At 44.2% G+C, this 72,089-nt stretch overlaps 1 pseudogene; it reads left to right on the top strand.

Annotated features, from left to right (window-relative positions):
• Positions 1–23,844: 23,844 nt before the first annotated feature.
• Positions 23,845–38,260, top strand: LOC102913249 (smad nuclear-interacting protein 1 pseudogene; annotated as a pseudogene).
• Positions 38,261–72,089: the final 33,829 nt, after the last annotated feature.

The raw sequence follows: 72,089 nt of genomic DNA, 5'->3' as shown, positions 1-72,089 counted from the left end.
CTGCTACCACCAGACCAAACTGGATCCAATCCAAGTAGGTCAGAGGGTGACAAGATACCCCCTTTCCTCATAAGCTTCCTGGAAAGGGGGGGGGCTACAAAAGTATGGGGTTTTTTTACTCCTTAATTGTATGCTGCAGAGCTCAGGGGTTAAGATGTTCTACCTCACATGCCTCCTAAATTTCTAGTTTACCTCTACCTTTGGTGTGTGGGGAAGGTAGATGCACACATTTGTGTGGGCCTGTGTATATGTGTGCCCATGAATGCCAGAGATCCACACCAGGTGTCTTCATCAATCTTTCTCCACCTTAGTTTTCAAGACAGGGTCTCTCATTGTACTGAAGCTCATCAATCTGGCTAAACTCGCTGGCCAGTGGTCCAGCTGTCTCTGCCTCCCCAGTGCTGGGATTATAGGCCTGAGCTATTGACTTTGGCTTTTGAGTGTCCTGGGGGTGTAGGCTAGGGTTCCCATGTCTGTGCTGCAGTCACTTTATCGCCTGAGATTTCTGTCAAGTCCAAGATCAAGGCACTGGCAGATTCAGCACCTGCTGTGGGTCTGCTTCCCAGGAAGGCTAGGAAGGGGATTGGCTGGGCCAGGAGATGAAGAAAAATAATGAATTTGGCCTCTTCTGCCTGGTGGTGTCTGTCATGATGCAGAAACCCTGGCAGAGGTGCAGTGTTCCTAGTTACTAAGGTTGCTGAGAGCCACGCTCCTCCTGGACAACCCTAGTGAAGGGATTGATGGTGGCTTAGACTAATCCCCCTGATGAGGAAGGAGGCTCTTCCAGAAGGACAGGGGTTCAGGGCACTGCTCTTCACCAACCCAGGAGAGCAGTTACCTGTGAGCTTTGGCAGCTGTGTGTGAACAGCACCCTTACACACCAATTTCCTTAATAGCAGGCTCTAATGGGGCTTTGCGCCTCGGTGTGAAATGGACATTTGTGGATGTTTCTTGCATCCCTCTAATGATAAATAACAAAAATACAGGTGTGACCCACTTTAAAAAATTCAACTGCACAACTCTTCCTAGTTACAAAACAGGTAAATTAGAGTGCTGCTACCCATGTAGTTTATTTACTTGCCTTCTGGAAAGGAGTCCTGAGAGTATGTGACTTATTTATATAACCATGCTCACAGAAATAATGTTTTTAGCAGATGACTTTTACTTTGTCCTTTTGTGGGGGGGGCATTCCAAATACCTGGGCTGGCCTTGAACTTGTTGTGTAGATGAACATGACTTTGAACTGCTAATCCTCTTGCCTCTATCCCCTAAGTATTGGTATTATAAAATGCCTAGTTCCATGCTTGGTTTATGTGCTACTGGAGTTTGAACCCAGGGCTTTATGTGTGGTAGGCAAATGAGCACTCTAAAATTGAACCACATTTTTAGCAACATTAATAGTAAACAAAATGATATCAACATGGATAAATAAAATATATGTACACACATGGAATATTATTCGGCCTTTAAAAGGAGGAATTTCTCACAAATGATACCATGTGGACGAATTCTGAAGGCATTATGTTAAATAATCACTCACAGAAGGACAGACACTGCCTGGTCTCACTTATACAAGAAACCTAAAGAAGCTAATTCATACAGATAGTGGACTGGGGATTGCAAGGACTGGGGGCAGACGTGAATGGGGAGCTATTTGAAAGGCTCAGGGTTCAGTTTTGGAAGTCAAAGTAGTTTGAGAGGTGGCTGGTGGTGATGGTTTCACAAGAGTATGTATGTACTTAATGTCACTGAACTAGACACTTACATAGTAATAATGTATTAGTAAATGGATAGTCATGTAACAGTGAATATGTGGGAAGTTATTTCTTATAATGTGGTACTTTGAATGAGAATGGCTCCCATAGGTGCATATGTTTTAATATTTGTTCCCCAGTTGGTGGAACTGTTTGGGGAGGACTAGAATGCATGGCCCTGTTGGAGGAGGTCTATCGCTGGGAGCTGGGGTGTTTTAAAAGGCCTATGTTCTCTCTGTGTCTCTCTGTCTTTGCCTATCTGCCCCCCCTCTCTCTCCCTCCCTGTCTCTCTGTCTCTGCCTCTCTGTCTGTCTTTCTCTGTGTCTCTGTCTCTGTCTCTGTCTCTGTCTGTCTGTCTCTCTCTCTCTGCCTCCAGCTTGAAGATCACAGTAAGCTCTCAGTTACTGCTCCAACACCATGCATGACCACCTGCTGCCATGCCACCTACCATGATGGTCATGGACTAAACCTCTGAAACATCAAGCCCCCATTAAACTCTTTTTTTCCATAAGTTGATTTGGTCATGGTATCTCCGCAGAGCAATAAAAAGGTAACAAAGACATGTCTCGCGCATGCGTGCATGTGTGTGTGTGTGTGTGTGTGTGTGTGTGTGTGTGTGTGTGTGTGTCTGTGTACATACACATGCATGTGTGTATATATATAAATGTGGAGGTCAGAGGACAACCTCTGGTATCATTCTCTGGAGCTTCTTACTTTTTAAAATTGATTGATTGATTGATTGATTGATTGAGATAGGGTCTCACAGTTTCACTGGAACTCACTGGTTTGTTAAGCCCAGCTGGTCAGCAAGTGGCAGGAATCTGCCTTGCTCTGCTCCTCATCTCTGGTATTCTAAGTACATGCCAATGCACCAGGCTTTTATGTGTGGGTTCTGGAAATATAACTCAGGTCCTAATGTTTACATAACAAACACTTTACTGACTAAGCCATATTGAAGGGGGTGGGGCCTCTGTGACTACCATGGTCTGCAGAGTAATAATCTGCAGGAAGCAAGAAGGTAGTTCAATTCAACATGACTCAGTAGCCAGTGTTGTAGCCAAACTTCAAGTATGACCCTGACTAGTTTATTTTAGACATATTTAAGCACGGCACAATTTGGTGAAAAGTTTCCTGGTGATGAAAAATTCAATCCTATGTACATAACAAAACTTAGTAAGACATGACTACATCAAAACTCTTTGTAAAGTACATAGGCCATCTTTCATAAAGATGGGTTCTGCAGACTGACTATAATAAACAAGTTCATGATAAAGATCTAGAGGAGGATCCAGAGTGGTGCCATACAGATAGCACAAGGCTCACCAGGCTATTAATCATGTCCGCTCCCAGCCTTCTGAGAGGAAAACAAGTTACACGTCTCTCCCTTTAAAGAGATGACCCTCTATGTTTAGCATTCCTGGTTCCCCTAGTGCTTATCTGGGAGTGCAAGAACCTCTGTGCCTCCCACATCTCCCCCATTTTTTTTTTGATAGAGAAAATTGTGTCTGTAATAAAGACCAAGGTTGAATGCATTGCCTGCATGGCTAGTCTAGCATGGGCAAGCATGAGAGAATGATAAGAATAGCTAGCAGAGGACCAAGGAAAGGGGAAAGCCATTTTAACCATGATGGCCATTCAAAGGTCACTTGAGAGATTTTGTTTATCTCTTTATACAGACCATTAATTTGACCATCCATAGTATGAGAAAAATCTGACACATTAGCAACATATACCAGTAAATTGTTGACAACCAAGATTATGCTTGAGCAACAAATAATCTATGGTTGTTCTATTTTGTAAAACTGTGGTTCTCAATTTGCCTATCTCTTGACTAATTTCTGCTAATTTTTTTGTTGTAATACTAGTTTTACTAAATATAAGGGCCATTTTTTGAAACCTCTTTTTATATTCCAGTAATCATTGCTGGGACTGGCTATTTAAAAAAAAAATGGTTGTGGCTGCAACCATTACATGATTCAATTGATCAAAGAATCAGAATAATATTCAGAAAAAGTTCTCTTAATTCTATAGATCGATTGCAAAGATTTACTGAACAAAATGGGTATGGTATGGCCTACCCCACATAAACCTTTATAGTCTGCAGGACGAGCAGCATACGTAGAATTTTTGGGGAAAAAATGGTCCAAAGAGACCTGTTTACCAAAGAGAAGGGTACGGTTAGTGGTGGAATTGCAAAAAAGAGGGCTATGCATACATTTAAAGCATAATGTGATTTTAAAAATAAACATACCACTGACAAGTGACACCCTATGAATACAGGTGTGTGTGACTCTATTTTGTCCCGTTACTTGCGCATAATGACTATTAGTAACTCCTATGTCATAAATTTCTCTTTAAGAGGCCAGGAATAGACAGGTCTCCTCTGATACAAAATGATTTTTCTTGTCAAGTGCCATGTGCCAAAAGAAGCCAGAAGTCATTTTCTAGACTACTGGCAACAGATACACTATTCTAGGTACAATAACATCAGCTTGAGTAAGCAATACATCAGATATTCCTTTTTTTGTCCTCATACAACTATAATTTTCACTCTCAGTGCTTTCTAAAGAATACTTAATTATTGTAAACTATTAAAATAAATAATATTCTATATTATTGCTTTTGGACTGATCATTTAGATTAGTACAACCATTCATGTGGCTACATATTGTATACCATCTTTTGTTCAGACAACTGGTCCAAAAGGATAAAAACAGTCCTTGGCATGGCAAAACAACATTGTACTGTCTCCTATCATATGCATGCCTTTTATCACCCCTGACAAAAGGCACTTGGATTGTGCATTGATAAGTTGAGTATTAACATGTAATAGTTAACATAGCAGCCTCACTGGGGGTCGGTAATGTTGTGTCCTTGTTGTCTTCCTGCGTCACTGGCTTATTCTTCCTCTTGAAATGTCTCTTCTTGATGGGTTGGCCGTCAATCTTCAGAAGCTTCATTTCTCTGTGGTGATCTCCTGGTCAGATGAGTCAGAGTGAGAGCCATCTGGGACTTGTTCATTTTCTGGAAATACGCAAGTGTAACCTTGCCCTGATGCTAGAAGAACAGCAGGCCCTTTCCGCTGATTGGTTTTTAGATCTTTTCATTTAATATATACTTTAGACTGTGTCATCTTTAGGGCAAAATGCTTTGGGGCAGCATAAGAAGCGTTATCTTTTAAAGTGAAAAAAAATTGAAGTCAGCATAGCTAAATGTAGCATAGTATGTAGGGACTCAGGCAGGTGTATACACCGCCTTTTTATTTTTAAAGTTGGCTATTTAAGTGTTTGATGATCTTGTTCCACAATAGCTTGACCCTGTGGATTGTAAGGGATTTCTGTAACGTGATTAATATTTCATAAATTGCAAAAGTCCCTAAAGCATTTGCTAGTATAAACAGGACTATTATTAGTTTTTAATTGTAATGGGAGTCCTAGAAAGAAAATGCAAAAAGAGCTATTTGACAAGTCAAGTTCGACATGTGACACAATGTTATTTTCCTGGAGCCCCCAGGGCCCATGCCATGCCTAGGGCCATGCTCTTCAGCTGACTAGTTAGGGAGAGACATTGTGCACTCCAGTAGTGTACTCTGAGCACAAGTTTCTACACACCTGACAGCAGAGAAGGCCTCAGACACAGACATCCCTAGTCCCAGATGTCAAGCTGATGTGAGAACCGTCCGTTACTAATTATACACTAGAAGCTTGGGATGCTGTGTAAAATGTGTCTTCAGTGAAGGATAGGCTCTTGTGTGCCTCCTCAAACTTGTCACCTTGCCAGAGTCTGATCATTTATGTCAGACCAACTACAAGAACGAAACTAAAACTCAAACAACACCCACTTAATTAACAATGGACATCCATTTCTAAAGATTTAAACCCAAGGCTAGTTATGTAAGATTTAGGAATCTTCAAAATTCAGGGCAATTTTAATTCTCAGCTCAGGAAGGCTCACCTACTGGGTAACAGGAGACTCTAAAGTACCTGAGGAATAATCACAGAAAATCCTGAAGGAGAAAACAATTGGGTTTTCCCATGCAAGCGTGAAAAGTACATACCCAGCTGATTCTGTAAATGAAACAGAAATGTGAGCAAGATCAAAGCAGAACAGGTCCATGGAAGAAGAACTCGCTGGAGGGCTCTGGTTCTTACTACGGTTCGCAGACAGTCTGACGTTACGGATTCTCAGGCTGTACCAAAAATAATTGTTGGTGCAAGCTTGAAAATAGTCTAATTCCTACTGACTGCACTTATGATTCCACCCCTTCTGGCTTCCAAGGGAACCTGAGGAACATGCAGTTGTTTGCATCCCTTGGCCACTGTGTTATCCAGAAAAAAATATTCTAGAAAAACTTTCTTGATTTCCATTTACCCCCATTTTCCTTTTAAAATCCATCCCAAGACAGCTTGAATTGTTATTTTTACTTTTTTTATGTTGTACAAAACACAAATTTTAAAAAATGAAGTTTTAGTAATCATAAATACAGAGGAATCTGGGTGGTGTTTGGACTCTCAGTGCACGAAAGGCCTGGACTGCGAAAGTCTCCACTTCTGATGGTAAAGGACAAGATAAGATTCCTTAGTTTGCTAATGCACTCGGGTAACACTGCAAGTGCACAGTTGGATAGATTGATAATTTGACCAAGCTTCAGCAGGGCAAGCATTGCCTCCAGTCTCCGTAACAGACAACTCCACCCCGACCCTCTGGAACAGCCTCCAACCAGCAGCAGCCATGGCTGTTCACGGTGTCCCTCCTAGGCAGGCTCTTTTTGCTTGTGTTGTCTAGAGACAGGTGCCAGCAGCTCAGTATTACTGTCATGTTTCAGTAGGGTTGAGTTTATTTTCCAACTCATTTTTTATCTTCCAGGCAAGGAAACTCAGCTGAAGGAGTCTACTAACCTTTTCTTATGTATCTTTCTCCATGTCCCATCTGTGTCAACCTTCCATTTACTAGACCCGCTCCTTGAGGAGCCCATCCCCAATGTCTCCACCCTTCCACTACATCCGCTCTACATTACAGCCCTTCTGTGACATTCCTTTTCTCTCAAGTTCAGCCAGTTCACATTCTCAGTGCATGTCTATCCCACGTTTACGGTGAGGTCAGCATGCTGAGCCCTAGTCTTCCTTCAGGATACCCACTTTGTGTGAAAATGTATAAGCTGGGCTCCAAAGCTACCTGCCATGACTGGAGGTCTGATTCCTACTCAGTCAACCCAATGAACTGCCGTCCAAATGTAAACGAACAGCAGGGGCTGGCTTTTCAAGACCCATTTCTGCCTCTGGGCCTTTTCTGTTCTCCTGAGAGTCAGGGATCTTGACCACTCTGGCTATTTCCAGTCTCCTCGGCCTGTCTACCAAGTCTACCACCAGGATGTAAAGGAATAGAGAGAAAAAAAAAGCAGTCTTCTAAGTCAAGTATAATAGTGCAATGACCTTAAGAAATCATGGAAGGAGCAGGGAGTCCTGGCTAGAAGGGCCCCATTGTTTTCAAAGTAGCATTTATGTCCCTGTGATCACCTAAGAGCCGAATTTTTTTTTTTTTGCCCTTTTATGAATCACAAAAATAAGGGAATTCCAAGGACCGACTGAAAACTCTACATGTCCTAGTTGCAGTTATTTCTGCACTAGAAGTTGGACGTATTCCAATTTTTCTCCATGAAGCATCCATTGATAAATCTGTATTAGGCCATTCCTGCTATGAGGGAAAACCAAGCTCTAGGTGCTGGGGCAGCCATGGCACTCATAACGGCAGTCGAGCCCCGCCCACCACCCCTTGGAACTCAAGTGTTGCTCATCAGATGCCGCTCAGGCCATGCTCCAGGCAGCTGAAAGGGCTGCAGGGCCGGAGGGCTCTAAATTCCGGTCAGGTCATGCTCCCAAGCTGTGCCTGGCTCAGTGACCACAGGTAAGCTGGAGTAACCTTGAAGTCCACTCAGTCTGCCCAAAGTTGTGCAGCTGAGAATTTTTTTTATGATCCTCCTGAGAAGGTCCAAGCAATACATTACTGTAGTCCAGCTTACAAAATAATTAACCGGAGTTTTATTTTTTTTCTCATGGGCGCTTTTTCCATTAGCTCCTATGTGCTCCCAACAATCAGCATCTATGATTCCTTGTTCAGGAAACCAATGTCAAACTTCACAGTCACTCGTATGAAGTTACAGAGCTGTTACTCTGAATGTTTTGCTCCTCTCTGTCTTTGCAAACATCTTAATAATTGTATAAGATGCTTTGCCTCGGAGGAATGAGGAGAGCCCACGAGATTTCACCCTCACTTACAGTCATGAGCCTTAACTAAAGAGGACTGGATTCCTACCCTCTGTTTCTATTTAAAGAAACATTTTCTTATCTTCTCTGAGGGCTGAGCCCCACAGGTTGGGAGCCAATTGTGGGGGTCTCTGTGACCACCATGGCCAGCAGAGCAACAATCCCTGTGAGGCAAGAAGGTAGTTCATGTCAACACAACTCAGTAGCTGGCGTTGGTTCAAACTTCAAGTCTGACCCAAAGTAGTTTATTTTAGATATATTTAAGCACATCACAATTTGGTGAAAAGTTTCTTGGTGATAAATAACTCAATCCTGTGGGTACAACAAAGCTTAAGACAAGACCACATTGAAACTTTTTGTAAAGTACATATGACATCTTTTACAAGATGGCTTCTCTAGATGAACTGAGAAAAACAAGCTCCTGATAGAGGTGTGGGAGAAGATCTGCTGTGGTTCCCCTAGGGCTTATCTGGGAACACAAGAACCTCTGTGCCACAACTATATTTTGGTATTAAAAAAAAAAAAAGACAAGGTCTCACTGTGTAGCTCTGGATAATTGGGTACTCACTATATAGACCAGGCTAGCCTCAAATTCAGAGATCCACCTGCTGCTGCCTCCCAAGTGCTGGGATTAAAAGCATGTGCCACCATATCTGACCTTTTTCTGTATTTTGCCACAATAAACAATACACAATTCAGCTGAGCGCTGGTGGCGCGCGCCTTTAATCCCAGTACTCCGGAGGCAGAGCCAGGCGAATCTCTGTGAGTTCAAGGCCAGCCTGGTCTATAGAGCAAGATCCAGGGCAGGCACCAAAATTACATAAAGAAACTCTGTCTGGAAAAAACAAACAAATAAAATACACAGTTCTCTTCCAGTGGTCACTACAGGTGATAATATAAAAAAAACAAAAACAAAAACAAAAAAACACCAAACACCTTGATAAGTAGATGCAATGAGGCTGTACTGTAGTGCAAAGCCCTGAAATTCTCCACCCCCCCCACCCCCAGAGCATGAGGCCCTTTTGCATCTGTGTTCTCATTACTTTCCAGTGGCCTCATGATGTCAACAATGGACTCAGGTGTGGTGGTATTCTAATTGTACTGAAATGTGATTTTGATTATATGTTAATAAATAAAGTTGCCCGGGGGTCAGAGCTATTAGAGCCATAGACAGAGTGTGGCGGTGGTGGCACACGCCTTTAATCCCATAGATCTCTGTGTGTTCAGGGATACAGCCAGCATTGGAGACATATGCCTTTAAGACCTGGAGGGCTGTACATACAGACAGTGATGAGGCAGTCATGTGTTTGGGTTTACAACCAATGAGAAGGCAGAACAACATCCTATAAAAAAAAAAAAAACAAAAACGAACAGACAGGAAGTAGCTCTCTTTCGGGAAGTTGGGACACCGCAGGTGGAAGAGTTAGATTTTAGCTCTGAGCTCTGACCTCTCGGCTTTCTCTTTTACATTGTTTCTGTGTTTCTTATTTAATAAGACGGTTGGTTATATCAACATCTGGCGCCCAACGTGACAAGAATCCAATAAAAACCGCTTGGCTTGGCGGCAGGTCCACTTTCCTGCAAGGGCGGCAGGCGGCCGGCAGCGGCAGGCGGCGGCAGGCGCCGGTCGACTTCTTAGTCCGAGCGGCGGCTTCTTAGCCTGGGTCTAGGTCTGCTTGACCTCAGGCTGGACTATCGGTGAGCTGCTTGCTTAAATCCTGCTTGCTTAAAGCCGGTGTTACAGGTGTTACAAACAACTCAGACCTGCCCTGCCGAACAGGGTCCTGCCTGTAAAGCCAACGCACGTGGTCGGAGCTTAAGGAAGCCAGACCAAGCCTTGACTAGGCACAAGAGGCAACACGTGGCTGGATTTAAGCTTTAGCTGGCTACGCTTTCTTGTGCTTTCTTTCTCTCTCTCTCTCTCTCTCTCTCTCTCTCTCTCTCTCTCTCTCTCTCTTTGGAGTTACACCTGGGACACTAGGTGGCTGTTTTGAAAACCCCCTCGGATTTCTACTGTTCTACGCAGATTTGGTAAGTCATAACATATCAGATATTTTAAAGGAAACTATCTAAAAGAGAATTTTTTTCCACATTAAAAAACAAATGGGTTTTATGTGTACATTGGAAGAAAATTGGTTTTTGTTCGAAATTTTAGGCAGTCTGACAATGGAACAACTATATAATATTAGTATTGGTGGAATTATGCAGCTTATCACTATACTAATCCACATTTTAATATTTAAAAAGATAGTCAATTTAAGTGCCAGGATAACAGCTTTAGAAGAACTTGTTAAACCTGTAAAAATTCAGACAGAAGAAATTAACAGTGAAGTTGTTTCAAGTCGGGATCATAAGGTTGCAGAAAGAAAGCCTGTTTCCACACAGTCACCCTTAATTTATCCTGTAACCGTACAGCAGATGCCTGATCAATTGGCTACACAAAATATTTGGGCTCCAATTGAAATGTTGGATTTAAAAAGGTTTAAGGAGGCAATAGTATCTTATGGCATGCATTCCCCATATGTAAAGCAAATGTTAAACACTTGGTCAACATATAATAGGATAGTACCACAGGACTGGCGGGATATAAAATAGAGCTACAAAAAATTAGACCCCAAAAGGTGCAAATTAGGAGAGATAGACTACAGACTCTTAATGACTTTCAAAGATTATTTGGAGATATTTCTCATCTACGAACTATTGTTGGGGTAAAAAATGATGAACTGACTAATTTGTTCAAAACCTTAGAAGGTGACAAGGACTTAAATAGTCCAAGAGAATTATCACCTGAAGCTGAGAAAGAACTGGCCTTGGTAGAAAAGAAAGTGCATGAAGGACATGTGGATCGTATTGATCCAAAGCTGGATTGCATTTTGGTTATTTTACCTTCTAGGCATTCTCCTACTGGAATATTAATGCAGAGGGAGGATATTATATTGGAATGGATATTTTTACCAAATAAACAAATAAAAAATTAAAAACTTATGTGGAAAAAAATCTCTGACTTGATTTGCAAAGGAAAATTGAGACTTCGTCAATTAGCAGGAATAGACCCAGCAGAAATTGTCGTACCATTAACTAAGCAGGACATTGAAAAATTATGGACAGAAAGTGAACCTTGGCAAAGAGCTTGAAGTAATTTTTTGGGAGAAATTAACAGCAAATATCCCAAAAGCCATAGAATTGATCTTATAAAGAGAGCTGATTGGATCTTGCCTCGAATTGTACGGCAAAAACCCATATCTGGAGTTCGTACATTTTATACAGATGCCAACAAACAAGGAAAGGCAGGTTACAACTCAGAAAATTTAAGTAAAGTGGTTCAAAGTCCGTATAATTCAGTTCAAAAATCAGAATTGTATGCTATTTTGTTGGTATTAATGGATTTTTCAGAACCTCTCAACATAGTAACTGACTCTCAGTATGCTGAAAGAGTGGTGTTACATATTGAGACTGCAGAATTTATCCCTGATGCTTCAGAATTAACTTCACTATTTATTCAATTACAAGATACAATCAGGAAAAGGAATCATCCTTTATATATAACTCACATTCGATCCCATACTGGTCTGCCAGGCCCTCTAGCACAAGGCAATGATGAGATTGATAAATTATTGATAGGAAATGTGCTGGAGGCCTCAGAATTTCATAAAAAACATCATGTCAATAGTAAAGGTTTAAAAAAGGATTTTTCCATAACCTGACAACAAGCCAAAGAAATAGTAAAGAAATGTCCTACTTGTTCCTTCTACAATCAAACGCCATTACCAGCAGGATGTAACCCAAAGGGTACTCAGAGAAATGAAATCTGGCAGATGGACATGTTTCACTTTGCAGAATTTGGAAAATTGAAATATGTACACCATACTATCGATACTTATTCAGGATTTCAATGGGTAACTGCTTTGAGTTCTGAAAAAGCTGATTCTGTAATCACTCATTTGCTAGAAGTTATGGCCATCATGGGTATACCTGCACAAATCAAAACTGACAATGCTCCATCATACATCTCTGTTAAAATGAAACAGTTTTTTGCTTATTACAATATAAAGCATATTACAGGCATACCACATAATCCTACAGGTCAAGCAGTTATAGAAAGATCAAACAGAACTCTAAAGGATATGCTAAATAAACAGAAATGGGTAACAAAAACTCCCAGAAATAGACTGCATAATGCTCTTCTAACTTTGAATTTTCTGAATGCCAACGAGAAAGGAACAACAGCTGCAGAGAGACATTGGATAATAGAAAAAACTACAGAATTAAATCAGCCCATATACTTTAAGGATGTGCTGACCTCAGAATGGAAACCAGGGTATGTATTACATTGGGGACGAGGTTTTGCTTTTGTTTCTACAGGAGAAGATAAGCTGTGGGTACCATCAAAATTGATAAAGGTTCGATTTGAACAAGAGAGACCTCTTAATTAGAGGAGGTGATAGTTCATCAACCAGCATGAACATCCAATTTAAACTAACTTGTATCAATAACACATGCCTTTTCATTTAATCAGATAATAACTTGTCAAAAGGAAACATCCCCAAAATTAGTCTTGGGGAAAGGTTTTTGTTTTTGTCTTTTAGGAGAATGAAGGTTAAGGAATTTGAAGAACACTGGACAAATGAGACAACTGAAGAAAAGGGACAAATCATCTATCCCAAGAAACAAAATGAAACGATGTATGGGTATATATTATCTAAAAAATTTTATGTCTTCCTAAATGTTTGTTTCTGCTTTTCTCTAAAGATTTAACACTATTGGTTTTCTAATAGTCCCAGTTCAATTAAAATTTAAAGCTGACTTTGGAGTTGGAGAATGGCTCTCTCCTTCTTTAAACTCAAGCATGTTGTTAAAAGGAAAATGCAAACTCCCTGTATCATGCCAGAATAAAAGAGCCATCTTCTGCTATGGTACAGGACAAAAGCAAAATTAATTAAGGGACCATTCTATTACTAATCTCAACTCTTGGATTCTATTCTGATTCTTTAAACTCTTCTTCAAGTATGAATTTTATATCAAAATTTACAAGATTAACATATATATATAGATATTTATACATTTTAAACTTTGTTAAGACATGAATGGTCACATAGAGTACTAACTAATTCTAGAAAAAAAGGCTAGCTGCATATATATGTTTTTGTGTTCGAGTCTCTTATCAGTTTTCTGCAGGAAATCACGGCCAGGCCTACATCAACTGAAGTCTCCAGAAAGAAGATGGGGCCCCATGACAACAACAATTCCACGTGGACAATAATAATATCATTAAGCTGACAAACATCATCCACAAACCAGCTTTGAACTACAAGGTGCTCAGAGCAATTTTGAGATGACTAGCTGAGATGATCCAGTCTCATAGACTACTTGAATAAGGACTTGAGATAAACCCTGAACTTTGGCATTATACACAGACTGGATAATGAAGGATATAGTTACCTTTCCTAGAATTTGACAATTAACCTAAAATTTTTCTTTCAGGATAAAGAAAACTTCGCCCATACCCAGCAGGAAGCAATTTTAAGAATACAACGCCCACATTCCCAAAGAGGTGGTGTGGGGCGGGTGGTTTTTTGGTCTTTTTAATGGGTTTTGGGTCTGGGATAATTTTCAGTATTTAGGGGGCTTGGTTACAAGTTATTGTCAAGGGTTAGGAAAAAGGCTAAGCAAAGGAGATTAGATTTAAGGTTCTTGTTTAAAAAAAAGAAAGAAAGAAAGAAAAGAAAAAGACAATTACTAATTTTAAATACTTTACATTGGATTGAATTGTTTTATATTGTATACAAATTTGAAACTGATATTGTTAGAAAATGCTATATGTATATTTCTAATTGTATTTATACCATTCATTTAACAATGTAATGCAAATTTCTGATCCTTAAATGTTATTATTATCAACTATTAGGATATAAAGAAATGAAAGTTAGTAGTTAGACATTACAATAGAACTTGTAGTCATATTAGATATGTTTTAAAAATTGAGCAGAGATGTTTTAGACAGGTCATCTTCAAACCCTTCAGAGATCTACAGAATATGGCATTTAAAATGTTTTAATAACTTAGAAAATTTGTCTTTTTTGAGACATGTCGGCTCCTGGCAGTACCAATCTACTTCAGAGAAATTATGGGCATTGAAGAAACTGCATATGGAGTCAACTTTCATTGTGGCAAAAGTTAGCCACTGGACAACAAAGTATCTTCGAATCAAGAGGACAAAATGGACAGACAGAACACGAAACAAGGGACTACTGATTCTTGCCAAAACAAGTGTGGTCATGGCTTTATCAAAAGGCATCTTCTGAGGCCAGGACAATATGGCCCCATCCCTGAAGTGGCCTTCGCATCTGGAAAAGGTACGGTGCCCTTTTCTTCGAAGGCAGCTTAACAGGCAGAGGGCCGATGGCTTCTATTGTACAATGGAACAGCAGCTGAAAGCTCATGCCTCTCGAAAGTAGACTGGCATTTAATAGAGGGATGTGGAGAAGAAGGGGATGCTGAGATAAAGCCATATATACACAGCCAAGAAGAATGGACAGCTGAATTAAAAAACTGTCAACAATTTCCAGAATTTACAATCCTGAATCATGACAGGACACTAGTGGAATTCAGGTGTTTCTGGTACATGGACTGCTCTCACCCAATGTGAGGTTGAACTGTTGACCTTGTGTACATCCTACATCACAAATGAGTCTGTCAGATACACTAAGCCTATAGGCTGAAGATGATGCCCCAACACTGCGGAGAAACCTCAGGTGACTGCCCAGGCAACTGGCTGTTTCTGTCAACTCACAAATTTTTTGGAAGTTGCTTGCATGCACTTCCTGTTTTTATTTTTGTTAGCTAATATTATTCCCTTCTTCGGTCTCTGAGGGAGTTGAAGATTAATTAGTTATGGTTGAAGATTAGTTAGTTATAGTTGAAAATTAATTAGGATAGAAAGTGCATTAGATACATCTTGGATTTACCAAAATAGGATAGATAATGGAATTATTTTCTCTGATTTGTCAAATACCTGTTTAGGTATTTATTATTTGTATATATTGTATATAGTTATTGTACTTTTGTATATAGTTTTTCTTTTGTTAGTTATAACCTTTTGCTTTCTTTTTCTTTTTATTAAAATAGAAAAGGGGAAATGTGGTGGTATTCTAATTGTACTGAAATGTGATTTTGATTGTATGTTAATAAATAAAGTTGCCCAGGGGTCAGAGCTATTAGAGCCATAGACAGAGTGTGGCGGTGGTGGCACACGCCTTTAATCCCATAGATCTCTGTGTGTTCAGGGATACAGCCAGCATTGGAGACATATGCCTTTAAGACCTAGGGGGCTGTACATTCAGACAGTGATGAGGCAGTCATGTGTTTGGGTTTACAACCAATGAGAAGGCAGAACAACATCCTATAAAAAAAAAAAAAACAAAAACGAACAGACAGGAAGTAGCTCTCTTTCGGGAAGTTGGGACACCGCAGGCGGAAGAGTTAGATTTTAGCTCTGAGCTCTGACCTCTCGGCTTTCTCTTTTACATTGTTTCTGTGTTTCTTATTTAATAAGACGGTTGGTTATATCAACACTCGGGAGGATGCCATGTAGGTTATAAAAGGTTTTCCCTTCCAGAAGGTAAGACTAGGCAAGAATAGGACAGTTTTCACAATGACCTGTGAATACAAGGCTCCAGTAACCATTCTGAATGGAGTTGTGCAGCTCAAAGATAACTCTTTGCTATGAAGAAAGCTCCACCCCAGCTAGATTTATCAAGGATGATCAGATAAGGAACAGGGGTGTTTTTAGTCGATAAACTAACCGGCAGCCAGGGGGGTTCTGCCCCTTTTCCCGGGTGTACATTGCCATTTCTGAGGACCGCAGCATCCAACTGCTCATGGCCCCCTGTTCTGCCAACACAGTTGGGATGGAATCAGGGACCACAGATGTGGGAAACAGTTCTGGTAATTTGAGCAGAAACAAATTTCACTGAAAATATCATAGTAGCTTGCCAAGTCACAGGGAAGATTAGAGAACCTGGTTTGTAAAAGCAGACAGTAACAAAATGCTTTGACTCTTCTATTTTCCAGCAAAAATCAAGTCTGCGCAATACTAGCAAGAAGGCAACTACTGTAGCTAAATGAAGGCACCAGATGGCAGGTCCACGGCTGCTGGCACCGGAGGCTGGCATCCTCCAGGCACTCTGTGATGCTAGTCTCCTTGTACACTAAAAATTGTCTCTGTTTGTGCTACCTCTGTAATTCATGCTCCCCTGTCTGCACTTGTTAGGTTTGTGAACTCCTCAGTGGCAGCGTAGAGTAGCTGCCTGTCATGGGCTGAGCTGGGTCATGAGCATCTTTCAGTGGGATAAGGGCTCTCTCTGCCTTCCACCAAGAGCCGTATGCCCCATATTCTCAACATAGAAATGGGTCAAAAGGTACCACAGAACCAAACACCACCACCACCCCTCAAAATCCAAAGTGTGGGATTCCAGAGTCCTGCCCATTCTACTTTACTAACAGAACACAAATCACCCAGTCTCCCACTCCTGCCCCAGCTCTCATCCAGTCCAACACACTCCTTTATTCAGATCATTACAACACTTTCCGACAACTTCAGCCTCGAGCCGTCTTCCTCACTGGATAAGAACGCCATTTCTAAAACATAAATGAACACCATTTCTAAAACATAAATCTGATTGAATCACCTACTTAAAACCCTTCAGAGTCATTCCTGTTGTCACTGAGATAAATTCTAATCTTACTAAAGTGAATTAAAAGTTCACCTCATCTCTCATTGCCTATCTCCAGCTACTCGCCCGTCATTTTCCTCTGAGGGAATGAATCCGTGAATGAGAGAATGAGGTTCAGAAAAGCAAGCTGAGAGGATCTATGCTAGAATTTCCCTCAGGTCAGTAATGGGGTTGAGGGCAAAGACAGAATCTGGAGAACTAAGAAAAATATACATAATTAGAATCCCAACTCCACATCTATTAGATCAGAATTTAGAATGCAGAAGCTAGGGTTCCCTGTTTCCACAAAGCCTTCCAGTGGTTCCAGGCTCCAGCTGGGGTTAGGGGAAGACACATTAATCTATTGCCCTTATTTTACACATATGGGAGCCAAAGGCCAAAGAGGTTAAATTCTCAAGGTACATGCACCTCATCCACTATTGTAATGAAGCAGAAATTTGAGCAAAGTTATTTTGACACGTTTAGTGCTATTCCTTATTGTGCCATATGAAATTAGGTATAAATGGTGGGTAAGCTAGTCAGAGGGAGGACTGTTGTTATACTTACAGAAATCAAACATTGGGGGAGGAGGGTCAGCCCAGGGGAAAGGGGTCCATGAGGAAAGATTACCTGTGACCCCAAGACTCCACAGAGGCACCCAAGTTGGCAACCTGTGTTCTCACAGATCCAAAGTCAAATGCCTCTGCAGTGGAGCTGACGGGTCCACAGTGGGAACTCTTGGCAGGAAGTGCTTCAAGGCAAGCCCTCAGACAAGAATGGAAGGAGGCCAACACCTTCCGTCCCCTTCCTTTAAAGAGTAGGCAGGAACTACGAGAAGAGAGAAGGTAATCACTGTGGGCATCAGGTTCTTACATGCAGAGAATAAACTGGCGGTGGGATTTACAGGAATCCCATCCTCTGCCTATGTTCAGCAGAAGCATCTCCTTAGTGGGATGGAAGAGACCACTGTTTTCTGGACAGTTTCCAGGTCCATCACTTCCATCACCTGAAGTGCAGGAACTAGAGAGTGAACTTATCTACTTCCATGAATATTGCATTCTTGTGGGGGACAGGTGAGGCTCCCTAACTATGGAGATAGCCATCCTTCCCCATCATCCACAGCTCCATGCAGAGTCCTACAAATCTTCACTAGAGAGCCTGGCCGTTCCACTAAGCTTCCTGCTTTCTTTTACCGCTTTAGACCGGAAGCCTAAGAACTCTCTGGATTTCCCGAGAACTTCGGAAATCCTTAATTACCTGGACGCAGAATTATCTGCTGAAATCTATGACCTTTAAGTAGTTTAGGACCAGTTGCTGCCCAGACAAATAGCAATGAAAAACAGCAGCCAGAGTGGATGGACCCTGCGGGGAGGGCTCTCAGTCTCATGTTAAGTGTGGTGAGAACGGCAGCCATGAATTCTGAGCATCTGCTCTGGTGGCGCTCTGTGGAGCTCTGTGGAGCTCTGTGGAGCTCTGTGGGGCTCTGATGGGTTCTGATGGGTTCTGATGGGCTCTGATGGGTTCTGTGGGGCTCTGTGGGGACTCTGATGGGTTCTGTGGGGCTCTGTGGAGCTCTGTGGGGCTCTGATGGGCTCTGGTTTGGCTCTTTAAGGCCAATTCTAGTAGACACTCTTGCCTAGCTCAGGCCCTCACTTTCACCAGTCTGCACTATTACAATAGTACCCTCCGTTGCCCCTTAGATCCAGTTTCCCCCATGCTCTAGAGGACCCTGAAAATGCACTAGACCTACCTGTTAGCCACACTGTGATGTGTGCTCCTGGGAGGTACCCAAGCTGCCAAAGAGTGCCTCTAACCCATCTTCAGCCACATCTTTCACCACTTTTTACCTCTCCTTTTCCTCCACAGCAATGCCTGACCATCCTGCAGCCCTTCCTTCACAGGCTTGCCTGTTCCTCCATCCTTGGCCTGACTCTCACCCTATGAAGGAGTTCTGGAATCTTTCTCTCTAGCAAGTCCCAGATCAGAATGGGGGGTATGTCCTAAAAACCCCTTGATACCTCTATGTAATCATACTTCACATTAGACTGAAATTATTTTAAAAGGTGTTTTTCTAATTAGAAAGGATGCCCCACTGTGTATTCCAGGCTGGCCTAGAACTCATAATCCCCCTGCCTCTGTCTCCTAAGTGTAAGCATTATAGGTGCGCACCTCCATATCTGGCTCTGGAAAAGATTTTCTTCTCCATCTTCAGTTTCTCAGTGCCTAGTATGGCACTCTGGAAGAAAATACTTAGGAACATTGAGATGAATTTATCTGCTGAAGTCTGTGAATCCTGTCCAAGAGTCCACATGGCTGTGCCTAACCCACTGGATAGACCATCTGTGTCCCTCCAAGCTGGACCTCCCTGTGCCTGTGATCGCACCCATCCTGGTGCCTTTTGCTCAGTTCTCATCTACTTGTCAGACTAGCCAGCTATCCATACCTCACAACCTTTACCCTACGCTCTGCTTGCTTGACACCAGGTGACCTATAATACCATATAAACTTCTTTTTCCTCTTCCCAGATCTCTACCAGCCATGGCACAGATCAGTAAAATCAAACCAGGAAATGCAGGTACCATATGAAGTGTCCTCTAGTTCTGGATTGGAAGTGGCTCTCCAGGGAGAAAATCCTGTAAGCTGGAGATCTCTTATCTGCCCTTCCAGGCCTCCTCTCTTTTCTTCACCTCGTGCCCCAGCATGGATTGCATCAAGGATGCTGCTGTCTGCCTTCCAGGACTCTGACTGGGATACTGGAAAGGAATCAAGAAAAGGGAGGCCATTACTCCTGGGAGCTAGCTAGGCTTCCTCCTCCATTGCAGGTTCATAGCTCAGGCCTCTCATGCTCTTGTCACTCTTCCCTCCCTCCCTGTCTTCCTGCCTGACAGTAACTGCTTCCTGTCAACCACTTTGGCCCCTTCCAATAGCAATGAAGTCCCACTGTCACTAGCCTCAGAAAGCTACATTATTCCTTCTGACTCTTCTACATGCTGTCTACACATGTGTAGTAACCTTTCTTACTAAATTCCTTTCAAATGACCCCATTTGAGTTTACTATCTGTTGCCTGCTGGGGGTCTGAAAGGTAGAACAGAAAGCTCAAAGTGAAAATCAAGGTACACAGACAGGGGCTTAAATCAAGGAAAAGTCAGTGATCCTAGTCACAAGTATGAGTGAGAACCAAGATCAAGACTTCTCACACAACCAAACAAGGCTAGACATGTTGGGGTGCTGAACAGTATACAAAGCAGATCCAATTCATTCAAGCAGCAGGTTGAATATAAAAGTAGATTTGGTTTTTATTTATTTATTTGTTTGTTTTGGCTAATTCTGATTCATATCTGGTAAAAATCTTCTATTATGATTAATTTTTTTGGTATTTTTGTTTTGGAAAGTCTTTGGGGTTTTGTTTGTTTGGTTGGTTGGCTAGTTGGTTTGGTTTGGTTCAGTTCGGTTTTTCAAGACCGTTTTTTTTTTTGTGTATCCCTGGCTGTCCTGGAACTCCTTTATAGACCTGGCAGGCCTCAAATCCAGAGAACCCAGCCTGCCTCCAAAGTGCTTGGATTAAATGCCTGTACCACCGCACTGCTCTGTTATGATTACCTTTGGTGGGTCTCACTGCCCAGCCCTCCAGTACATTCTCAGGTAGAGTCTTTCTCTGTCTCCCTCCCCCTCGGCAGTACCATGTGGCCTGGGATGAACAAAAGGATGCTTACAGTTCTACTTTGCCCCTGGAGCCAGTGACCCTATAGTGAAAAGCATTAGGAGTACTGCACAGCGTGATTGGGGTACCCTGTACGAGATAGTGACATCTTAGGCTGTCCCTGATAAAAAGACCTGTGTGTCCCCTTCTCTCACAGCAACCTTGGTGCCTGGCCATCTTCATGTGAAGGTCTTTGTTCTGAGAGTTGCTGTGCCTTTCTATTCAACTGTTTTGCCTATTTATGCTAGGCAGCATCAAACCCCAATGTACATAAGCAAGGGCCCTGACTTGTACACCAGCACCAGGTTCCCTGAAAAGGAATCCTGGGAAGGAACTCCACAGGCCAGGCTGAACTTACTCTTGAGGAGACTCTTTAGGTCCAGCCCATCACACGCTAATCTGCAGACTAGGACACTTGGACCCTTTGACTGACTTACACCAGGAGACTCCTCCCAGGTTACTTTACCCAGCTGCATCAGTGTCCTGAGCATCTGCCTTCTCGGTCCACTGGGCCTTCATAAAATTAGAGGGCCTGCTGACAGCATGAAGGCATTGAGGCTTGCCCTGAGCACAGCTCAGAGATCAAATCTTGTCAATCTAACAAATATAAGACCTAATTCAGATACACAGCAGTAAGAAAACCTAGATAATGGTCCTGGGATATAATTTGGCTTCATATACTCTGGAAAATCTCTTCACACACTGTGAAAGGTAAAGTTGGGGAAGATGATGTGCGACAGCATCCAGTCTCTGTACTAGACAACTAGATTCAGTTAAAAACTGGAGCTGACTTCAGCTGACTAACACAGCCTGACACTGCCTATTTCTTCCTCATACAGGAAGGTATCTTAGTCAATGTTCTATTGCTGTGAAGAGACCGTGACCACAACAACTCTTATAAAGGAAAGCATTTAATTGGGGCTTGCTTACAGGTTCAGAGGATTGTCAGCATGGCAGGAAGCATGGTGGCACACAGGCAGACATAGGACTGGAGAAGGAGCTGAAAGTTCTGCATCTGGATCCACAGGCAGGAGAGAGAAAGGGACTCTGGGCTTGGCTTGGGCTTTTAAAAGCTCAAAGCCCATCCCCAGTGACACACTTCCTCCAACAAGGCCACACCTACTCCAACAAGGCCACACCTACTCCAACAAGGCCACACCTCTTAATCCCTCTAAGTAGTGCCACTCCCTGATGACTAAGCATTCAAATATACAAACCTATGGGGGCCATTCTTATTCATCACAGGAGGGGTACCGGACCCTTAAATTATGTCCAGCTTCCACCCCATCAGTTTCAGGACCATCTCTGATTGACTTAGGATGGGGTAATTTTGTTCTGATGAATCACTCTCCTGGAGCCTCCAGTCTGGACAGACAGTGGGGAAGGCATGCTGAGTTCAGTGAGAAACTCTTTCTCATTATCAGACAGTTAATGTATGAGGTGGTCTGGTGTAAAATTTCTCTTATTGGAGACAGTCAGATTCAACTTGGACTTTTAGGTGTTCTCTGTCAGAAACTGGAATTATGGGATTCTATAGATAGGACTGTATTGGGATTGGGAGCAGAAATGAATGTGAAAGGCAGTCAGGATGAGTCAACGACCATGAACAATCATGAGTAAGTGACATTTCAGAGCAACCTAAAATTATGAATAAGGAAGAGATGAGAGAGGAACTAGAGAATTGTACTGTGGCCTGGGACATAGACAACCACACAAAAAGCAGATGTGTAAGCACAGTGCACTTCAGTGAAGAGCTAGAGCCGATCAGGTTTAGTCTAAGAGGCTTCTTGGGAGGCAGGTTGGAAAACGCTTCCTGGCATCCTTGAGGCCTGGCCGTGTAGTTGAGATTTCTAATCACTAAGTGTTGTGTTCTTCTCTCAGCCTTCCTTCCCTTACCCCATACACATGCACACTTACTTGATGGAACCCAAGAAGGCTTGAGTCCTTTCCTCAAAAGGGCCTAACACCCCCTCAAACCTAGGGGGATACCTAATTCTGAACAGCAGTTTCCTTCCTTCTCCCCCCAGACCCAAGCCCTCTTCTGGTTGACTTGTTAGCATTGCCAATTAGGGACTCCTTCTGAGCCTTTCCTAATTCTGTCAACTTGAAGCCAAGACTTCAATGGGGTAAATGAGACAGGAGACCACTAAAGCTCAAGGGAAATATTCAATGGTTTGTTTAATTATATATTTATAGATAGATAGATAGATAGATAGATAGATAGATAGATAGATAGATAGATAGATAGATAAGTCAGAGTTAGAGGAAGACCTTAAAGCTCACTGATGGTTGCTTTCCTGAGTATCCTCCCCCATCCCCAAGTGTCCTCCTGAATCTTCCAGATTCACGGTTCTTCTCAAGATGGCCAGTGCCCTCCATGCTACTCATAACTCCTCACCTTCCTTTCTTGTTGTGGGCAGTTCCTTTCTCCCCTTAGATCAATAAAGAAGATGATATTTTACAACTGTAGAAAACTGAGGGAAAATCAAACACAGCCCAAATGGAAAAATAATGAAATGGAAAATAATGAAAAGGCCAACCAAGACACACTCTGTTTGTCTAGTACACAGTCTTTATCCCAGGGCTCCTTGGGCCTCCTGCCTAGGTCACTTAAGGTTTAGTTTTACATCCAGGTTGGGCCTGGCCTCAGAATTCTCAGCATCATCCTCTAGAATAGAGTTACTGACCATGCTATTCCTCGGGGCCTCTCTCGACATCTTTGCCAGACTGCTCTTTGGTACATATCTAGCCACCACCAGTCTCTGGCTCTAGGCCTTCAACTCCCATACCTCCCCTGGGGTCTGGGTGTTGGATCCAACAGAAGTGTTTCTAGGACCCTGAGAAATCTACACTTGACCCTGAGCCGTCTGAACTTGATGATGGCCTCTGTGAGAGAAGGAAGCTAGCACCCACCTTAAAACAGACTTTTCAGGCTCTCTGCTTCCCCCATTGTTACAGAATATTATTTTAAGATGTGTTACATTTGTTTATGCTGTGGAACATTTCTGTAATGATGCAAAGTTGTATTGCATTCTTTTATGTTGCATTGTTTAACTCTGTGAAGCTCTGTTACTTTGTCTGTCTAAAACACCTGATTGGCCTAATAAAGAGCTGAATGGTTATTGATAGGAAGACAGGAGAGAGAAATAGGTGGGACTGGCAGGCACAGAGAATAAACAGAAGGACAGGAACATTAGAAAGGAGAAACAGGAGCAAGAAAAAAAGAAGAGGAGGACTCCAGGGGCCAGTCATCCAGCTACACAGCAAGCCATGGAGCAAGAAGTAAAGAAAGGTATACAGAAATAGAGAAAGATAAAAGTCCAAAGGCAACAGATAGACGGGTTAATTTAAGTTCAAAACAAACAAACTGGGAGTCGCTCAACCACCTTGCCAGTGGCTCTAAGCTGGGCGCAGGATGAAGGCTGGAAAGAGCAAGCTGGAGCGTCGGGGCCAACAGCGACAAAGGGCAGAGGATGTGTGGCCACGGAGGTAGTGAAGAAGTCGCCTCTGAACGCCTGTCTCACTCCCCATGCCCCAGCCGCTAGCCTGAGCTGGGCTGCCCGGGGCCACCATGGCAGTCAAACCCGGGGAGCGAGCCGGTCCCCAGGCAAAAGGAAAAACAAGTCCTCAGGGAGAAGCAAATCTCCACTGGCTAACAGAATCCAGAGTCCTCACTACTGCACGGTCAAAGTGAATCAGGAACGTGAGAACCATCCCCCTGGAGAAGGAGAGGATCAGCAGCCCCAGGAGGATCCATCAGAACAGGAGAGCAGAGAGCTCCTAACAGTGAGTGAAAGCTGCACTGGGGCCCTTCCCACCAAAGGAGGAGGAGCTCTGATGAGAGGCCTGTGGGTGGGCAGGGTCCAGACAGCCAGAGTCTGCAGGCCCGGGAAGACGAGAGGAACTTTCATAATGCCAGGCGCCTGCGCTGGGAGGGAGCATCGCCCCCAGAATGAAGGTGCTGGCAGTGAAGCTCGGGAGGTGATCACTCGCCCTACTGGTAACAGTAGCAACGAGTGTCCTTGGTTAAAGAGAAAACAAGCTTTAAGCTTTCTGGGGCACCTCTTGAGGACACCAATACCTTCCGGGGTATGGTTAAGTACAGCGAGCCCCCAGAACCCCGGATCCCAGAAAAACGGTGGTGTCTCTACCCCTTTAAAAATGATGAGGTACTTTCGGTCATGTACATCCGTCGGCAGAGTGCTTTCCTTCTGGGTGGAAATCGCCGCCGACATTCCCATCGACCATCCCTCTTGCTCAAAGCAGCATGCAGTCTTCCAGTATGGGCTTATGGAGTACATGCGTGCTGACGAAGGGTGAAGCCCTCCTTCATTGACCTCGGCTCAGGCAATGGAACCTTCTTGAACAACAAGCGTATTGAGCCACAAAGATACCGTGAACTGAAAGAAAAATATATCCTTTAATTTAGGTTCAGTAGCAGAGTATGTCTTGCTCCATGAGTCTTCAGGCAGCTCTGAAATAGACAGGAAGGAAGATGAAGATGAGGAGGAGGAAATGGGAGGCCGAGGCAGGTGGATCTCAGTGAGTTTGAGGCCAGCCTGGTCTACAGAGCAAGTTCCAGGACAGACTTGAAAGCTATACAGAGGAACCCTGTCTCAAAAAACCATAAAAAGAAAGAAGGGGAGGAAGGAAGGAAGGAAGGAAGGAAGGGAGGGATTATGGGAGGGAGGGAGGGAGGGAGGGAGGGAGGGAGAGAGAGAGAGAGAGAGAGAGAGAGAGAGAGAGAGAGAGAGAGAGAGAGAGAGAAGAAAGAAAGAAAGAAAGAAAGAAAGAAAGAAAGAAAGAAAGAAAGAAAGAAAGAAAGAAAGAAAGAAAGAAAGAAAGAAAGAAAGAACCCGTTCCTAATGGAGGCTGTGGGGTTGACTCTCCAGCGCCTCTTCTTGTCTTATATCTTTCCTCTGTTGCACAGCAGCCACCTGTTCATGGGTGCTTGTCTTCAGAACAATCTCAGCAATTACAGCATGTCGAGTATGGTCAAAGTGTGTGCCTGTAGTGGGCACCTTCAGAACTGCTGCACAGAAACCTTAAGCCCTTGGAAAGGGGATTGTGCATTGTTCTCTTTGTACAGTTTCTTATTTCTATAGTCGTTGAGCTTTGTGGACCAGGAGTTTTGTTTTGGAGACAATCCCTAGAGCAGAGAATCTTAGTAAGCTTTGGTTGTCACCAAAACAACCTCCAGCATATACCAAAGCTTTGACCTGGGTCAGATCTTGAGTCGTAGAAGTTGATTTTGCACTTCTTTTTTGGGGCGTGACAATTTACCACATGACCTCATTATTGATTATCTAAGCTAAACCGACACTCTGTGACACCTGTGTAGACATGACTGTGTAGGAAGGTCATGGCTTCTACCAATGAGTGCTGGTGTCATATCATGCACTGGGTTGTGCAGCTGCGTACAGTGAGGACTCCTGATTCCCCATGAAACACAGACATGACAGTTTTGATCATCTGGTCTTTTTCTTCAGCTTTGCATTTTTTATTCAAATGTTACCTCTCTAGAAATAAGCCAAGCTAAGGCCGGGCATTCATAAGTAAGAATAAGCCTCTGTGTGATTTATCTGAGAGCTGGGTGGCAGGCCCCCCAAAAGAGCCAAAGAGTAAAGAGTTAAAAAAAAATCAACAACACCCCATTAACAGATTTTTATCCCATTGAGTCCTCACCTTCCTTCAGAGTTCACTGACAGTGGAACATCTTTGGGAATCACTTGAAGAGGAAGAAACATGATCCTAGACCTGTGAAAACTCAGGACTCTGCTTTCAGCCCCTTTTCATGGGGCCTCTAAGTCAGTGATGGCAAAGAAGCTTCATCTCAAATATCAGTCCTGATTGGCTGCCTGAAGTGATGGGGCAAGAAGCAGTAAAACCATATCTGGACTCAGTGGGAGAAAGCATGTGATATGCTAAAGGTATCTGGGAGTAGGGTAGCTCCAGAGAGTGACGGTCTACACAGGTGCCCTGCATTCACCACCCATGGACTAAGCTGTTGTGGAAGCTACATGGCAGTATTGGGTACCACTGTCCTCAGAAACCCTGCTTCCCATTAGTCTCCTACCAGGAGGAAGAGCTAGCCTCTTCACAGTCAGCATTCAAGCCTCAGCTTTGCTGTTCCCAACCGCAGGACGTTAGACAAGCTGCTTAGCCTCTTTGGGACACAGTCGTTTGTACATCGCAGCAATCACAGGATCTACTATATGGTTTCCTTTCATTGTGAACAGAATACGTGACAGAGATGACTTAAGGGAGCAGGAAAGGTTTTAGAGAAACATCAGTCTGGAGTGTTGAGGAAGATGTGATGGCTGGAGCCCGTGATGGAGGCTTCTCACATGTGATGGGCCAGGAAGCAGAGAACAGCTGGAACTAGGGTTTGGGTTTATCCTTTAAAGGGCTTCTCCCGGTGACGTACTTCTAGCTACCTCCAAGAGGTTCCAGAGCCTTGAAAATAGTACCTGTGGGAGACATTTAGCTTTCAAACTGTCACTCCGACGTCATAAGACTTCTGTATAACAAACTGATACAAGGCTCATAAAGCACCAGGCACACCACCTTACACAAAGCAAGCCTTTGACAAGTGATACTTGTTGGCTGTCATTCTATTAATGTCAAAGCCTACAAGCTATACTGTAGTGGATACCAGCTGTTCCTATGACCTCCCAAAATAGAGAGCACCCAGTCTTCTCAGATGACCCATATTCTCCTTCAAATGCCATTGGACTGTGGTAGCTCTTCTAGGGTCTGTATTTACCTGGAAGTCCCATTATTCTCCACTCTACTGTTAAGACATTTCAAATCCTCCCCATGGGTTCCCTCCCTTGTTAATGCGATTAAACATGGTGATTGTTTCATTAAGCGCCTTTTCATAGAGTGTTTGGTAAATACCTGGCAGAATGTGAAAGCTAATTATCATCTTAATTGGTGAAGATGAACTGGTACATAATATGTGTGATTTAATTATCAGGGCAAGCCCTATGAAGGTTAATAAGAAATGAAAACTCATAAGCAGAGGTTTTGGAGTTTCTGGGCAAGTAATTGCTAAGCTTTGGAGACAACAGAGCTGATTTCTACGACTTTAGCACCTCGGGGTGCTAGCCTTTCCTTTTGCCTGGATCAAAAGATGAGAGCTGCAGTCTTATCAATACGAAGAATGAGTCCTCTGGCTGTTTAGTGTGTTCACATATGTGAACACTCACTCTCTCTCTCTCTCTCTCTCTCTCTCTCTCTCTCTCTCTCTCTCTCTCTCTCTCTCTCTCTGTATATTTCCTCCCCATCTTCACTGAGATACATGAGGTACATATTAAACAATTTTGAGAGAGAGAGAGAGAGAGAGAGAGAGAGAGAGAGAGAGAGAGAGAGTAGGAATACTCAGTTCATTGTCTGTGTGCTCTTTTGGCTGTGGATCCCTTCTTTCCAAAAGGCCAGATGTTCTTCACATTGACTCGGCCACCCCCCACCTTGCTGTGCTGACCCTTTTCTCCCACCATCTTGGACTTGTCCCATCACAACACACCATCCCCAAGTTTGCTTGAGAACCAACTCTGATAAACAAATGTTGCCTTTCTAGAAGCCTCTTCAACCACGTGGACTCTTCACCCAACTGCAACTCTGCTCTCTCCTGGGGCTGCTGCTTCCCCTGCAGGCTTCACATTAGGATCTCTTCTCTTCCTTCTTCAACACAGAGATCTCCATCAGGACCTGAGGGTGGCATCCCCTACCCTCTCCAGTGTTATGTGCAGACATTTCCCTTCCACTCTCAGGACAGGATAGCACCCTTCCAATCTTGGCTTCCTAGAGCCCCTGATAACACGTTTTCTTCACTGGGAACTCCAATCCTACCTCTAGGTTCCCTTGATGCACCCCCTCATCCAGCTGTCCTTTCATTGCACGTCTGTCCATTGCATGGACCACCTCTCTAACGTCTAGGCCTCTTTCAGGATTGTTCTCCACGGCTTCCACTTCCTTCGCCTCCTATCTAACCATTGCCTGAATCTGACAGCATCCCAACAGCTCCTTCAATATCTTATTTACTATTCCTGCTCAGACACTTGTATGCTTACTCATCTTTATGCTGGTCATCACCCCTTGCTCCCCATATCCTCTCCATAGATTCCACTTTCCTCTTCCACCATCTACTTTGGACCTTGTGGTTTATGATTTAAATTTAATTATCATTAAATTTTATCATGTTATCATTTATCATTTAAATTACTTTCCTACCACTGTTTTTATTCTCTTGCCATTCCAAACTATTACTAACCCACAATTCTTTCTTCCTCCCCCTCTTTGCTATGGCTCACTGCAGGCAGAGTACTTCTCCCTGTTTATGGTGGTTGAGACTGAGATTTCCATGTGACTTGCTTTGAATAGTCAAGTGTGGGCAGTGGTAATGATGCGCTGGTTCTGAGCCAGGGCCTTAGAAGACCTCAGATAGTCCTGGTCCTCCTCCTTCAGCCTTTGCCATAGGAGAAGAACATGTCTGGGTAGCTTTGGGTTTGAGGAGAATAGAGCAGACTCAGACACACAAACCTGCAATGTAATCCAGAACCACACAGCTAGCATGCAGACACATGAGCTCAATACTTGTTTATCATAACTATAAACCACGGAGATTGGAAGTAGTTTATTACATGACATCATTGCATCAGTAACTAATAGAGTCTCCTGGATCTTAATCCTCCTTCCAGACCCTTCCTATCAATATTCAAACATGTATCTCTCCCATCTTGTAAAGAAATCTAATTCTTCCCCAACCCCTGCCCTCTCTGTGGCCTTTCTACCTGCTGCCACCTCACCATCTCCTCTCAGGTGAGATCCACCTTTTCTTACAGTCTTCCAGACTCACCTCCTTTTCTTGCCTCACCCTCCTGCAGTCTGACTGTGTTCCCCACTTCCCTGAACCTGCTCTTCCCGGGGTTTATCCAACTAATATTTACTGGGTAACTGCTCTGTGCTCTGCCTAGGCATCGAGGATACAAATATAAAACACTGGTAGGGAGTCTTGACCGTCTGGTGGGGCATTTGGATATGTGACTACCCAACATACTAAGCTACACAGGGGTGAAAAGGATATGCAGGGAAGTACAAAAAAAAAAAAAACCCAAATCCAGAGATCAGGGACTCTTCCCTATCTAGAGGCCTCAAGTTTGACAAAGAATAAGCAGAACTCAGCAAGCAACAAAAAGGTGTATGGGAGGGACACTTTCCAACCATTGAGGGGAAAGAATTGCCCCCCCTTAAAGACACAAATACCATCACTCCCAGGCTGAAAACCTTCATTTTTTGTTTTTGTTTTTAATCTGTGCAGCTGTGTGAGAGAAGATCTTTGGTGGTCATTTTATCCTCACTGTGCTTATCATAAGAATTTGATAAATATCTGATATTAACAAACAAAAAGTTAATATGATTCTCTCTGGTGAAACATTCACATCACTAGACATTGTTACTCCCTAAATTCCTTGGCACAGTATTATTGATAATTAAGTGCTAGAGTAAAACCAGTACTTGTTTCCTGTCCAGCACAATATCATGTGCAGAGTTGGTGCTCCATATGTGCTTATTAAATGCATACCATGGTTGATATTCAAGAACTTGGGGTATTCTATAAACCTATACTTTGCAATCCAATCTCAGGGAACAGAAAGTGATATTCTGAAAACATAAGACGATTTTATAAGAATACTCCATGAATAAGTACTGATCTCATCATACGTTAAGCTTCCTGTGGCAAAGTCTATGGTTTTCCTCGGAGCAAATTGAGTCAAGATACAGGCAGACTGCAGCACTGAGGAAGTCTCACACATCTGAATCGTGAGCTGGACCTGAGATGTAGTGTCATTTTGTAAAATGAGATGATAGAGGTACACCTGTTCAAATACTGATAAACCAAAATGTGTTGAGAATGGGAACTGATGGCGAAGTGACCAACAGCAACCCTGGAACAGAAACAGTGATGATGGATAGATTGGTGGGCAAAGGGTCCACACTGTTATGAAAGACCATAACCAAAGGCCAGATTGAATTCAACATCAAATAATAACTCTTGCTCCCTAATAGCTGAGTCTCAAATGGACTTTGATTGAAAACATCTGGAGCAAAAAGAAAATGTGTTAGCATATACATAAATGTTACCAGGCAGAAGAAAAAACACCATCACCTTTTCCTCTCTATATACAAGTTCCTGTAAGACAGGGACATACATTCATAACAGTAGACATGGATGCACAACTCCCAAATTGAGTCACACCACTAAGACCAGAGACCAGGCAAAGCTGCAAGTCCATTGGAATTTCTAAAGCCTTGAATGGGCCCTAATGTAACTGTCAGTTTAATTTGCTTGCAAATCTTAATGGATCGGGAAGTATCTGAGATGAAACAAGAGAACCACTGAAGCTAACAGAACCATCGTAAGAGTCCTCTATGGGAAAGTGGTACTGCCTGAATCCCAGCCATGGCTGCACATGGTGGGCAATACCATCAGGTATGTTTGTGGAAAGGGAGTGGACACAGTCTTTGTGCCCATCCAGAGTTTATTGAAGCCTATAATGTTGATTGCCTCTATGTCAATTGTATCTACATCAACTTGCTCTTCACAATTTTGAGTCATTTTATTCTTATATCACAGAGAGATTAGGATTTTCCTGGCACTAAAACTTTAAGCCTACATTTTGGTGGTTTTTTGTCCTGGGAACTTGCACTTCTTTATAACTTGCATGCAAATGAAGTACAGGAGAAACTATAGCTGGATAAAAATGTAAGGAACGAGATTCAGCTAACTGTAGTCCCAGCAACCTGGGATAGCTGCCGTTAACTGGCTGATATATAATTCCCCTGGACCTTGGCATAATTTCTAAAATAAAACTTAGAGCATACCGTGCATATAATTTTATATCCTCATTTTTTATTTGACAGTGTGCACTGAACATCTTTTCATGTCCATAAATCACTCCCCACACATCTCATTGTTACAGCTGTGCAGCGTTCTACTTTACGGGTGGTGGTGATGATAATCTATTGTCTGACATCTAAGTTGTCACCGAGCTTCAGATGTCGTGGCAGTAAATGATGGCTCCGTGGACCTCTTCATGCATTCTGAATTACCCCTTGAGTCTTTGCCCTCTTTTCTGCTCTCCCTTCTTTATCCTTTTGCCTTCCTCTCACTCTCTGTCATCTTTATATCCAAACCGTACCTCCTAGGGCCCCTTAAACCACCACATTCTCTGCCTTTGCTCTAGAATCTACTCTTCTCGTGTCTCAGAAAGTTCTCCCACCACATGCAATTCCTTCCTCACCATCACTCATCCTTCATTCTCTTAAAACAGAAGGCAGGTGTAGTAGGTATCACTTTCTTTTACCTTTCACTCATGTGTAAGGTCCATTCATCGGGGAAGGGATAATGTCTGCCTTGGTCAACTTCCTGGAAACAATGCCAACACACAAGCAGTACTCCATCAACATTTGCAGAGTATTCAGTGACTAAATTCCTCAGGACAAGACTGCTAAGCCAAAGGCCCCACTTGTCAAGGCATGTGATGCATGTCCTAACTGGTCGCTTGCAAGGCCTCGCACTGACTTGCTTTTGCTCTGACAGTGTGTAAAGTTACTCATTTCCCCACAGCCTTGATGCATGTGAAAATTTGAGAACCATTGCTCTCTATGGGATCTGTCTAGGGAGCCCTGACTGGAATGATGTGCAGCGGTTCGTGGAGGACGCTCAGCACAGTAGGGTAGAAACATGAAAGTTCGTGTTTTCCAAGCTTTGCTTTCTGCTGTGTTCTGCTGAATTCCCTTTCCCCATCACTTAGTGATATTTTGGGCAAAAATAAATAAATGTTCCTGTCACTTTTAGTTATTAAAAACTCAGTCTAGTTAGTTCCAAACTCAAAATGTGTGTTTGTTTCAAAGCTCTTCTTTCCCCCTGCCATTTCAAGGTCCAGGAGGCTCTAGGGACCCAGAGGTGGGAGGAGCTGGGTGGCATCTTCTTTCACTTCTCTACTATTCCTTCTCTTGTCTTTAGCTTTTCTAGACTTGGGAGTAGAAAAAGGGATGAGGAGATGAGAGGCACTTCATTCCAGAGGGGAGCAGAAGTCATGAGGGGGCTTCACCAATCTTGATCTAATTAGTTCTGGTCCTGCAGGAAGTCAGTGATCAGCTCTGGTATGGCAGTTCCCATGTGGACTGTAGGATTCTTTGTTGGTGCAATGTTCAACTCAACCAGGACTTCAACTTCATATAAGGACTAACTCACTTGGATAAAGGTAAAGTCTCCACTAACATGTGCCCTGCCACCTCTGAAAGGAGATATCATCACTTGCCCTAGCAACCAGCCTGGCAGGTCCCAGCTCTTGCCCCTCCTAATCCCATACCCCTTTAGGTCAATCCACAGAAAAGGTTGGTTTTCCTCTCTGTCCTTCAAAGATCGAGGGGAAAAAGAATAGAAGCACCTCCAGTTCTTTTTCCATAGGCCCTGGTTGTGAAGCTATTGCCTCAAAATGAAGCAGTCCTTCCTCAAGGGTGTGGGAAGGCTCAGGAGGCTCAGAAAGTACAACTCACTAGGTTCAAGGAGCTCCTGAAAGTAATAGGATTCACAAGGTCCCTCCCGAAGGTTATAGAAGCACCAGCAATGGCTAGGAAGAGGAGATTTAGGCTGAGCTGCCTGCACGTTGTGTAGGAAGCTCCAGAAATGCAGCTTTATGGTTCATTGCCCATGTTGAGGTGGGCTTTTAGATGATGTAACTGCTTCTGAGTCATCCACATTCTTAGAAATAACTCCTTACCCATACTCCTGTAGGTAACTTAAATACACTACCAGTGGTTTCTCCGGCCTTTGGTACTCTATCTAGGGTGAACAGAGATTTGTTCATGTCTTAGCAATCCTACACAGCATCCTCCCCCTTTGCTGACATGAGCTACATTCATAGCTCTTTTGCAAAAATCTCTAGACCACATATGTCCACTGGTCTCTGGCCATGTATGTCTCCAAGGGGAGACAAAGGACATGATACTGCAATTGTAATCATTCTGTAGCCGTCTCATCACACCATTTCCTGTCCTCACCTTATATAAATGAGAGTAGAAGGAAAGAGGTCAGAATAGAAGGTAGGTCTTGGGTAGTAGGTCAATCCTGCAACCTGGGACTTCCAAACGGCAGTGTCAGGATGTGTTGGCTGTGCTCCTCGGCCTATCTAATTGGAACACAAGCTTCATTGATGTTTCTCTCATGCTTTGGTTTGGGTCTTGGCAGCAGTTCTGGGCAGCATAACAATCTCATCATTTTGCTGCAGATGTGCCCATCCTAATCCACAACAATATTTATGTAATTATTGCAGAAATCAATCAAATATGGCTTTTTCTTGAAGTAACACTGGGGAAAAAAAGCTGCAGGTGAGACTAAGATGTTTGTGATTAAAGGGAAAATGCCCACGTAAAAGAAGTGAGGTTGAAGTCCAGGATCTTGCAAGGCAGGACTCTGGGAGGATAAAGAGCGGGACCACGAAGAAGTACTGGCTCTTGTGCCTCCGTGAGCCTGGAAGGTCAGGAACCTCTTGTTCAGACTTACCTGTTGTTAGGGGCAATCAGATGTCATATGCAAACTACAGAGGGAGAAGAGGCCCTAGTGAAACCCTGCAATGACTTTGTCCTCCAAATGCAAATGCCACATCCAGTTGAGCAAAGACTGGCTGAAGTCCCCGCCTTCCCACTGTCAATGTGTGTAATGGTCCATTTGGTCACTTCCAGCACCTGAGCTTTTAAAGCTGGTTGAAGAACCCGTGGGTGGGAGAATGAATGGCAGGAATTCTTCCAGCCCCAGTATCCACTGGAAAGAAAATCTGGGACAGGGTCTCAATGAATCATTAGCAATGACAGGGCCCTCTCTTCCTTGCTAGGTAGTCTGTGGAAGTCAGATGCTCACTGAAGCAATTACAGTCAGAGTGTTGGTGGCCTTGGGATTCATTAATCTTGACTTCAGTGGCATTGATTTCTTGTTTAGTAATTAGCTTACCAGAGCCCTTGATGGCATAATCTGTCCATTTACATAATTAAGACAGGAGTCTTAGGTTTGGATGGTAGCCAGGGCACTGGAGACTGGACACGAAGGGCAGCAGGTGCAGGACAGCTTGGAGTCCCAGCATTATGGTCTTACCAGCTGATCCCATTTACCCCTGTGACTTCAGTGGCCTTAGAACTTCTCTTTAGGCACATATATTTGAAGGCTGATGCCAAGGAGATTAGCCTACTAAAACTGGACTTAGAGAGAGGCTCTGATTTTTTAAAAATATCTTCACAGTTTCAGTCTTGTTTCTTCAAAGAAAAAAGCCCAGTTACCCTTCCCTTTAGTATAGACCAGTCAGTGGATCAGCAACAGTGCTCTCTCTCTCTCTCTCTCTCTCTCTCTCTCTCTCTCTCTCTCTCTCTCTCTCTCTCTTTCTCTCTCTCTCTCTCTCTTCCTCCCTCCCTCCCTCCCCCCTTTCTCTCTCTCTCTCCTTCCCACTCCCCTCCTCCTCTTCCTCACAATTTGTTCTGGGGTGGAGGGATGATTACTGGATTATGATGCTATTCAAAAAGCTCACTGAAAACCCACACTTGGGAGAAACTGAGGCCTTCTTCCAACTGACAGCATGCACTGGTTAGCCACACTAGTGAGCTCCAGTGGAAGTGAGTCCTCCAACCTCCGCCAAGCTTTCAAATGACTGCAGCCCATAAGTCAAGCCTATAAGACCCCAAGAAAGAAACTGCCAGCCAAGTTTTTTCCAAATTCCTGACTGTGAGATAGTAAACGTTTCTTAGGATACATGTTTTTAAAAAATGACATTACATAAGTAAACCATGCACAACAAAGGGTTTCATTATGACATTTTTATTCATGTGCATAATTTATTTCAATCACATTCGCCATCTTATTCTCACCACCATATTCTCTCTTGTCCTCCTCACACTCTTACTGATCCCTTTCTTTCACTCACTCACTCTCTTCCACTTTCATACCCGATGGGTTTTATGGAGGCCTCTCACAGGAGCATGGGTAAGGATTTGTTTGCAGAAGCACGGGTACCTTCCCAGTGGCTACGCAACAGAAGAAAATCTCTCTCTCTCTCCTCCACCAACCGTGAGCTGCAAATAAATTCTCAGGGAGGGCTGAGCCCCATGATTCCCGACCCATACCATGACAGGCTACTGATAGGCTCAATTACGTGCAGGCCTTGTGCAGATTAATCACAGCTTCTATGAATTCAAGAGTGTAACAGACATACCATGCCCATAAATCAGCATTCTACATTTCCTGCCCATCCTCTGACTCTTACATTCCTTTTGCCCTGTCTTCCGAAGTTCCCTGAGCCCTGGAGGGAGTGATATAGATGAACCACTTATGACTGAGCATTTAACAGTCATTCTCCTAATTACTTTAACCAGTTATGAGTCTCTGCAGGCATTTTTGCCCACTGCAAAAAGAAGCTTCTCTGACCAAAGCAGACAGGAGTGCTATTGTAGTGGGTAGCTGTTCCAGCTTTGACCTGGAAGTACTACCCCCACTGAGGCTTTTGGTAACTGTCATGCCTACTTATGGCCTGCCCCAGAGGCAGGGCCGAGATGGGAGCCTTAAGGCCCGGGATCCAGATGTGCTGGTCTCTTTGTTCCTGGTAATCCTGGATGTTGAATGGTAGACCGAGCAGAGTTCTCCAGAGAGCACGCTGGACTGCACTTCACTTCTCCCAGACCCTGTAACCAACCCCTTTGCTTGTAAGTTACCCCCCAAAATAAACCTCCCTTTTAACTACGTGGAGTTGCCTTAATAATTTCACCAATATGCTATTCTATGATCCTAAGCATAGTCAATTAGAAGGCAGCTTGGTAGGCACATCATGTCTCTATTTAGCAAAACAATGGTAGCATCCTCACTAGGGCCTATGATCTCTCTCGCCATGGTCTTTTGACTGGGTATACAGAACCAGAAGTGAACTCTTTCCTGTGAATCAGGCCTCAAATCCAATCAGAAAGTAGTTGGTTACCCCATAACAGACTGGCCATTATTGCATCTTTGGGCACACCTTGCCTGTCTGGTCAGTATAGCTGCCCACAGGGTCCACAGCTGAGTAAAACTGTTGATAACAGTTCTCTGTAAGCAGACTGTATAGCATCATCTGATACTATGAGGTCTAGACAGCAGGAAGGAAGCTCCCAGCCCAGTTCCAGCCTGACTGCTCTATGTCCTGCAATCAGGGTAAGACACCAAGTTGTGAGGTAACCTGCTACATACAATAACTAATACATAGGATATTCATTTTTTCAATGCTGTTTTTAAAATGTGCATGATTTGTCTGCATGTATGTATGTCTGTGCACCACATCTGTGCCTGGTAACCCAAGAAAATGAGAAGAGGGTGTCTAATCCTGGGAGTAGAGTTATAGAAAGTTGTGAGCATCTGTGTGGCTGCTGGGACTCAAACTCAAGTCCTCTCTGCAAGAGCAGCCAATGATCACTGATCCATCTCTTCAGCCCTCAATGCTGTTTCATGAAGAAAGAAAGAATCTGATCAAAACAGCAAAACAACTGAAGTGTCATGTTCTAGACCATAAATTCCTCTGGCAAGAACTTGCCTTATAAAAATGTGTCTAAGATGTAAGTAATCATCTTTATAAAAGGTTCATTGTGGCATCCTCTCAATAGTAAAAAGAGAGAGCAATGGACATTCATATCAATAGAGTTGAATAAATTACCGAGAAAAGCCGAATAATTCCATCTAGCATTAAATTTGCATTTAAAAAAAAAACCCTCAGAATTCCAAATCCAGATGGTTTAATTAGTAGGTGTCTTAGTTGGGATTTCTAGTTTAGTGATTTTTTTTTTAAATGAACAAAAACAATTTTTGGAGAAAAGGGTTTATTTCACCTTACGGCTTGTGGTTGATTATCCAGGGAGGCCAGGGCAGGAACTCAAGGCAGAACTTGGAGGCCAGAACTGATGCAGAGGCCCTGGAAGACCCGCTTACTGGCTTGCTCCTCATAGCTTGTTCAGTCAGTCTGATCTCTTATGCTATCTAGGACCACCAGGCCAGGAATGGCGTTGGTCACAGGGAGCTGGGCCCTCCCACATCAACCATCAATCAAGAAAAGATACCACAGGCTTGCCCACTAGCTTTTTCAATCAAGGTTCCCTCTTCTAAAAGGACTCTAGCTCCTGTCGACGACATAAAACTAGACAGCACTGTAAATTTACCAGCAATTTATGGGGGGAAACAGTATAAACCCTTATACAAACAATCTTGAAGAAGAAAAAGAGAGAGGGAGAAGAATTCCTAAGTTAGGCAGAATGTTGATTCTAAAAGTTGACAGAAATAATTTTTAAAAGGAAAATTATATGTAATCATGATTCATTAGCAGGTTCAAAAATTTTCAAAAAGCATCTAAGAAATAGCAGTAGGGGCTGACAGATGGCTCAGGAGGTGAAGGAACCTGCAGCCAAGCCTGATGACCTGAGTTTGATCCCCAGAACCCACGTGGTGGAAGGAGAGAACCGACGATCAGAAGTTGTTTTCTATCATCCATTTGTGCAAATGTCCTCCCTATAAATGTAACACAGAAATGAAAGACTGATTCAAAATTGTTTAAAAAAAAAAAAAAGTAAGCCGAAGTAACTTACTTTATGATGAGGTAATGAGGACTGAGTGTTCCAAGGTCTCTTACTCTCTGCAGAGTGTCTCCATCAAACCCCTCCCACCCCAGGGCTCAGACAACCCTGTGGAAGAGGAGACAGCAAGAGCAGAAGAGGCCGAAGGGATGGAAGACACCGAGAAAGCAAAGTCCTCCAAACCAACATGATCGAAGGTCACGGGAACTCACAGAGACTGGGGTGGCGCGCGCAGGGCCTGCAGGGTCTGCACGGGGCCTCTGTGCAGGGTCTGCACGGGGTCTCTGCATCGGTTTTATGGTTTCCAGGTTAGTGTTTCCATGGGATTCTTGAGTGTGTGAACAGTGGGTCTCTGACTCTTGTGCATTCTCCCGGGCTCTTCCCCTTCTGTTTGTTTTGTCAAATTCCAATGTGTCAGGCTTTATTTTATTTTATTATTTTATTATTATCCCTGTTTGTTTTCTAAGGAGAGACAGAAAGGGAGTGTGTCTGGATGGGGGGGAAGTGGGAAGGAATTGGAAGGCATACAGGAAGGGGAAACTGTAATTGGGATATATTATGAGAGAAAAAAAAATCTATTTTCAGAAAAACAGAAAAAGAGACCACAAATTTGGGAGGGAGCTGGGGGGGGGGGTGGCATGGAAGGAGTAGGAGGGAAAAAAGAAGGGGGAATGATGTAATCATATTTGAACTAATTTAAAAAAAAGAAAAGAAAAGAAAAGCCATTGGGGAAAGTGATGGGGAGAAAAACACATTATCACAAAGTGGGAAATTATCTCTTGGCAAAATGCAATATTTATTGATGATTTTAAAGACTCATTTACCTGGAAAAACACAGAAAGAGTGCTTTCTTAACACTAGAGAGAAATGTTAGGAAATAGAAACAGATGTTTAATACTAATGCCTGTAGCCTAGCATTGTATTGCAGATCTTGTCTGGAGCATTAATGCAAGAAAAATAAATCAAAAATACAAAGATTACAAATGAAGAAATAAAATGTCACTGCTCACTGACAAAATTATTATGCACCTAGAAATTATGAAAGAGTTTACAATTAAACTACTATCATTAATAAAAGATTAGTAAGCATGCTATATACAAAATATGGTATTTTGCATACCAGCCACTAATAGAAAATGAAATGTATGGATTACACATTTTGTAATACCATCAAAAACTGTAAGCATCTAGGAATACAGCTGTCTTCCACTATGACGGACATTAAAGAGTTTTGCTAAAATGGAAATCAAGGCTTCTGGGGTTGCATGGTATAAGATACTGCCTCCATGTGACACAGTAGATTAGAAGAATCAGGATAATAAATGATCAATTCTACTCCAGAGAGAAAATGACAAGCTCACTGGGAATAATTAAAGGGGTGGTGGGAAAGGTGGTAACTGTAGAGGCACAGAAGCACAGGATGGTGAAAATGAGCAAGGTTAACATGGCTGAAGCCATGGCTCTGCAGCATGACAATGAAAAGGTGAGCTATGCAGATTTATTAAAAGAAACCCAGGACCCCTGACTAGGAAAGAAGTCCTCCAGCATAATGGGCCAGCAATCTAGAAGAGGTTCATTCTATCAGTCACCGTATATTGGAGGGCTTCGCTCAGAAACCCTCTTGAGAAGACACCTAGTATCTAAGACTGAGCTACCCTGAGACCCTGACAACAGTAGCAATCACAAGTCAAGAATACTGAAGTCAACCAACCATAGGTCCAGGGTGGACACAGGTTTGGGAAGCAGTCTGGAAGACGTGGTGAATATACCAAGAAGTACAGATGCCCCCAAGGGTCAGCTTGAAGGATACAGTGGTTGGAAGTCCCATTCTCTGTAGCAAGCCATTGACCCCAATACCTGAGAATAGCTGTAGAATTTGATAGCCCTGACCCTGAAGTCAGTGGGCGGCCCAAATTTTGGAACCACCTATTTTTCACAAACTTGATTACCAGTGGGACTGAAAACTCTGAAGTTGCAGTGTCATCCTTGACTTCTACAGCCCGACCCTCCAGCAGTATATTTGCTGCTGAGTAGGTTTGGAAAGCACAAACACTGATTCTCTTTTTACAGATAGAGATGTTTTCTCCTTCTACTCTTCAATGTACTCAGGAGACACTTAGCCAGAACACTGGCTTGTTGTGGAATATTACTTTAACAAATAATAAGAAAAAAATCAAAATTAGTTCTTGTATCTTATATCATTGTAGAATAAAACCAGAAACTATTAGCAAAATAAACTAATGAAGCTCTTCAAATACATGAAAAGTTGACCCAATATACTCCTGAATGATCAATAGGTCATTGAAGAAATTCAGGAGAAATATTTTAAATCCTAGAATAAAGCAAAATAATAGCATGAGTTATCAGAAATGTTGGGATTCAGCAAGTTCTAAGAGGGAAGTCTATAGCTAAAAGCATTTACACCTTAAAAAAACTCAAATTGATAAATAAACACCATGGGGCCTTAACAAAGCAAGAACAAGCCAGACCTGGTGGTGCAGGCCAGTAATTCTAGCTACTTGGGAGGTTGAGGCTGGAAGATTGCAAGTTCAAGACCCATTGTATTACAGAGTAAGGCCAAGGCCAGCCAAGGTAACTTAGTGAGACCTTGAGTCAAACTTGAGAAAAGAATTTTAAGAGGGCTGAGGATATAAATACATGGCTCAGTGGCAGAGCACTTGTTGGCACAGATGAAATCTCTTATTGAATTCTAATACTGAAGAAAGAGAGAGAAAGAGGAGAGGGAAGGAAGGAAGGGAAAAGAATGAGTAAAATCCAAATCAGTAGGTGGAGAGAAATACTGAAAATCAGGGCAGAAATTACTGAAGTAGTGATGGAAAAAAACAGCCCAAAGAATCAAGAACCAATGTGTTACAGCTTAAACGTGAAATGTTCATGTGGTTGAACACCAGGTCCCAAGTAGATGACACCATTTGGGGATGTTATGGAATCTTTTAGACCTTGTGCCTAACTGGCAAGTGAAGGCCATTGGAATAGAGCCAGAGAGTCATAGCTAACTCCAGGTATGTCTCAAAATAGCTGCTTCCTGATCTTCCGAGATGTGAGCAAACCACCTCATGCTCATTCCGCCGAACACACCGACATTTCACCACCAAGCCTTTTTCACAATGATGGTCTGGGTGTTTTCAAAGTATGAACCAAAATAAATCTTTACTCCATTAAATTGCTTCTTGTAAGATATTTGGCCATAGCAACAATAACAACAACAAAAATACCTAATACAAAAAAAAAAAGTTGGTTCTTTGAAAAGCTTGACAAACCCTTGGCCAAACTCACTAAAAGAAAGTAAGGAAAGGCTAGTATCAATAAAATTAGAATTAAAGTGGGACATTAAAACAGATGCCAACCCAATCCAGAGACTCTTTGGGGAATACTTTGAAAATGGATTTCTGAAAGGATAGAAATGATAGATCTGTAGACACACCTGATCTACCAAAATTAAATCAAGAAAATATAAACATCTTAAAGAGATCTACAATGAGCAATGAGTTGAAACAGTCACAAAGAGTCTCCTGTGGTGATATATTGTGTCCCCTAATATATTGTGCATTCTAATAAACTTATCTGGGGTCAGAGGACAGAACAGCCACTAGATAGACATAGAGGCCAGAAAATGGTGGCACACACACCTTTAATCCTATCACTTGAGAGGTAGAGATCCATCAGGATCTCTGTGAGATCAAAGCCACACTGGAAACAACCAGGCATGGTGACTCACACCTTTAATCCCAGGAAGTGATAGCGGAAAGCAAAAAGGTATATAAGGTGTGAAAACCAGGAAGTAGAGCTGGTTAAGCTTTTAGGCCTTTAGCAGCAGTTCAGCTGAGATTCATTCTGGATGAGGACTCAGAGGCTTCCAGTCTGAGGAAACAGGATCAGATGAGGAATTGGCTAGGTAGGTGGCTGTGGCTGGTTCTATTTCTCTGATCTTTCAGCACTCACCCCAATACCTGGCTCCAGGTTCGTTTTTATTAATAAGACCTTTTAAGATTTGTGCTATAGTCTCCCAATAAAGAAAACCCCAGGCCTAGGTAGGGTCACCACAGAATCTTACCAGGCTAAATTTAAAAAATACAAATTCCATATGATTTCATAAAAAATAGTCAAACTCATTCTTTAAGGACAGTAATATTCTGGTATCAAAGCTGGGTAAGGTCATAACAAAAACAAAAAACTAATAGACCAACTTCTCTGATGAACATAAATGCAATAATTCTCAATAGAATACTATCACACTGAGCTCAGCAACACATTTAAAAAAGCCACACACTACAATCAAGTTGTTTTCATTCCCTGGGTGTAAGAGTAGTTCAATATCATAGATCAATAAATGAAGTACAGCATACAGACTCGAGGCTAGAAACCGCATGGCTTCTCAAATCAAAGGGATCATGCAGAAAATACATTTGACAGTCAATACATTTTACTAGAAAAGCGCCCAAAGAAAGTAGAAGCACAAGGAACATGCCTCAACATAATAAAGACTGTATGATAAATCTATAGCCAGAATCATAGGAAATGGAGAAAAACCAAAAGCATTCCGTTTAAAATTAAGAGTGAGACAAAGAGGCCCACTCTCTCTGTACTGATTCAATACAATGGGAATACAAATGGGAAAAGAGGAGTGTGTGTGTGCTGGGGGAGGGGTGTATCATGCATACTAGCTAAAAAAAAAAAAAAGAAGAAAGGAAAAGAAAAAGAAAGTGGAAATAAAACCTCCCTCATTGACAAGCAATATGATCCTATATTTGAAAGACCCTAAAAACTCCACCAGTTAGACACTTTCAGCAAAGTAATAGGATGTAAAATCAGCATACCTTAACCGAGAGTTTTTCAAGCCAGGAACAGTGGTTCACGTGTAATGCACTCAAGAGTCTGAGGCCGAATGATTGTAGTGAAGTACAGAGTGACTTACAGGCCAGCCTGGGCTATAGAGTAAGTCCTTGTCTAAAACACAAACAAACAAACAAAAAAGTAGTTTTTTTAATTAATTTATTTATTTATTCATTTAATTTTTTATTTTATTTATTTATTTATTTATTTATTTATTTATTTATTTGGTTTTTCAAGACAAAGTTTCTCTGTGTAGCTTTGAAGCCTGTCCTAGAAGTAGCTCTGTAGATCAGGCTGTCCTTGAACTCACAGAGTTTGGCCAGCCTCCTCTGCCTCCCGAGTGTTGGGAGTGAGGGTGTGAGCCACCACCACCCGGTGCCTTTCTACTTTTACCAACATACTTACTGAGGATGAAATCATGGTGTGTGTGTGCTGGGGGAAGGGGGATGTATCATGCATACTAGCTTTAAAAAAAAAAAAAGAAAGAAAGAAAGGGAGGAAAAGAAAAGGAAAGTGGAAATAAACCCCAATGAAAGAGGTACAAGATTTCTACAGCAAGGGTTCTCAAACACTGAAGATGGCAGTGGACAGCTGCCCTCACAGACTAATGCTGTAAAAATGGCTGCATTGCCTAAGTGATCCACAGGCCCACCATAACCTACCCCTCCTCATCTGTTGCCTCGAGGACAGCTACTTTGATTTGACTGTGATGGCTTTTTTTTTTTTTTTTTTTTTTTTTTTTTGGTTTTTCGAGACAGGGTTTCTCTGTGTAGCTTTGCGCCTTTCCTAGAACTCACTTGGTAGCCCAGGCTGGCCTCGAACTCACAGAGATCCGCCTGCCTCTGCTTCCCAAGTGCTGGGATTAAAGGTGTGCGCCACCAACGCCCGGCCAACTGTGATGGCTTCTCAATGATCAGGGTACTGTGGATGACAAGAAACACTTTGTCTCATACCGTAACAATTCACTTTGTGATGCAGAGAGGAGCAAATTTTGCTCATCAGACATGTCTCACGGTTGCATTCCAGAGTTCTATGTTTATAGATTTTTGTTCTGGTGCAAAATCTCAGAGATTGTAGGATGAATTAGCTAGATTTCTGCCATTGTAATGAAATATCTGAGTTAAAATTAAAAGGAAAAAAAGGGTTTTATTTTGATTCACAGTTTGAAAGATTCCAGTGCATGGTCAGGGACTGCTGATAATGAAAATACTATATACTTGTTTGTTTGTTTGTTTTTTTAAGTAGAAGATAAGATTTTAAATTTTTTACTACAAAAGTATGATAAATGATTGATGAAATGGATATACTTACCTTGATTTAACCACAAAGTATATACACACTGAAACATCACATGGTACATTATACATACATGCAATTTATAGAACCATTTGTAAAAGAATTAGGGTAACTGACTGCCAGTGGAAAGAAATGCCCACATTGAGGGGTGGCATGGGCGAGTCACAGATCTTCTGTGTCAGTTACTGAGATTTGAGAGCAGAGGGGAAATGGTTTCTTCAACACACAGGGTTAAAGATTGTCCCCCTTCCAAATTCATGTGTTCAAGTCCAGGATCCCAGAAGTGACCTTATTTGATTGAAGACAGTCTTTATTGAGGTCCTGATGTTAAAGCGGGGCTGTTAGGATGGACTGCTGTTCCATATGACTGATGTCTTTATAGGAAGAGAAAACTTGGAAGTGAAAATGTACTTAGTGGGAAAACTGAAGAAAAGAGGGAAGATGTCCATGTAGCACAGAGGATCCCCAAACTGATCTGTCTCTCTCTCCATGGTGATTTGTTGTTTCCAACCTCCAGAGCCAAGTAAGTTTGACTCCTGGGTCCTTTATCACACCAGCCTTAGGAAACTAATACAGTTGGATAGTGAATGGCTAGAGGCTCGGTAGATAGACACATATGTAATAGAACAAGAGCTGGAAACTTGAGTGATGGATGCCATGGTTTCCAGACAGTCACTGTAAAGCACTTTCAGTGTTGCTGCTGGGTTTGAAAAACTGCAAGTGTCTGGAGAGAAAGACCATTACCAAGTATTCTTTTTCAGCAAAGAAAAACAATGCTCTTCCATGGTGTGACTTCATTCCTAGAAATTTCGTGAGTAGATAATTCCCCACCTAGAAAAGAGCAAAGAGCTTCAGATGAAAAAGCAGGCAGCTCATCCACAGTGACATTTAACACACACGGACACAGACAGACAGAGACAGACAGACAGACGTGCACACCCTACATGTTGACTCAGAACTTCTTTACAGACTCTATTCCAAAACCATCAAGTAAAAACACCTCTGTGTAAGTACATTCTCACTTGTTTCACTGTCCTATGTGTGACAATACAAACAATCTGGAAGCAGCTTGGCTGCTCATCCCCTGAGGGATGATGCTAAATGGTGGTTCATCTGTGTGAGTTGCAGCTGCATGGTTGCATGCATACTCTTAGCCACTGCCCCACGCTGTATGTCAACCTGTACTATAAAAATCATTGCACAGTCTCAATAATGATGTAGTATATAACAGCATCATAAAGGACTAATGAAAGGTTGAAACAGGACATTCTCCTGTGAAGACTCCAGTAGTAGTTAAGCAACTTTATCTTCTAAGTCATTCCTTCAACCCAACTGGAGAAGGAGGAAGAAGAGGAGGAGGCATCAAAGGGTAACCAGAGCCACTGACCCTGAGGTCAGAGGCAGAAGCAAGAAAGAACCCTGGAGTCAAACCAGGGAAGCAAGCTGACGGGGAGAGCCAACCATTGAACGGGGTTGACACTGGGGTTTGGATCTGGTGATGGCAATGGGGCTTATTTGTTGAGAATTCAACTCCTACAGGGGCCAGCAGGAGAGCAGCAGATAGCTAAATTACTAGAAAGACTTGGGCCAGAAAATGTGGGTTTGAGAATCTGGCTTTTCCACTATCTGTGGGGCAAGGCACATGTTTCACTCTGTTTCATTGTTTGTAAAAGAGGTGGAAGAGTGAATGGTGATAGAGCTAGGTGCTTAGCGGCAGCGTTCACAGAAAAAAGCCATGTTATTAGTATCTGAGTTCATGCAGCAGGTGCTCAGCAAGGATGACAACAGTCATTATCACATCTTCCTGTGCAGACCATTCATTACAGATGCTCAACCGTGTCAACAGTATCATGATGTCTTCTTAGTCCTCGGAGATGAAAGGAGGGAAACACTCTGCCTTCCCTGCTTTCTGTTCCACAGGCCGGGAGCCTCCTGTTTCTTCATCTTTTATTATCTCTGTGTGCAGCTGAGGAATGCAGCCTTTAAACAGCTCAAATGGCCGGAAGCCAAGGGAAGAACCTATCACAACAGTGTCCTGGTGATAATTGGCCCTGATTCATTCAGGCAAATGGTTCATGTGTGCACTGTGCCAATGAAGACATCAGGGCTTGGGGACCGAGCTTAGGTATCCGGCTCAGAGACAGATTTTAATTACTCTGTGGGGAGGGGGAGAAAGAGAGATAGCAGTTGGAGGAAAAGGAGGAGGAGGAGGAGGAGGAGGAGGAAGGAAGAGGAGAAGAGAGACAGAAAAGAAGCCAAGACTGGAGCAAGAAAAGCTTGGCTTTTTCTCAGGGACAAAGTGGATAGAGAGGCGATATGAAGCTCAGGCATTATTCATGAGAACCAAAAAGTAGTAACCTACCCTTTTCCATAAATTAGTTCTGGGCATGTTTAGAATGAATGTTCCACTCTGGGACATCCCATGGTTCAGCCCTGTCCTACACTCTGGTTGGATGAGTTAGATGGTGGGAGATATACCCATATGCCTCCAGACTGAGAAGCCCAGAAATCAAAGAGGTCCTTCCCCATCCCCTCACCTACCGGGTGAGGCACCATCACATCTCAGATGGAGGGAAAGCCTCCGAAAACTTCCCACACTGCATTCCACCTTGTTCCTTTCTAAAGAAGTCAGATCTTTTGACTTTCTGTCTCACACATTCAATAGCCCTCACAGGCAAGAAACCTTCGATGGGTTTCCCTGGCAATTTTGCTGCAGCATACCACTCTTTCCCTGGGGGAAGGAAAACCAGTTTCTTCTTGAGTTCTCATAGAACTTCAGATTCGAGTCTGCACTCTGTAGTGGATATCTGTTCTACCTATGACCTTGAAGTGCCAGCTCCTGGGGCATGGCCTTATGGCTACCCTTAAGACCAGAGAGGCACAGAGAGCTCTCTTCTCTCCCTCGGGGGCTTGGACAGTGCAAACTGACTCAGGCAGCAGAACAGCATGGGACAGTACCTCAGACCTGCCGTGATTCTCCTATTCTGTTTAGTGTGTTTTCTTTCCTAATAAATTCCTTTTACCCTTTTAGCAGACTCCCGTGGACTTCTCATTATAGTCCTCCATGAAGAATGCCCAACTCCACTGAAACTTCACATTCTGCCTTCATCACGAACAAGTAGCTGGGGTCACCCTACTCTCCATCACCCTTTGGTCTCACCAACACTTCAGAGATGATGGGGAGAAAGAGAAGAGACGGCTTCCAAGAAAGTTTAAGGTTAGGGCCCAGGTGTCATCTGTCAGCTGGAGTTATCCACAGCAGCCTCAGTCCTCAAGATTCACCTGATTCTTTGACCTCAGCAGCACCCTGCCATTTGCATTTTTTATATTACTGTGACCGTATCACCTATCTGTTGCCCCCCAACTCTGAATCACTTTCCATAACAACCCTAAGGGGTAGACAGTGAAAGCAATTATGCTGGTTGGCTTTAACTGTAAGCTGACAATTACCTGAGAACAGAGCCTCAAAAGAAGCACTACCTAGATCAGGTTGGTCTTTAGGGGACTGTCTTGATTGCTGATTAGTGTGGGAGGACCCAGTCCATTGTAGGTAGATCCATTACCTGAGTAGGGGTTCCCAGATTGTATAGGACAGAAGAAATCTAGATGAATAGAAAGTAAGCGAGAAGCCATTCATTTATTCTCTTGCTCTTAACCAAGGACGTGATGTTTCAAGTTCCTGCCTGGTCTTCCCTGCAAGATGGGCAAATAAAGCTGGAATTGTTTCTTCCCCTAAGCTGCTTTTGGTTGTGGTATTTTGTCACAGCAACAGAAACGAAGCTGGAATAAAATCGCTCTCTGGGAAGGCTGGCCAACCTCTTCTACTTCCCTCCTATCACCCAAGTCTGGAAACTGAAGTTTGTTTGGTTTTACCTCCCTTTGGCAAAAGCCTCGCTGTACAGTGCCAGGATCTGGGGCTGCTGCCCTGGGTTGGCCTTCCTATTCTGTGTATTGCATAACAAGTGTCTTTGTTCCTGGCTGAGTGTCGACATTACTCAAATGTGACAATACTTCCTTTGCCCTTGCCCCCCTCCTCCCAGCTCATCAACCTCAACCCATCCACACCACATCACCGTGAAAACCGAGTCAGCAGGAAACAACTGGAAACTGATACGTGATGCCTGATGAGCTGCTCTCTAGGTACTAAAGACAAACCCATGATTGGCAGCTTCTCTTGAAGGTCTCAGAATTGCTTGGGGGCCTTGTCACCTGTCAGCGCACAAGTAATAAGCTATTAAAGTTCACCTACCCCATCCAAGTGTGTGGTCACCGCAGGACTGGGGCTTCCCTAGTGTTACAGATGCCCAAGAAAGACAGGCACTGACAAGGTCATGGGGTCCATCCTCTAGTGTCCAGGCTAACCAGACTCTAAGACCAAGGAGAGTCCATCATTTTGTTTAGTCATGAGATCCACAGTGAGGGAGGTGTTCTCTTCTCATTTCACAGATGAAAGCATTGATGAGGAGACAGCCAGGAACACAGATGTAGGCTTGGCTTCAGCAATGGCCTTGAAAATTTAAAGAAAACATTCCCAGGTCGTTGGCCCGTCTCCTGCCTCTCAGCTACTTCTGACCAAGTGCAAAGACGGTAGGATGGGAGCCGAAGGTTTGAACTCTAAAAGGGCTTCTTTGTAGAATGGAGCCTGGGGAGAGACTGCAAACATGATTGCCCTGCAGGGGCACCCTCCTAAGGATGTTACTCACTCTTAGTATCTTGGTATGAGTAATTAAATGAGAAGCACTCGTGAGATACAAACACACCACGTGTCTCCAGCCCAAAGGGCAACTGCCTCACTGAAATCTAACAGAAAGGTACCAGACTAAGGAAGCAGGGGATTGTGGGTGCAAGAATCCAGGATCCCCCACTAAAGCTACAAGCTGCCCACAGACTTGGGTCCCACTCATCAGCTTCTTGCTGAGAGAGAGGTCTCCCTGAGATTGGTTGGGAGCAGGTGCATTACCCAGAGCGTGAGGATGGGGGTAACTTCCCCAACTTGGAACCCAGCTCCCAAACACCACCACACAGGCTTTTGTGGACCATCTAGGTTGGAATGTTTATTTCTCAGGCTGGAAGGGTTTTATCTTTCTTTTTTGTCTTCAGGGAGCAACAAAAGCTCTTCCTCTCTGGGGGACTCCATTTCTTTGGAGAAATTTGTGGGAGCAGCACCTCCAGTCTTTGTGTGTACCTTCACTCCCAGGGCTGCCCACTCTGTGGCTTGGCAAGAGCGTAAAAGCAGGTCACCAGGAATCCCAGAATTTGGGTAAAAGAAGGCAAGAATCGAAGGAAAAGTACAAGGTGGGGGAGGGGGGAAAGCGACATTGGAGAAAAAAGGGAGGAAGGAGGATGTGATGGTCAATACTGACTGTCAACTTGACAGCATCTAGAATCTTCTAGGAGACTAGCCTCCAGGCAGCATGTCTAGAGTAGATTAAGGTGGGGAGCCCATTCCATGGGCTGTGTGTCCTGGAATAAATAAAAGGAGAAATCGGGCTGGGCACCGATTTGCATCTTCTTCCCATTTCCCAACTATGGATGTCGCGTGACCTCCTGTTCCTGCCATCATGACTCCCTCCACCACGAGGGACTGTACCCTTGGTCCCTAAGCCAAGCAAACCCTTCCTCCCTTAAGTTGTATTTGTCAACTGTGTTATCACTGCAATGAGCGAAGTAACAAACACAGAAATGAGGGAGAGGAGGAGTCTGGGAAATGATAAAGTGAGGAAGGGGTGGGTGGGTGTAGACGAACTTCTGAGTGGTCTTATTAAATAAAGAACACGGAGCCAAATACAGGGGTGAAAGCCTTAGAGATCAGGGAAATAATGAGAGCCACCAGCCACCTTACCTCACCAGCTCTGTAGCTTCCAAAATGCGAGCTGCTTCCTGTCTACCTGTGCCTTTATTGCCTTGCTTTTCTGCCCTCTCATTGGCTCTTAGCCCAGCTACCTCAATTCCTTGTCACTTCCTGTCTATACAGACCTCCAGGTCTCTATGGTTGGTTCTGAGATTAAAGGAGTGTGTCACCATGCTTGGCTCTGTTCCCTAGTTTGGCTTTGAACATACAGAGACCCTGCCTGCCAAGTGATCGGATTAAGGGCGTGTGCTATCACGGCCTGACTTTTGTGTTAATGGCTTGCTATTTCCTCTGACCTCCAGGCAAACTTTATGTATTAATGTACAAATAAAATATCACCACATTTCAGCACAAATAAAATATCACCACAGATGGGGAAAGAAGACAGGGAGGTGAGTCGCAGGAGCTCTCTGTTTCAGTCTGGGTTGTATGACTTTGTCCCTCCACACTTGCTCACAACTGACTGTCACTGATAGTGCTTTCCCTGGAGGGTGACCCAGGCCACGCAGCAGAAAATAAAAGCCGTTATAGTGGTGATGATAATATTAATAAATAAAAAAGACTAAAGGCAGGGCTTATTAAGTCAAAGAAAAGCTGGCTTCAGGGAGAGCGCCCCACTTCCTACGCAGCTTTGATTGGTGCCTAGGGAGGATTTTAACTGCCTCAGCCACATGCTATTCCAAAGCTAGGAGAAACCTGGACATCTCAGGGGCTGCTCCACTCCTTCATTTGACAGAGAAGGCTCTGAGAAATTCAATTATTTTCTCAATACCACTCGGCAAGTTAATAACAGATTCTGACTCAGGGGAAGCTCGGTTCCCGATCGGAGAGGTGACTGTACAGATCTGAGAGTCTGGGAGCTTTGACGCTAGTCAGCTCTGAGTTCTAATCCCAGCTCTTCCCTCCGGCCCTGAGGTTGGGGTCTGGCTCTTTTAGAGTTTCCTGTGGGAAGAATTAAGCGAAATGCAGCAGTGAAAATAAATGGACATCTCTCTTTTTAATATCAGCCTTGGTCAAAATTGCTTTCTACTGTGTGAACTAGGGTTCAGCTGTAGCCTCCTGTCCTGGTGCTGGGGATGGCATCATAAGAAAAGAGCCTTCTGTGTTAGTCCCTATGGTGGTTTGAATTAGGAATGGCCCCCAGGGACCATTAAATGCTTGGTCATTAGGGAGTGGTGCTCACTGACAGGGACTAGGAAGTGTGCCTTTATTGGAGTAGGTGTGGCCTTGTTGGAAGAAGTGTGTCACTGGGGATGGGCTTTGGGATTTCAAATGCTCAAGCCAGGCTGTCTCCTGCTTTTCCTGCTGCCTGAGGATACAGATGTGGGACTCTCAAGCTCCTTCTCCAGCACCGTGTCTGCCTGCTTGCTGCCATCCTTCCCTCCATGATGACAAGGAACTAAACCTCTAAAGCTGTAAGCCAGCTACAATCAAATGCTTTCCTTTATAAGAGTTGCCGTGGTCATGGTGTCTCTTCACAGTAACAGAACAGTGACTGAGACAGCCCAAGACTCCAGGGTCTCACTATGAAGATAACATTTTTATAAAGTGTCCTTTCCAGATAACTGGGACTTGGGGGTTGCTCCTCAGTTACCCCTTTCCTATCCTGCCCCAAACTCATCTCCTTCATCCCCATCCATTCACCTCACAAGATAAAGGTTGACACCAGCCACCACAATAGCTACTAGATAGTGTGGCTTTTTACATTTAAAGTCATTGAGAGAAGATAAAATGGAAATCTCAACGCCTTCCACACACTGTACTTCAACTGTGACACGTAGCCGATGGCTATCACATAGGACGTCAGTGGAGAACATTCTTGTCATCTCAGAAAATGCCGCAGCATCCCCCTTGTTACCTGTGCTTTCTCTTTCTGTGTTTTCTGCATCGTCTATGTTCAGTGCAACGGTTAATCATTAGTTTAAGTGGCTGGGCCAGCACCTAGCAGGTTAGGAAAACCCACTTTGGGGTACAACCGTGAGGGTGTTTCCAAAGAGGACTAAGTAATCAGGGATAATTGCCCAGAGTGTGCAGGGCACAATAACATAGGCTGGGCTCTAATGGGAGGAGGGGGAGGGGTAGAAAGCCAGCTCCTTCCTGATCACCACAATGTGAGTGGCTCCCCCACACCCACCTACCCTGCCACAATGGACTGAAACCTCTCAAACCGTGAATTAAAACCCATCTTCGCTTTTTTAAGCTCATAGTGACAAAAAGTCCAACACTGTTAGCTGTAGTCCAAAGATATTACATGGGAAATTCCAGAAGTAAGCAACTCATAAGTTTTGTTTTGTTTTTTGTTGGTTGGTTGGTTGGTTGGTTGGTTGGTTGGTTGGTTGTTGGTTGGTTGTTGGTTGGTTGGTTGGCTGGATAGTTGGTTGGATGGTTAATTGGACAAGATTTTGCTATGCTGCCTAGGCTGGCCTGGAATTTCCTATGGATCCTCAGGCTAGCTTTGACCTCATGATCTTTCCTCAGTATCCCAGCTGGGCACTATCATGCCTGGTTCTCAGTTCAGATATTTTAAATTGCATGCTCATCTTAGTGGCTGGCAGAAATCTCATGCTACCCTGATCAGAACTTTGTACTGAGTTTGAATTCTCTCCTTGTCACATTTAGCCATACCATACACTCCATATGTCCCTTAATCACTTAGTAGTCACAATACCACTGTGTCTGCCTTCAAGAAAAACTACAAGAAAGCCCCGATGCCAAAGAGCAGTGGACAGTTACCACATGCCAAAGAGAAGGTGTGCCATGAGTGAAACGAGAAGCCTGGACAGTTACCACATGCCAAAGAGAAGGTGTGCCATGAGTGAAACGAGAAGCCGAGAGTTCACCACAGATATGTGAATACAGAGGCAAAAACACAGTACTTGTAGGGCTTGACCTGATCTGTAGTTTCAAACATCCACGGATGGGAGGGGTGTGTCTAAAACTTCACCCCACTTGGATAAGGAGTGACTGCTGTGTTGCACGTTGATAGTTTAGGCCCCTTTCTGTACTTTCCTTGTTTTCCTTTATGTTTTACTGTTCCACCAAAAACTGCCACAAGCCCAGCTGTTGGCTTCTTTCCAGAACCCAGAGTTTAAGGAAAACAGTTTCACGCACGCTGCCTCACTGCTCCTGATTGGCTGTGGAGAGCTCTGCAGGGGTGCACTGGTGCTGAGCTGCTGAGGTTCCTCCCTCTGCAACAGCAGATGGCCAGAAATCAGGTCGCCCCGCGTGGCTGACCGTGTGCTGACTTGCTTGTTTGTGTCTTTTCTTCTTTAACTTCATCCCTGACTTGGTTGTAGCTCCCTGGGGACTGCAGGTTAAACAGCCTAAACTCTTCTTCGGGTGCCAAGGTCCTGCTGGGTTGGGCACAGTACAGGGGAAAAGGAGGGGTGGATGCTGAATTAATTGTTTCCTCATCCCCTCTTCTTGCCATGACCTCAATTTCCAGTCCAATATATGTGCTAACTGCAATAGCAACCATCGCTTCCTGCAAATGGGAATCTAAAGAGAGAAGGCCAGATTCCTGATTCCCGACAATTATTGGCTCCCCAAGAACGGAAGAGGAGGAGCAGGGAGAAGGGGAGGCCGCAGGGAGGAGGGAAGACTTGCTCTTGCTCCCCAGCAAGGGTTTATTTTGTCAGTTGGGAAGAAATAAGCCTAGTGGAAGAACTTGCCCACCAACTGCCTTAAACAAACAACAAGTGGGTCCTCTGCATTGATGCTCTGATTTCTTTTTTGCAACTAAACCTGATGAGCTAAACCATCTGAGAGTGGTCCACTCACTCACTCATTTTTCTGAGTCACCTGGAGAAGATTTCTTATTTTCAATGGGCACAATCCCAGTCTGTAGCCCAGGCAAACTGGATCTGAATCAGTGGATGGCCAGAGTGGGTAGAACTGGAAGGCTGTGGGCTTGGGTGTTGCAGAACATTCTCTGGGCATTCTGTTACTGGCTTCTGGGTAGGAACCCTGCATTCACTCCCCGCGGTTGCCACATTCTCAGTCAGCAAACATACCTTGGATGGTAGGTGGCAACGGAACTCACGTTCAAACACAGAGGTTCCCGGGGCTTGGCTACCCATTTCAAAACCTTCTGAAAAGGTTTTGAAAACCCCTAATGCACAGGCCTGCCTCCAAAGCAATGACTCCAAATCTCCTTAGGGAAAGACCCAGGCTCCAGCATTTTAGGATTGCCACTTCAGGATAGGAGGATTCTCTAAAAGCTCAGGGAGGTGGGGAGGTGGGGGGGGGGTGATGAAGCTCCCATTTAGCTTTGGTGGGGGATCAACACAGCATCCCAGTAGAGAGACATAGTTACAGTGAGCATCCCAGCCTGCTGTCTTCATTATCCTCCTTCTGGTAGACGAGGCGCAAAGGACCAGTCCAGGGCAGAATTCAAAGGACGTAGTTATGTGTGCTGTCCAGAGACAGAAGCTGCTGAAGTCCATCAAACTGCAGGCTTAAATATCTCAGCCCTTTAAGAACACGGAATCCATGTCCAAGCAAGGTTGTAGATGTGGAGGTGTCACCACTGCTGGGGATGGAAGTAGAAGCAGCCATTGCTGACATCCCACTCTGTTTACTGCTTGTCAATAATTTCATCTATATTGTATTGATTTTGTATGTGTGTCCTTATGTGCTGGGGTTTGGACCTAGGGCCTTACACACGTCAGATGAGTGCTCTACCACACAGCTCCATTCCCATCCCTTATCAACACTTTTGAATACCTGCCATGGACCAGACCCTTGGGTGAAATGAAATGAAAAAGATATATCAACCTTTAGGGAGAACATGGTCTGGGCAAGGTAGACGCCAAGTCTCGGTTTCCTTATCATAAAATGAGGATGTGTTTGTAACTTTTCTCACTGCTGGGACAAAATCAAGAGTTTAGTTCGGCTTGCCGTTCGAGGGTACCACCCATCACTGTGGGGAAGGTGTGGTAGCAGGAGCCTGAGGCAGCCCCATCACATTGTGTGGGCTGTCAGGAAGCAGGGGATGCTGCTGCTCGGTCCACTCGCTCTTGCTCATTCGTCTAGAACCTCAAGCCATGGAATGGCACTACCCACAGTTAGCCTGGACCTTTCCACTTTGGTTAACCCAGTCTAGAAACACCCTCACGTACATGCCCAGAAGTTCGTCTCCTAGGTGATTTTCGATCCTGTCAAGTTGATCATCACAGTAGTGATGAAAGGAAATCTTAATGATGCCAGAAGGTTCCAGTGACTCATGGACCTGTGATACTGTGATAGCTGGCAGTGAAAACAGAAAGATGTTCTTTGCCTCCTACACTGACTTTCCTAAATGGCTGGTGGGCTTGGTTACTTCTCGAGTCGCTGAACAAGTGCTGACAAGAAGCATCTTGGGAGAGGGAGGCTGTATTTTTACTCCTGGTTTAAAGAAGGTCGCAGGCGCCTCTGCAGGCTGCGGCAGCAGGAGCCTACGGCTGCCTCCAACATCTTGGTGAACTAAGAAGCAGACCGAGGGAGGACAACAGAAGTGGGGCTGGACGCCTCACAGAGTCCTGCTTCCTCCAAATAGGCCCTGCCTCTGACGAGGTCCCACAGTCTCCCCAAACAGCGCCACCGTGTGGGAACCAGTTGTCCAAACACTTGAGCCTGTGGGGCATATTTCACACTCAAATCACGGCGCTGTAAATTTTTCATTTGTTTGTTTTTTAGCTACAACCTAGCCCAGCTGTTCACTTTTTGAATTTTTTGGAAGTCCAAAGTCAGGTATTTGGTTCTGATGAGAGGCATATGTTCCACTGAGCCTGGAGCAGACATGAGATAAAACCCTGGCCCACTCCCTCCAGAGTCTCTGCCTCCCGTCTGCCAAGCTCATAGGCAGTGTTGTGTGTGGATCTGCATGTTTCTATGTAGTTTCTTTGTCTTTGTTTGGATTTGAGTCCAGAATTTGGGTCGTTTGCCTCTGCCCAACAATCCTGAGAGCTGGCTCCTCCTCAGAGAAGCCATGCTTCTTAGGTCAAGAAAAGGCTTCCCAGAATCAAGGGAGGAAGGCGGCAAAGCTCACAGTCCATTCTACACAATAACACCAACCCCTTCCTGTGTTATCATTCAGTTCCAAGATCCCACAGAAGAAAGGCTGTGTGACCGTTGGGGAGGGAAGAAAAACTGGAGTTAGGAAAGAACCGGGTTCAAATCTTGGCTCCCTATGACTAGGCTGAGCCATATGCAGCCAATGGTGGTTCTGCACTGCTACCTACAGAAAGTGATCGCACAAGGTGCCTCCCAATGCAACTGTACACCGTGCATTTAGGCTCTCTCACCTCAGTTTCTTCATCTGTACAGCTGGGGTGCACTAGTTAACTTATCTGTTGCTCTGATAAAACACCATGACCGAGGGAACTTACAGAAGAAAGAGTTTGTTTTGGTTTATGGTTCCAGAGGGATGCAGGGCAAGAGTCCATCATGGTGGCAACTGTGGCAGTGAGCAGCATGATGGGAGCCACAGCAGAAAGCAGAGAGGTCACAAGAGGTAAAGTGACGCAGCATCCAGGGGCTACTTACCCTGCAGCTCAAATAAGGTGATGGTGCCCGGGTACCTGAACATACTTTTTACCCCTTTGACAAGGATTTGTTTGAGGTGGGAAATGTTTGTGCTACAACATTTATGTGGAGGCCAGAGGATCACATATAGGAGTGGGTTCTCAGCTGCTACCTTACGGGTCCTGGAGATGGAACTCAGGTAGTGAGACTTGGCAGAAGGTGCCTTTAGCTGCTGGACCATCACGCCAGCCCTGAAACACTTCTTTCAGGTAAAGCTGATCATTCAGTGCATCCTGAATGGGAGGCTCCTGACTCAACAGTAGCAGCCATCACCACTGTAACAAGCTGCTTGACAGCACTCGGGTCATCTCTGCTTGTCCTAATCCCAGGTTTCTGAAGAGGTCTTATCCACAGAGACATAGAAACTGATATACAGTGACGGATCTGGGTGACAAACACAGGGTGGCCTGAATGAACTCTTGCTTCCCCGTGTGCAGAGCTGGAACAAATCAGACCCCCCCCAGATCTCAGGCCTCTCTTAGCTGAAGGAGAGAAGCAGATGCTTGCACCAAAGCTCATTTCGAGAACTAAATGATTATGTATGTAAATTGCTGGCAGGGTAGGTTTTTCATCAATGGCCTTGGTCACAAGATGCACAGAGTGGGGGTGGGGTGTAGGAAGCTTGGATTGGTTTCCCTACACGTGCTAAGATGTCACTTTGGGAGAGACGTGTCTAGTGTTCCTGGTCCTGGAGGAGGGATTCCCTCTCTCTGGAAACCACACAGGAAGGTGAAAAGAAGAGAGAAAGTAGTGTAATCCCCAGCCGCTACCAAGCAGATGCCGGAAGCAGTTGGACTCAGAGCCTTAATTGGGGATTAGAAGCTCAACTTCGTCCACACACTGCCTTGGTAGCCTCATTAAAAGCTGGAAAATTCACCCGGCAGGTGTAGTGACCTTTTAGGAAGTGACCTGGAGGCTGCTGGGGGCCCCAGGGAGCATCCTGCCCTCGCCTGACACCAATAACCTGTTCCACTCCTGCCCCACATGGCAGGAGTCTGTCCTTCTGTCTCTGCTCTCCTACAGCATGTATCCTGGGTGCTAGGGCACAAAGACAGACTGACAGGAGCCTGGTTCACCTGGATGTTCCACTGGATGGAGCTTAGGCTTTATACTTTCCTATCCAGGGGCCACTTGGTCTAAACTAAAGTCCTATCCTCGAGCCTTTCGCTTTTGTGTATGTGGGATTTTTCTCAGTTCATGTTTTGGTTTTGCTTGGTTTGGTGTTTTGGTTGTTTAAAAACCATAAGAAAACAGAAAACTGAGAGTTTCATGCAGCCAAAGCTGGCCTCGAACTTACTACACAGCCAAGGGCAGCCTTGAACTTCTGATCCTCCTGCCTCCACCTCCCTGTTGCTGGGATTGCAGGTGTGTGCCACTCCACCTATTTTGAGTGGTCCTGAGGAATCCAACCCAAAGCTTCATGAGTGCCATTCATACACTCCACCAGGTGAACTACATCCCTAGCCCTACTAAAACCTTTTAGACTAGACACCTAAAGGTTTCTATTTCAGATCGAAGTGACAGGGACCCCAGCTCCAACGTTCTGGGTGGATCCGGGACTAGGTCATCTTTTTTGTGTCTCATAATGATCCTAAAGGTGAACAAGGGTTTAGACACAGAAACTGAGCCCAGAAGTTGTCAGGTCCCAGGGTGGAAACCTGAGGCCAGGTCTTTTTGTGGCCCTGCTTTGAAACTCTCCAAGAAAGTAAGCCATTCCCCACCTGCTGTCCCTTAAGGGCCCTGTTGGGCAAATGTCCAGTGACCTTTACTCCCGTCCAGGCAACACTCCCTCTGATCCTCCAGGTTCCAGGGAGAGATCAGTAGATCAACCAAGGGATACACTTTGACATTCACAAAGAAGGAAGATTTCTCTTCTAATTTACAGAGTATTCAAAGTGTATAGACAGAGAGGTGACCATTTAAAGCCAGAAAGTGACGACACCACCCTCAAGACACTTATTACTTACATGCAACTGTAATCTCCTCTTTGTCTGTCTGTATAGGAAGCATTTAGATGCCCTGGAGAACATAAATGTAAAGCTGGTGCTGTTACAATATTTTTCATGGATTGCAAGCTACTTGAGAGAGAGACACTGTTTTATTCATTTTTTTTGCTTCTGCTCCTGGTCTGGCATGTTTTGATGAGAATATGAGTAAATATTTGTGAATGGTTAAAGGTCACCAAACCTTCCCAAAATGTCTGTGGAGGGATTTTCTTTCCTTTAAAGGGAAGGAATTGGAGACACTACTGGGGGCAGTGGCGGCGGCCCAGAGCTGGTAAAAGAGCCAGGGCTGGGAGGCACCCCATGCCCATTATAAAAAGAGCGTGTGCAGACTGGAGTGGCTGGGGAGAGCCTGGACGTTTTTAGGCTTTTTCGTGGTGAGTGAGCTCAGAGGAACACAGAAGAAAGAAAGAAGATCCAAGGATGAAATTGCAGGAATGAGATCCTGAAGACACGGGAACAGGTGGAAAGAGGCTTGGAGGAGCGAATCCAACTCCACAGGGACAACCTGGGAAGACCTTGAAGGCTAGAGTGGCCAGATGGAGGCCGGAGGCTTTATCCTGAAATCCGTAGGTGCTGGGTACCATCTGAACCACTTTCCAGCCACAGACAGAAACTCTGTGCCTGTGCTCCTCTGCTAGAGATCTCTGTGTTGATCCTAAGCTCTAGATCCTGAAGGGAGAGGGGTCCTTTAGCCCCAAGACAGAGCCATATGCTAGACCACATGTTTCATGCATTAGCAATCTGCCTTAGCTCTTAATGAGAAAGATTGGTGCCCACAGATGCATGTTCATTACCAAAGGTGCTACATTAATTATGAACGCCAAAAAGGAAGGGGAAGCTGTGTGTTCAAGCTGAGGAGCCAAGGGCTGCCATCCATTAGAGAAGGATGACCCAAGGGACGTGCATACAACCCTGAACTCAGCCTCCATGACCTCACATTCTCCCAAGGAATGGCCACATAGCTCTACATTGATTCATTCATTCACTCTTAAATCATTTCTTAAATGTTGTCTTTGCATATAGCACCTGTTTTAAGGTCTGGGCCTGTGCCCTCCAGAACTCTAGAATGTGGTGAGTATTGGCAACAGACTCATGCTCAGATGTTGGAATAAAATCTTCTGGAATACACACACACACACAAGTCACAAGTACCTTACTTGGTTTGAGGGTGACCAAGTGGGCAGAGGTGTCTGAAACATTTTGCAAAGCACTCAAGGGGCTGGTTTGGTAGAGAGAACGGAAAAAAAAAAAAAAAAGGAGACTCTCGTGGTCAGATGTCACATCTCTCTGAGAGGCACTCGGTACCTTTAGCTGTCTCACACCTGCATTTGCTCCCCACTCCTCTCTTCTTGGACTTGGCCTGTCCTGGACTCCATCTCCCCAGGGACACTATGTGTGGTTGTGCTACTCTGTTGGAGTTGGTGTGGCCCACACTAGGACAAACGTCTTGAATGCAGAGTGACTATGGGTGAGACCCAGAACTAAGCACTCATTTCGTTCCTCTCATCTGTCTCAAAAGGGCTGAGGAGGGTCCTGCCAGCCCAAGGCAGAAGTCAGTTATGCCAGAGCAATGGTTGACTAAGCGATTCGGAACCAGAGGGTAGAGTTGAAACCTTCTGGAGACTGTGTGGTAAATGAGGGCAGAGCAGCTCTGAAAAGGTCTCAGAAAGATCCGAGGTCCATGGTTGCAGCTGTCCTGCACTCCTGATTCCCTTCCACAAACTAACCAGATCTCTGCCCACAACCTGCTTCTTGTCCCCATTTGGACCTCTGTCCCATGCTCTCCTCATTTCCTCTACCCATTCCCCTAGGTGGTACAGTCAACAGTATTCTCACACCGTTGGAACGCGGAGCTCCAGTCCTTACAAGAGGGGAGAGTGCCAGGGGAAAGAAAGAAGCCATGACCAACAACCATGGTCAATGTTGAATGGAAGCCTGGAGGAGCTGTGAATGAATGAACACTCGGGCTTAGCCTGGGCACTTCCATGCTCTCATTCTGAGGGTCATTCCACATGCCAAATCCTTCTGAAAGTCTTCCAGCTCCATGTAGCATTGACTATAAAGTGCCATGCATAGACTGGCCAAAGTGATTTAGTAGGGTAACTATGAGTCTAGTACAATGACTGACTAGCCAGTAGGGAATTAGACAACCATAAAGAGGAATATCCTTGTATAAGTATAGTCTCCCAGGTGGTCATGTTTTGTTATTGGTATTGTTGCTGCTACTGTTGCTTTTATATTTTAATTTATTTTATTTTATCTGCACACACCCATGCCCTGGTGTACACGAAGAGGTCAGAAGATAGCTTTTAGGAATTCACACCTTCCACCATATGGGTCTGGGGACTCAAACTCAGGCTGTCATACTTGACAGCAGGCACCTTTACCTTTGGAGCCATCTTCTCAGCCCTGTCATTGTTTTGAGACTCATGTAGTCCAAACTGGCCTCACGTTTACTATGTAGATGAGGATCCTCCTTCCTCCAGCTCCCAATTGCATGAGCACAGAAGGACACCACCATACCTGGTTTATTGAGTGCTTGGAATCGAACCCAGAGCATGATGAATGCTAGGCAAGCACTCTACTACTGATCTGAATTCATAGCCTCAGGGTTCTTGAAACACTCCTTTCCACTAAAATTTAACATGACAAAGTTCATGCCAAATGGACATAAACCCATGTCTTCTGTCACTAAATCCCTCAATGACCTACAAATATTCATCGTGCTCCCACCAGTGGCCAGGCACACATGATATCCTTTCCATTACACTATGGCTAGATACAGGCCAGAAGCTCCCCCAGACACCCATGGCGGACCATCTCATTCATCGTGCTCATCTCTCAGTGACAGAGGGAGCTCTGCTTGGTGACACACACAGGGACTGGGAAACAATAGATGTTGAGCTTCAAAGACTTGCTTTCAATTCCTGGTCCTAGCTCCTTCTATTCCAAATATTTCTCATTGCTCTTAAAAATAAGATCAAGGTTCTGTTTCCCAAATATGTGAGACAGCAGTAGTTACGCTGTCTCAAACATATAGATAGTAGTAGATAGTAGAAATTCAAATAGATAGATAGTAGAAATTAAGAGAGGGAAGGAAGAGAAAAGAAAAACAATAAAAGGAGGAGATCTTATTGGGTCCCCAGGCAGAATAGATGTCCAGTAGAGCCCTCTAGGAATATTCTAGGTGGTATTGGCAACACTGAAGAAACACAAATATTGAATTAGGACCAAATTCTTCCAGGTGGTTCTCCCAGGTCCAGCCTTTGGGTCCCCTCTTTTCTCTTGGGATGTGGGTCTAGAAGTCCATCCCTATGTTTGAATCCTGGTTTCTTTTCTGTTACTGTAATAAAATATTCTGACAAGAGCAGCTTAATGGAGGAAGGGCTGATTTAACTCACATTCTGTGTCATGGTCCATTATGGCGAGGATGTCAAGGCAGCAGGAACATGAAGCATATAATCCCACTACATACACAGTCAAGACCAGAGAACAACGAATTCATGCATGCACGCTAGTGTTTAGCTCATTTTCTCCTCTCTTCAGGATGCCTTGCCCAGGGAGTAGTGCCACATAAAATGCCAATCTTGCTAATCAAGTTGTCTCTGACAGACACACCCACAAATCAACCTAGTCTAGACAATCCTTCATTGAGAATCCCTTCCCAGACGATCCAGGATCAAGTTGACAAGGTGACACTTAAAAGCAGCATTCATACCGTCTTTGTCTCCTGGGGACTATGCATGTGGATAAGTGTGAGATAGAGGAATTAAGTAGGAAGAGAAGGACTTGAAAGAGTTATGCCTCAAAACCCCATCCCCTGATTCTGAATTACCTCACTGGGGCAAGTGTGTGTGTGTGTGTGTGTGTGTGTGTGTGTGTGTGTGTGTGTGTGTGTGTGTATCTATGTCTGTGTGTATGTGTCTGGATCTGTCTGTCTGTCTGTCTGTCTGTCTCTCTCTCTCTGTATCTATGTCTGTGTGTATGTGTCTGTATGTGTGTGTGTGTGTGTGTGTGTGTGTGTGTGTGTGTGTGTGTGTGTTGTGCTGTATATGTTGGGATTCTCCAGAGAAAAAGAATGAAAATATATATACTGTGTACTACAGTGTTGATGGAGGCTGGCAAATATAAAATGGGCAGGTAAACAGGACAACTTGGAACCAAGCATAGCTAATGTTCCAGTTTAAACCTGGCAGCCTGCTATGGAAATAGAAAGAGTGTTGCAGGTGATGTCAGATATCAATCTTTCTTCGGGTGGTGGGGGTGGGAGGGATTGTCCTGTTTTCAGCTGCTTGGGTAAGGCCCACCTACGTTATGGAGGGCAATCCAATCCACTCAAATTCTATTCACTTCTTTTACTTTTATCTTAAAATTTTTGTTTGTTTACAGTTAGGGGGATTGAGTTCAAGGCTCATATAAGCTAAACAATTACTCCACCACTAAATTCTACCAATCTATGGATAATCTCATCCAAGACCCAGACACCCAGAAAAGTATTTGACCAAAAATTTAGTCATTTTCCTACCCAATCAGGTAACCAGCACATTAAGTATATGTGGTGATGAGTGATGAATTTGAAGGTATAATGTCTCCAACACTGAAGCCAGGATAGGTCCCTGCCATGAAATTCAGGTCATGAGAAAAATATATCTCACCCACACATTCTTTCCTAAATGTGCAGGGATCATACTTAACCTTGATGTGAGCATGTTCCCACGCTAGAGTGGCCCAGCTGTTGTATTCTATGGAGACCCTTGTACATGGGTGTCACCTATTACTGAGTCCTGAGTGGTAAAGAACAGGTGTGGCCAGATGCTGGTCACAGAAAACCTGTCTCTCAGCACTGATCAATGAACTGAGCACCTGGTCCTCCCATTCATGTTGATTGCCATTTTCCTGGACCTGATGATGCATCACTGTCCAGAAAGGCTGCCATTATCCAGCTGCTCAGGGTGCTCTTTGTGAGATCACAGAAGGGCAAAGCAGGAAGTGTCACATCAAAAGACTCAACATCAGACTGACCTACTGATTAATGGGGCTGATGCACTGCCTGTCCCAAGAAGCCCCTGGCATGTTTATCAAATTCAGGAGTGTCTGACAGAACAAAGAGCCGGGTGAACTTGGCATTCTCATCTCAGGAACCATTAATGAGTCAGCTAGGCTTACACCTCACAGTCTTTCTTTTACCTAACCCCCATTCCCTTTGGTCTCGGTAGAAATGGTGCTGGCCTCTCCCTCCTTCGTCAGCTCATGCTTCCGTCTTCACCACACTCCCATTTCATTCTCCCCACGGCTGTCTGCCTCATGGTTTAATTCACTGTTGCGCCATGTATCATGATGGTTTTATCTTAGCACCGCTGAATTCATTCCCTTCTTAGATCTTCTTGAGTGGTGTGTGTGTGTGTGTGTGTGTGTGTGTGTGTGTGTGTGTGTGTGTGTGTGTGTGTGTGTGCTCATGAGTATTGTATGTGCACACAGATATGTAGGTAGATCTACCTATGTGCACATCTAGAGACCAGAGGAGGACACCAGGTACGCTGCTCTATTAGGACTCTTTTGAGACCGTCTCTTACTGAACCTGGAGCTAGACTGGCAACCAGTAAAGATCAGGAGATCTTCCTGACTTAGCCCCACACAGCACTGGGGTTAAAGGTATGTGAGCATCTATGCCTGACTTTACACGTGGGTGCTGGGATCTGACCTCAGACATGTTTACACAGCACACTCTTACCCATTGAGCTCCCTCTTCATCTCCCTTAACCGTTCTTTCTCAAAATGCTCTATCTGTTTGCGTCCTTTATTCTGCCATGTACCTTTTGAAATCATTTTGTCAAATTGTAAGACTATCCCACTGGGAATCTGATTAAAACTGCACAAAACATTAAAGATGAATTGGGAGGAAACGGTGGCCTTACAGTGCTGAGTCTTCACATTCACCAATGTTAGCATCTCCTTTGTTTCAAAGTAATTTCCTCCAACAAGGTCTTGGACTTTGTGGGTTAGGTATATTGGTTTGAGTTACCCCAGAAGCAACTCCTGAGCTATAGGTTCAACCCCAAAATGGCTTGTAGAAAGGCCAAGAAACACAAGGAGTAGTACAAGAGCAGAAAGAAAGCAATAAAGCACATTAACCACCAATGTCCCCACGGGCAACTAGAACTTAATCCTCAAAGAAAAGGCAAGTCTAGAAAATGGTGCAATACACATGCCTCAGAATTATCCTAGGCCTGGGACAAGGAAGCTGGACATGTATACCACTGCAGTCACAACTCATCAGCTTTAAGGTTGCACTTGGGAAGATGTTAGTTCCCAGGCTCTTTGGTCCAGAGTATGCAGGCAAATGAGACCCTGTAGCCCTGTCACAAAAATTCAAGATCAAGGATACCATCTTTGCAGTTGAGAACACAGCATCTACAACCCCTGTTGTCATGGTTTGGATGAGAATGCTCCCCCCCCCATTGGCTTAGACATTTGGGCACTTGGCCTCTAGTTAGTGGTGATGTTTGGGGAAGTTTAGGAGATATGGTTGCTAGAGGAAGTACTTCACTGGGGCAGGCTTTGAGTGTTTATAGTCTCACTGCACATCCAATTTGTTCTCTCCACTCCAGGTTTGCATTTGAAGATGTGAGGTCTCAGCTTCCTTCTGCTGCCGTGCCATGACAGACTTTGATTTCTCTGGAAATAAAGCCCAAATAAACCATTTATAAGTTGCCTTGGTTATGGTGTTATATCATAGTAACAGAGAAGTAACCAATACACCTGTCTTGGGGTCCTGGTGGGAAAGTCTCTTTCTTCGAGAGAAAGCTGAGACAAGGCATAGAAACTCAGGTCATTCTACAGTGATGAGACCTTTCTTTGCAATAAATGCCTGGGGGTTGTGAGAGCTGCCATGCTGGCCATTCTCAAAGGGTGCAGGTGTCAAGGGTGTATAAAAAGGGCTTCATTCTCAGGAAATTTAACCTGGAACAGCGAGTCTCTGCTTGATCGCAGGAGTTCCCACAGCAGATACTGCTAACCTGAGACCCTCATAGCAGTTCACTTCCCAGCTCTTACTTTCAACCAGGAAGGCTTGGGATGCATTTAAGTTCGGGCTAGTGAGATGACCCAGTACATGAAATGCTTGCCATGCAAGTGTGAGGAGTTTGGATCCAAGGCAAGCAGGTGGACTTTGATCTCTGTAACTGCACCTGTCACCCTGTCATCCTGGTGACGGAGGAAGACCCCTGAGCCTGTGGCCTCTATGAATGTCATGCACATATGCACACATATTTAAAAAAGCAATTGAATTATAAACTGTAACTTTATATGCACTTCAATTTTTTGTAATAAATTCTTTGCAGCTCCTAGTACTTGGTTACTTATCCCCAGCCCTCAGTAAGAAACTTCAGAGCAAGATGTCCAGTGAGGGACCATCTTAGTTAGTGTTTTCTATTGCTGTGAAGAGACACTATGACCATGGCAACTTTTACAAAGGAAAACATTTAACTGGGGCTGGCTTACAGTCCAGAGTTTTAGCCTATTATCATCATGGCAGGAAGCATGGTGGTGTGCAGGCAGACATGGTGCTGGAGAGGGGCTGAGAGTTCTACGTGAATCTGTAGGCAGCAGGAAGAAAGAGTGAGCCACTGGGCCTGGCTTGAGTATCTGAAACCTCAAAGCCCACCCCATTCCCATCCTCCCACTCCCCACCCCTCACCCCCAAGACACACTTGTAGGAACCCACAAAAACTTCCTAGTGAGTTCTGAGCTTGCTTTACACAACAGGACTGTGTTAGGGGATGGCTTGACCACATGCATGGTCACCAGGTGTCTGGGATGGTCTGCACTTGGCTGTGCTGGGGGGAGGTCTTTTGCTCCACCCCTTGGCATTCCATTAAAAGCCCTTTTGTAGAGACAGAGGGGGCTGGTGGGTATTGACCCAGGCCCTCCCGAGGCTGTCCTGTGTTTCTGTTTCTCTCCTCTATATTTCTATCTACACACTTCTCATTTCTCCCTGCTCAAGAATATCCTGGGGGAGAAAAAGAGGGGAAAAGCTGGTCTCCCTCACACACTTCCTCCAACAAGGCCACATCTACTCCAATAAGGCCACACCTCCTAATAGTGTCACTCCCTGAGCCCATGGGGCCCCTTTTCTTTCAAACTACCACAGGGACCATCCTATGTCAGATTCCAACAGGTGAACAGACGGGGCTGCTGTGCGTAGGACCTGGCTCCTTGGCCCCTTCTTTCCTCTCATGGCAAGTTTCTGGGCCTGTTGAACAATTTCATAGTCACCCGTTTGAAGTAAATATCACAATTAATTATTTGAGTCTGAACAATCAGGGTTTTGAGCACAGCAGGCTCCTGGAGGGAGTTGTGGCTGGATTAGCACCAGACAGATCATCTATATAGAAACACTTTCAGAACATGGCATCAAAGTAGTCATTTCTTTTTTGGGAAACAGATTGAAGGAAAGGGCCAGGAGGGAAATTAAGCAATTTTCTGTTAGTTGTAGAGAAAACAAAGCACTTGACCCTGGTGTCCATTCCATCTCTATTCTGTCAATGAGTTTCTGGAGTTGCCAGGATGATTTATCACTTCCCAAGAGTCCTTAAGTGACAGCCACGTGTTCTGGGGTACCCTTGACTAATCAGCCAGGGACATCCCAACAGGCAAAGCACAGCTCGAGCCCCAAAGAAAGGAAGAGACGCTTCAGCTAGTGCTTCTAGTAATACTTCTTATCCCTGACCACGTGGGGTCTACAGCTGAGATTTCCATTAGAAAATAGATGTTTTCAAAAGTAAAGAATGTCTGGGGACTAGACAGTGGATGAGTGAGAACAGGAGTCTCTTCCTCTCTCCCTCCCCTGATTCACTCCTTTAAAAGAATGTTTACTATCATTATGTGTCTGTGCATGATACACGCATGTGAGTGTGGGGCATGTGCATGCCATGGTGTGAGTGTGTGGAACTCAGCGGGCAACTTTTCAGGAATCAATCTTCTCCTCCCAGCGTAGGTTCTGGGAACTGAACTTAGGTCATCTTGCTTGGCCACAAGCTCCCTCACCTGCAGAGCCATCTCACTATCCCCTCACATATTTTATATCGATGCAGAACCTACTATACATCTTTCTAGTTGCTGAGAATGTAGTGCAAGGCACAAAACAGCCCTTGCTCTGATGAAACTTGTATTCCAGCAAGAAAAGCAGACACTTTACAAATTCACACATCCAGAAAATAAGTAGTTGGAAAAGAAAGGAGTTGTGGGCATCTTGCTGGTGCTGGTCCCCACAGAGGGTCGGGAACAATGTCTCTGAGCTGATGACAACTTTTAAACAGAGCCCAGAGGAAAGAGCGGAAGGTAAAGGTCCTGGGCACAAAACAAAGAAAGAGGAAAAGGCTCTTTTCAAAGTGAAGAAAGTGAGGGACACACAGGAAGCTCAAGGTCAGGGTATCTAATTAGAGGCGGACTGGAGAAAGTTTGGGGAGGGCTGGCTGATGAGGGGTGCAAAGTGCAGGACTGGAAATGGGGCTGGTAGAAGTAAGCCCTCCCCCGCCCCCCCCCCCCCCCCCCGGCAATGCAGGAACCCAAGGTCTGCAAAGGTCGCTGAGATCAAAGCCTTGTGGGGAGGTTTGTGTGGCAGAGTGTGGGAGAGGGCAGAAGGCCCAGCTGGAAGACAAAAGGTTGATCTGCTTAGACATCCCTTTCCCCCCTAACTCTGCACTTCCCCTGTGGTAAATGCAACACGCCACTCTGAGTCCTCCTCCGTGGACTAAATGGGCTGAGGGGTTAGGGACATGGATGGGCCTGTGGTCGTCTGCCAGCAGAGATGCCTCTGCTCCTTACAGCCAGGCATCCGTACCTGAGCACTGCTGGCTGGGTGGCCTGTGGGATTGAGACAGGTACTTCAAATCTGCTTTTGCTAATGAGGCACTGAGTCCTCACCGGGCCCACAAGATTAGTAAAAGCAAGATGAGCTCCTGCCTTCTCTGCCTTCATTTTGTGACTGTCTCTCTCGCTTTGGGCTCAAGCTCCTGCTTAGCTTTGCATATCTAGCCTGCATCATCCTCCTTCGTGGTTGAAAACACAGAGGTAAGTCATTGTGCTGAACCTGCAATCACCTTGGATACCCAAAAGATCTAAACCTCATAGAATACACACACACACACACAGAGAGAGAGAGAGAGAGAGAGAGAGAGAGAGAGAGAGAGAGAGAGAGAGAGAGAGAGAGAGAACTGAGGGCTGTTATCTATGAGGACAAAGTTGTTGCACCCTGGAGTAAAAGTGAGCATCATGTGGAAACCATATTAACCTCTTCAAAGTATTGACAGAAGACAGTAGTAAAAACTTTAAAAATTTTTTTTTTAAAAAAACAAGGTTTCATGTAACCCAGGTTGGCTTCAACTTTGCTTTGTAGCTAAGGATGACATTGGACTTCTGATCCTCTGGCCTCTACTTCCCAGGTGCCGGAATTATAGGCATACACCACCTAGGACTGACCCCAGGGCCTCATGCTTACCAGATGGGCAATCTAGCAACTGAGCTATACCTCCAACCCAAAGACGTCTTTCCACTATCCTATAGAACTGGAATCGAGGGGGCGGTCAGTCAATGCTGGATGGAACCTCACCTCGACAGCTGTCTTAGTTTCTTTTCCATTGCTGTGAAGAGACACGATGACCAAGGCAACTTATAGAAGAAAGAGTTTACTGGGGCATACAGCTTCAGAGTCCATGGCCACCATGGCAGGAGCACAGCACGAGGCAAGCGTAGCACTGGAACAGGTAACTGAGTGCTTACACCTGATCCATAGGCAAGAGGCAGAAAGGGAGCTAACTGGGAATGGTATGTGCCTTTGAAACCTCAAAGTGTAGCCCTCAGTGACACACCTCCTCTAACAAGGCCACACCTCCTAATGCTTCCCAAACAGTTCCACCAGCTGAGGACCAAGCATTCAAATACATGAGCCTATGGGGCCATTCTCATTCACCACTACAACAGCTTACTTCTTGCCCTCTATTTTAATCTAGACTTCAGTACCCAGAGATGGACTTGGGATATTAGACGCCATTATCTTCTCTTCTCAGTGTGGTCACATCACATAAAACACCTCCTGTTACTTTTCTCATTGCTCATCTTTTTAATAGGCACAAGAGGATGAATTTCCAAGCCTATCCTTTTGCCCAGGCTTTTGTCCTAAAAATTCTGGCAACAGGACCACTTCATCCACATCTGCTCTTCCGTCTCTATAACCCCTGAGACTCAGACTGCCCCACCCCACCCTACCCCCGACCTCCATCGCCTTGCATCCAAGCAGAACCAACTCAGGGCCTGTCGGCAGAGTTGTACAGCCATGGTATCAAAACTGCCAACTCCCAGTTTTGATACAACTACAACATCAGGAGGCTGGCATGCCCTCATTCTCTTGCATATCAACTCAGTTGTGAGGCAAATGAGAGGCAGGAAAAGAAGCCCCGCTAGTGACTGGAGAGACCTGTCACAATGACACACTTAGAATCACAGGGCAAGTGGGAGTTCCACTGGGACCTCGGAGGTCGGGCTGGAAGAAATGCAGAGAGGAGCCCTAGCAGCCAAGTCCTGGGAAAATATTTGCAAAGATGTGTCTGGAAAGTGCCCACCTTGAATGTCAGACCTATTGAGGTCATGCCCACAGGGATGGAGTACATAGATGTCTACAAGAAGCTGCCTGAGCTTAACACCAGGAATAGAGAGGGCAGATTATAGATGTAACCAACCATCTTATTAAATAAGAAACACAGAAACAATGCAAAAGAGAAAGCCGAGAGGTCAGAGCTCAGAGCTAAAATCTCACCCTTCCGCCTGCGGTGTCCCAGCTTCCCGAATGAGGGTTCTACTTCCTGTCTGTTCGTCTATTTAAAGTATTTTGTTCTGCCTTCTCATTGGTTGTAAACCCAAACACGTGACTGCCTCGTCACTGTCTGAATGTACAGCCCCCTAGGTCTTAAAGGCATATGTCTCCAATGCTGGCTATATCCCTGAACACATAGATATCTATGGGATTAAAGGCATGTGCCACCACCGCCACACTCTTGCTATGGCTCTAATAGCTCTGACCCCCGGGCAACTTTATTTATTAACATACAATCAAAATCACATTTCAGTACAATTAGATTACCACCACAGCAGATAGAGAAAAGAAATTTCACACAGTCTAGCCATCATTTCAAGAAACAATATCTTTATTTATTACTTTTCCCATTGCTGTGGTAAAATAACAAAAGCAACCTGAGGAAGGAGTGGTTTCTTTTACCTCACAGTTCTGGGATACAGTCTATCATACTGGAGAAGCCATGGTGTCGGGAACTTGAAGGAACTAGTCCCATTGCATTAGCAAGCAGGAAGCAAAGGGAGATGAATGCTTGTGCTCAGTTTACTTTCTTCCATACAGTCCAGTAGCTAAGCCTAGGAAATGGCACTACCCACCTCACCTGTGCACAGCTATTGGGAGTGGGAAGGACTCCCTCCTTTCAAAGCCAATATCAGAAAAACTGTCTATATAAAGAAAGAGAAAGGAAGGAAGGAATAGGAAAAGCAAGTGGTAGAAGAGTTGAGAGAAAAATGTTTTCACAGAGCAGAATAAATTGTGACTAAATATTTCACCAAGACTTTTAAGAAAGAAAGTAATGAGGCAATTATCTCAGAAAGAAAAAAGCATTGAACCAAGATACAAGAGAAATTACTACCTATTATCTAAAGACATAAAGGGTTGAATATATTGCATAGAGAATTATCTGGCACTGTCCAAGGAAGTAGGAATTTAAAGTTTATGGAAGGCTATGGTTATGAAGATAACTGTCAAAAAAATAAAATCCTTCCAAATTAGAAATACAAAGGAAAGGAGGGAGACTTGCACCTGGAGAAGTTTGGCAAGCTGAGGTGGTGAAGTATTCGCTTCACAGGCAGGAAGCCCTGCGTTTCACCCCAGCACTGCCTTAACTAGGTGTATTGGACATGCTTGCAATCCCGAGACTTAAGAGGTGGTAGGATCAGAGAGGACAAGGTCACCCTCGACTGCATAGGGAGTTGGAGGTCAACCTGGGCTAGCAATTATCTAAATAAATAAATAAATAAATAAGAAAAGTCCTCTTAAACTATTAAAAACAAAAGGTACAGCATAAAATAATGACAAACATATTTGTCATATAAACAGATGTTAACAAAATAAACTCACCTTTAAAAGATAGTAACTTCAGATTGTATCATAAAGCAAAATCAACCCATCTGCAAATAAGAGACAAGTCTAAAAGAAGAAAAAAATTGAAAGGACTGAAAACACAAGACCTACAGCATTATATGAGAGACCAAAGCCATACACAGAAAGATTAGATGGGTCAAGATTTAAATGTGAGGCCAGATGGATTCTATGCAAAGCTTCTGACACAGAAAGACACTGTGTCTGACTAAAAGGTCCAGTTCCCAAGGAAACAG

Source organism: Peromyscus maniculatus, chromosome 7 (assembly GCF_049852395.1).
Source record: "Peromyscus maniculatus bairdii isolate BWxNUB_F1_BW_parent chromosome 7, HU_Pman_BW_mat_3.1, whole genome shotgun sequence".
In the NCBI taxonomy this organism is placed as follows: Eukaryota; Metazoa; Chordata; class Mammalia; order Rodentia; family Cricetidae; genus Peromyscus; species Peromyscus maniculatus.
The sequence above is the reverse complement of the archived record's forward strand: the minus strand, read 5'-3'. Positions and strand labels throughout refer to the sequence as shown.